General features: G+C 45.3%; 1 protein-coding gene across 1 annotated transcript; it reads left to right on the plus strand.

The window, feature by feature from the left end:
• The first annotated feature begins 13,448 nt into the window (after positions 1-13,448).
• LOC135056606 (glutathione S-transferase omega-1-like) lies at positions 13,449-42,848 on the plus strand. The gene is made up of 8 exons (XM_063962005.1): positions 13,449-13,482; positions 21,914-22,022; positions 24,879-24,997; positions 25,505-25,594; positions 33,257-33,291; positions 35,076-35,177; positions 42,036-42,142; positions 42,662-42,848. Exons 1-8 carry the CDS (start codon positions 13,452-13,454, stop codon positions 42,834-42,836), a joined length of 768 nt encoding a protein of 255 aa, XP_063818075.1. The 5' UTR covers positions 13,449-13,451; the 3' UTR covers positions 42,837-42,848.
• Positions 42,849-72,089: the final 29,241 nt, after the last annotated feature.

Below are 72,089 nucleotides of genomic sequence, written 5' to 3' on the forward strand. Positions count from 1 at the left end.
CCTACCTCTGTGTCGTCACTCGTCGTCCATAAGTATACTAAGTATCCATCCATCTACATTGTATACCTGTGGTGTCTTTTTTTCTTTATACTATAAACGCAGTCTGCTGACAGTGTCCACCAGGTCCATTATACTGTATATAGCAGTACGGTAGGCCACTGCTGTACCTACCTCTGTGTCGTCACTCGTCGTCCATAAGTATACTAAGTATCCATCCATCTACATTGTATACCTGTGGTGTCTTTTTTTCTTTATACTATAAACGCAGTCTGCTGACAGTGTCCACCAGGTCCATTATACTGTATATAGCAGTACGGTAGGCCACTGCTCTACCTACCTCTGTGTCGTCACTCGTCGTCCATAAGTATACTATCCATCCATCTACATTGTATACCTGTGGTGTCTTTTTTTTTTATACTATAAACGCAGTCTGCTGACAGTGTCCACCAGGTCCATTATACTGTATATAGCAGTACGGTAGGCCACTGCTGTACCTACCTCTGTGTCGTCACTCATCGTCCATAAGTATACTAAGTATCCATCCATCTACATTGTATACCTGTGGTGTCTTTTTTTTATACTATAAACGCAGTCTGCTGACAGTGTCCACCAGGTTCATTATACTGTATATAGCAGTACAGTAGGCCACTGCTGTACCTACCTCTGTGTCGTCACTCGTCGTCCATAAGTATACTAAGTATCCATCCATCTACATTGTATACCTGTGGTGTCTTTTTTTTATACTATAAACGCAGTCTGCTGACAGTGTCCACCAGGTCCATTATACTGTATATAGCAGTACGGTAGGCCACTGCTGTACCTACCTCTGTGTCGTCACTCGTCGTCCATACGTATACTATCCATCCATCTACATTGTATACCTGTGGTGTCTTTTTTTTTATACTATAAACGCAGTCTGCTGACAGTGTCCACCAGGTCCATTATACTGTATATAGCAGTACGGTAGGCCACTGCTGTACCTACCTCTGTGTCGTCACTCGTCGTCCATAAGTATACTAAGTATCCATCCATCTACATTGTATACCTGTGGTGTCTTTTTTTCTTTATACTATAAACGCAGTCTGCTGACAGTGTCCATCAGGTCCATTATACTGTATATAGCAGTACGGTAGGCCACTGCTGTACCTACCTCTGTGTCGTCACTCGTCGTCCATAAGTATACTAAGTATCCATCCATCTACATTGTATACCTGTGGTGTCTTTTTTTTTATACTATAAACGCAGTCTGCTGACAGTGTCCACCAGGTCCATTATACTGTATATAGCAGTACAGTAGGCCACTGCTGTACCTACCTCTGTGTCATCACTCGTCGTCCATAAGTATACTAAGTATCCATCCATCTACATTGTATACCTGTGGTGTCTTTTTTTTATACTATAAACGCAGTCTGCTGACAGTGTCCACCAGGTCCATTATACTGTATATAGCAGTACGGTAGGCCACTGCTGTACCTACCTCTGTGTCGTCACTCGTCGTCCATAAGTATACTATCCATCCATCTACATTGTATACCTGTGGTGTCTTTTTTTTTAATACTATAAACGCAGTCTGCTGACAGTGTCCACCAGGTCCATTATACTGTATATAGCAGTACGGTAGGCCACTGCTGTACCTACCTCTGTGTCGTCACTCGTCGTCCATAAGTATACTATCCATCCATCTACATTGTATACCTGTGGTGTCTTTTTTTCTTTATACTATAAACGCAGTCTGCTGACAGTGTCCACCAGGTCCATTATACTGTATATAGCAGTACGGTAGGCCACTGCTGTACCTACCTCTGTGTCGTCACTCGTCGTCCATAAGTATACTAAGTATCCATCCATCTACATTGTATACCTGTGGTGTCTTTTTTTATACTATAAACGCAGTCTGCTGACAGTGTCCACCAGGTCCATTATACTGTATATAGCAGTACGGTAGGCCACTGCTGTACCTACCTCTGTGTCGTCACTCGTCATCCATAAGTATACTAAGTATCCATCCATCTACATTGTATACCTGTGGTGTTTTTTTTCTTTATACTATAAACGCAGTCTGCTGACAGTGTCCACCAGGTCCATTATACTGTATATAGCAGTACGGTAGGCCACTGCTGTACCTACCTCTGTGTCGTCACTCGTCGTCCATAAGTATACTAAGTATCCATCCATCTACATTGTATACCTCTGGTGTCTTTTTTTCTTTATACTATAAACGCAGTCTGCTGACAGTGTCCACAGGTCCATTATACTGTATATAGCAGTACGGTAGGCCACTGCTCTACCTACCTCTGTGTCGTCACTCGTCGTCCATAAGTATACTATCCATCCATCTACATTGTATACCTGTGGTGTCTTTTTTTTTTTATACTTTAAACGCAGTCTGCTGACAGTGTCCACCAGGTCCATTATACTGTATATAGCAGTACGGTAGGCCACTGCTGTACCTACCTCTGTGTCGTCACTCGTCGTCCATAAGTATACTAAGTATCCATCCATCTACATTGTATACCTGTGGTGTCTATTTTTTTATACTATAAACGCAGTCTGCTGACAGTGTCCACCAGGTCCATTATACTGTATATAGCAGTACAGTAGGCCACTGCTGTACCTACCTCTGTGTCGTCACTCGTCGTCCATAAGTATACTAAGTATCCATCCATCTACATTGTATACCTGTGGTGTCTTTTTTTTTTATACTATAAACGCAGTCTGCTGACAGTGTCCACCAGGTCCATTATACTGTATATAGCAGTACGGTAGGCCACTGCTGTACCTACCTCTGTGTCGTCACTCGTCGTCCATAAGTATACTATCCATCCATCTACATTGTATACCTGTGGTGTCTTTTTTTCTTTATACTATAAACGCAGTCTGCTGACAGTGTCCACCAGGTCCATTATACTGTATATAGCAGTACGGTAGGCCACTGCTGTACCTACCTCTGTGTCGTCACTCGTCGTCCATAAGTATACTAAGTATCCATCCATCTACATTGTATACCTGTGGTGTCTTTTTTTTATACTATAAACGCAGTCTGCTGACAGTGTCCACCAGGTCCATTATACTGTATATAGCAGTACGGTAGGCCACTGCTGTACCTACCTCTGTGTCGTCACTCGTCGTCCATAAGTATACTATCCATCCATCTACATTGTATACCTGTGGTGTCTTTTTTTTTATACTATAAACGCAGTCTGCTGACAGTGTCCACCAGGTCCATTATACTGTATATAGCAGTACGGTAGGCCACTGCTGTACCTACCTCTGTGTCGTCACTCGTCGTCCATAAGTATACTAAGTATCCATCCATCTACATTGTATACCTGTGGTGTCTTTTTTTCTTTATACTATAAACGCAGTCTGCTGACAGTGTCCATCAGGTCCATTATACTGTATATAGCAGTACGGTAGGCCACTGCTGTACCTACCTCTGTGTCGTCACTCGTCGTCCATAAGTATACTAAGTATCCATCCATCTACATTGTATACCTGTGGTGTCTTTTTTTCTTTATACTATAAACGCAGTCTGCTGACAGTGTCCACCAGGTCCATTATACTGTATATAGCAGTACGGTAGGCCACTGCTGTACCTACCTCTGTGTCGTCACTCGTCGTCCATAAGTATACTAAGTATCCATCCATCTACATTGTATACCTGTGGTGTCTTTTTTTCTTTATACTATAAACGCAGTCTGCTGACAGTGTCCACAGGTCCATTATACTGTATATAGCAGTACGGTAGGCCACTGCTCTACCTACCTCTGTGTCGTCACTCGTCGTCCATAAGTATACTATCCATCCATCTACATTGTATACCTGTGGTGTCTTTTTTTTTTTATACTTTAAACGCAGTCTGCTGACAGTGTCCACCAGGTCCATTATACTGTATATAGCAGTACGGTAGGCCACTGCTGTACCTACCTCTGTGTCGTCACTCGTCGTCCATAAGTATACTAAGTATCCATCCATCTACATTGTATACCTGTGGTGTCTTTTTTTCTTTATACTATAAACGCAGTCTGCTGACAGTGTCCATCAGGTCCATTATACTGTATATAGCGGTACGGTAGGCCACTGCTGTACCTACCTCTGTGTCGTCACTCGTCGTCCATAAGTATACTAAGTATCCATCCATCTACATTGTATACCTGTGGTGTCTTTTTTTCTTTATACTATAAACGCAGTCTGCTGACAGTGTCCACCAGGTCCATTATACTGTATATAGCAGTACGGTAGGCCACTGCTGTACCTACCTCTGTGTCGTCACTCGTCGTCCATAAGTATACTAAGTATCCATCCATCTACATTGTATACCTGTGGTGTCTTTTTTTCTTTATACTATAAACGCAGTCTGCTGACAGTGTCCACAGGTCCATTATACTGTATATAGCAGTACGGTAGGCCACTGCTCTACCTACCTCTGTGTCGTCACTCGTCGTCCATAAGTATACTATCCATCCATCTACATTGTATACCTGTGGTGTCTTTTTTTTTTATACTTTAAACGCAGTCTGCTGACAGTGTCCACCAGGTCCATTATACTGTATATAGCAGTACGGTAGGCCACTGCTGTACCTACCTCTGTGTCGTCACTCGTCGTCCATAAGTATACTAAGTATCCATCCATCTACATTGTATACCTGTGGTGTCTTTTTTTTTATACTATAAACGCAGTCTGCTGACAGTGTCCACCAGGTCCATTATACTGTATATAGCAGTACAGTAGGCCACTGCTGTACCTACCTCTGTGTCGTCACTCGTCGTCCATAAGTATACTAAGTATCCATCCATCTACATTGTATACCTGTGGTGTCTTTTTTTTTATACTATAAACGCAGTCTGCTGACAGTGTCCACCAGGTCCATTATACTGTATATAGCAGTACGGTAGGCCACTGCTGTACCTACCTCTGTGTCGTCACTCGTCGTCCATAAGTATACTATCCATCCATCTACATTGTATACCTGTGGTGTCTTTTTTTCTTTATACTATAAACGCTGTCTGCTGACAGTGTCCACCAGGTCCATTATACTGTATATAGCAGTACGGTAGGCCACTGCTGTACCTACCTCTGTGTCGTCACTCGTCGTCCATAAGTATACTAAGTATCCATCCATCTACATTGTATACCTGTGGTGTCTTTTTTTTATACTATAAACGCAGTCTGCTGACAGTGTCCACCAGGTCCATTATACTGTATATAGCAGTACGGTAGGCCACTGCTGTACCTACCTCTGTGTCGTCACTCGTCGTCCATAAGTATACTATCCATCCATCTACATTGTATACCTGTGGTGTCTTTTTTTTTTATACTATAAACGCAGTCTGCTGACAGTGTCCACCAGGTCCATTATACTGTATATAGCAGTACGGTAGGCCACTGCTGTACCTACCTCTGTGTCGTCACTCGTCGTCCATAAGTATACTATCCATCCATCTACATTGTATACCTGTGGTGTCTTTTTTTCTTTATACTATAAACGCAGTCTGCTGACAGTGTCCACCAGGTCCATTATACTGTATATAGCAGTACGGTAGGCCACTGCTGTACCTACCTCTGTGTCATCACTCGTCGTCCATAAGTATACTAAGTATCCATCCATCTACATTGTATACCTGTGGTGTCTTTTTTTCTTTATACTATAAACGCAGTCTGCTGACAGTGTCCATCAGGTCCATTATACTGTATATAGCAGTACGGTAGGCCACTGCTGTACCTACCTCTGTGTCATCACTCGTCGTCCATAAGTATACTAAGTATCCATCTATCTACATTGTATACCTGTGGTGTCTTTTTTTCTTTATACTATAAACGCAGTCTGCTGACAGTGTCCACCAGGTCCATTATACTGTATATAGCAGTACGGTAGGCCACTGCTGTACCTACCTCTGTGTCATCACTCGTCGTCCATAAGTATACTATCCATCCATCTACATTGTATACCTGTGGTGTCTTTTTTTCTTTATACTATAAACGCAGTCTGCTGACAGTGTCCACCAGGTCCATTATACTGTATATAGCAGTACGGTAGGCCACTGCTGTACCTACCTCTGTGTCGTCACTCGTCGTCCATAAGTATACTAAGTATCCATCCATCTACATTGTATACCTGTGGTGTCTTTTTTTTATACTATAAACGCAGTCTGCTGACAGTGTCCACCAGGTCCATTATACTGTATATAGCAGTACGGTAGGCCACTGCTGTACCTACCTCTGTGTCGTCACTCGTCATCCATAAGTATACTATCCATCCATCTACATTGTATACCTGTGGTGTCTTTTTTTTTTATACTATAAACGCAGTCTGCTGACAGTGTCCACCAGGTCCATTATACTGTATATAGCAGTACGGTAGGCCACTGCTGTACCTACCTCTGTGTCGTCACTCGTCGTCCATAAGTATACTATCCATCCATCTACATTGTATACCTGTGGTGTCTTTTTTTCTTTATACTATAAACGCAGTCTGCTGACAGTGTCCACCAGGTCCATTATACTGTATATAGCAGTACGGTAGGCCACTGCTGTACCTACCTCTGTGTCGTCACTCGTCGTCCATAAGTATACTAAGTATCCATCCATCTACATTGTATACCTGTGGTGTCTTTTTTTCTTTATACTATAAACGCAGTCTGCTGACAGTGTCCATCAGGTCCATTATACTGTATATAGCAGTACGGTAGGCCACTGCTGTACCTACCTCTGTGTCGTCACTCGTCGTCCATAAGTATACTAAGTATCCATCCATCTACATTGTATACCTGTGGTGTCTTTTTTTTATACTATAAACGCAGTCTGCTGACAGTGTCCACCAGGTCCATTATACTGTATATAGCAGTACAGTAGGCCACTGCTGTACCTACCTCTGTGTCGTCACTCGTCGTCCATAAGTATACTAAGTATCCATCCATCTACATTGTATACCTGTGGTGTCTTTTTTTTATACTATAAATGCAGTCTGCTGACAGTGTCCACCAGGTCCATTATACTGTATATAGCAGTACGGTAGGCCACTGCTGTACCTACCTCTGTGTCGTCACTCGTCGTCCATAAGTATACTATCCATCCATCTACATTGTATACCTGTGGTGTCTTTTTTTTTATACTATAAACGCAGTCTGCTGACAGTGTCCACCATGTCCATTATACTGTATATAGCAGTACGGTAGGCCACTGCTCTACCTACCTCTGTGTCGTCACTCGTCGTCCATAAGTATACTATCCATCCATCTACATTGTATACCTGTGGTGTCTTTTTTTTTTTATACTATAAACGCAGTCTGCTGACAGTGTCCACCAGGTCCATTATACTGTATATAGCAGTACGGTAGGCCACTGCTGTACCTACCTCTGTGTCGTCACTCGTCGTCCATAAGTATACTAAGTATCCATCCATCTACATTGTATACCTGTGGTGTCTTTTTTTCTTTATACTATAAACGCAGTCTGCTGACAGTGTCCACCAGGTCCATTATACTGTATATAGCAGTACGGTAGGCCACTGCTGTACCTACCTCTGTGTCATCACTCGTCGTCCATAAGTATACTAAGTATCCATCCATCTACATTGTATACCTGTGGTGTCTTTTTTTCTTTATACTATAAACGCAGTCTGCTGACAGTGTCCATCAGGTCCATTATACTGTATATAGCAGTACGGTAGGCCACTGCTGTACCTACCTCTGTGTCGTCACTCGTCGTCCATAAGTATACTAAGTATCCATCCATCTACATTGTATACCTGTGGTGTCTTTTTTTCTTTATACTATAAACGCAGTCTGCTGACAGTGTCCACCAGGTCCATTATACTGTATATAGCAGTACGGTAGGCCACTGCTGTACCTACCTCTGTGTCATCACTCGTCGTCCATAAGTATACTAAGTATCCATCTATCTACATTGTATACCTGTGGTGTCTTTTTTTCTTTATACTATAAACGCAGTCTGCTGACAGTGTCCACCAGGTCCATTATACTGTATATAGCAGTACAGTAGGCCACTGCTGTACCTACCTCTGTGTCGTCACTCGTCGTCCATAAGTATACTATCCATCCATCTACATTGTATACCTGTGGTGTCTTTTTTTCTTTATACTATAAACGCAGTCTGCTGACAGTGTCCACCAGGTCCATTATACTGTATATAGCAGTACGGTAGGCCACTGCTGTACCTACCTCTGTGTCATCACTCGTCGTCCATAAGTATACTAAGTATCCATCTATCTACATTGTATACCTGTGGTGTCTTTTTTTCTTTATACTATAAACGCAGTCTGCTGACAGTGTCCACCAGGTCCATTATACTGTATATAGCAGTACGGTAGGCCACTGCTGTACCTACCTCTGTGTCGTCACTCGTCGTCCATAAGTATACTATCCATCCATCTACATTGTATACCTGTGGTGTCTTTTTTTCTTTATACTATAAACGCAGTCTGCTGACAGTGTCCACCAGGTCCATTATACTGTATATAGCAGTACGGTAGGCCACTGCTGTACCTACCTCTGTGTCGTCACTCGTCGTCCATAAGTATACTAAGTATCCATCCATCTACATTGTATACCTGTGGTGTCTTTTTTTTATACTATAAACGCAGTCTGCTGACAGTGTCCACCAGGTCCATTATACTGTATATAGCAGTACGGTAGGCCACTGCTGTACCTACCTCTGTGTCGTCACTCGTCATCCATAAGTATACTATCCATCCATCTACATTGTATACCTGTGGTGTCTTTTTTTTTTTATACTATAAACGCAGTCTGCTGACAGTGTCCACCAGGTCCATTATACTGTATATAGCAGTACGGTAGGCCACTGCTGTACCTACCTCTGTGTCGTCACTCGTCGTCCATAAGTATACTAAGTATCCATCCATCTACATTGTATACCTGTGGTGTCTTTTTTTCTTTATACTATAAACGCAGTCTGCTGACAGTGTCCATCAGGTCCATTATACTGTATATAGCAGTACGGTAGGCCACTGCTGTACCTACCTCTGTGTCGTCACTCGTCGTCCATAAGTATACTAAGTATCCATCCATCTACATTGTATACCTGTGGTGTCTTTTTTTTTATACTATAAACGCAGTCTGCTGACAGTGTCCACCAGGTCCATTATACTGTATATAGCAGTACAGTAGGCCACTGCTGTACCTACCTCTGTGTCGTCACTCGTCGTTCATAAGTATACTATCCATCCATCTACATTGTATACCTGTGGTGTCTTTTTTTTTATACTATAAACGCAGTCTGCTGACAGTGTCCACCAGGTCCATTATACTGTTTATAGCAGTACGGTAGGCCACTGCTGTACCTACCTCTGTGTCGTCACTCGTCGTCCATAAGTATACTAAGTATCCATCCATCTACATTGTATACCTGTGGTGTCTTTTTTTCTTTATACTATAAACGCAGTCTGCTGACAGTGTCCACCAGGTCCATTATACTGTATATAGCAGTACGGTAGGCCACTGCTGTACCTACCTCTGTGTCATCACTCGTCGTCCATAAGTATACTAAGTATCCATCTATCTACATTGTATACCTGTGGTGTCTTTTTTTCTTTATACTATAAACGCAGTCTGCTGACAGTGTCCACCAGGTCCATTATACTGTATATAGCAGTACGGTAGGCCACTGCTGTACCTACCTCTGTGTCGTCACTCGTCGTCCATAAGTATACTAAGTATCCATCCATCTACATTGTATACCTGTGGTGTCTTTTTTTATATACTATAAACGCAGTCTGCTGACAGTGTCCACCAGGTCCATTATACTGTATATAGCAGTACGGTAGGCCACTGCTGTACCTACCTCTGTGTCGTCACTCGTCGTCCATAAGTATACTATCCATCCATCTACATTGTATACCTGTGGTGTCTTTTTTTCTTTATACTATAAACGCAGTCTGCTGACAGTGTCCACCAGGTCCATTATACTGTATATAGCAGTACGGTAGGCCACTGCTGTACCTACCTCTGTGTCGTCACTCGTCGTCCATAAGTATACTAAGTATCCATCCATCTACATTGTATACCTGTGGTGTCTTTTTTTTTTATACTATAAACGCAGTCTGCTGACAGTGTCCACCAGGTCCATTATACTGTATATAGCAGTACGGTAGGCCACTGCTGTACCTACCTCTGTGTCGTCACTCGTCGTCCATAAGTATACTATCCATCCATCTACATTGTATACCTGTGGTGTCTTTTTTTTTATACTATAAACGCAGTCTGCTGACAGTGTCCACCAGGTCCATTATAAAGTACGGTAGGCCACTGCTGTATCTACCTCTGTGTCGTCACTCATCGTCCATAAGTATACTAAGTATCCATCCATCTACATTGTATACCTGTGGTGTCTTTTTTTTTTTATACTATAAACGCAGTCTGCTGACAGTGTCCACCAGGTCCATTATACTGTATATAGCAGTACGGTAGGCCACTGCTGTACCTACCTCTGTGTCGTCACTCGTCGTCCATAAGTATACTATCCATCCATCTACATTGTATACCTATGGTGTCTTTTTTTCTTTATACTATAAACGCAGTCTGCTGACAGTGTCCACCAGGTCCATTTTAAAGTACGGTAGGCCACTGCTGTATCTACCTCTGTGTCGTCACTCATCGTCCATAAGTATACTAAGTATCCATCCATCTACATTGTATACCTGTGGTGTCTTTTTTTTTTATACTATAAACGCAGTCTGCTGACAGTGTCCACCAGGTCCATTATACTGTATATAGTACGGTAGGCCACTGCTGTACCTACCTCTGTGTCGTCACTCGTCGTCCATAAGTATACTATCCATCCATCTACATTGTATACCTGTGGTGCCTTTTAGTTGTGCGCATTAAAATATGGAGAACAAAAATGTGGAGGTTAAAAAAATAGGGAAAGATCAAGATCCACTTCCACCTCGTGCTAAAGCTGCTGCCACTAGTCATGGCCGAGACGATGAAATGCCATCAACGTCGTCTGCCAAGGCGATGCCCAATGTCATAGTACAGAGCATGTAAAATCCAAAACACAAAAGATCAGTAAAATGACCCAAAAATCTAAATTAAAAGCGTCTGAGGAGAAGCGTAAACTTGCCAATATGCCATTTACGACACGGAGTGGCAAGGAACGGCTGAGGCCCTGGCCTATGTTCATGGCTAGTGGTTCAGCTTTACATGAGGATGGAAGCACTCATCCTCTCGCTAGAAAAAAGAAAAGACTTAAGCTGGCAAAAGCACAGCAAAGAACTGTGCGTTCTTCGAAATCACAAATCCCCAAGGAGAGTCCAATTGTGTCGGTTGCGATGCCTGACCTTCCTCTTTTTTCTTTCATTTTTCTTTGCATCATGTGCTGTTTGGGGAGTATTTTTTTGAAGGGCCATCCTGCGTGACACTGCAGTGCCACTCCTAGATGGGCCAGATGTTTGTGTCGGCCACTTGGGTCGCTTATCTTAGTCACACAGCTACCTCATTGCGCCTCTTTTTTTCTTTGCATCATGTGCTGTTTGGGGACAATTTTTTTGAAGGGCCATCCTGTCTGACACTGCAGTGCCACTCCTAGATGGGCCAGGTGTTTGTGTCGGCCACTTGGGTCGCTTAGCTTAGCCATCCAGCGACCTCGGTGCAAATTTTAGGACTAAAAATAATATTGTGAGATGTGAGGTGTTCAGAATAGACTGAAAATGAGTGGAAATTATGGTTATTGAGGTTAATAATACTATGGGATCAAAATGACCCCCAAATTCTATGATTTAAGCTGTTTTTTAGGGTTTTTTGAAAAAAACACCCGAATCCAAAACACACCCGAATCCGACAAAAAAATTTCGGTGAGGTTTTGTCAAAACGCGTCCGAACCCAAAACACGGCCGCGGAACCGAACCCAAAACCAAAACACAAAACCCAAAAAATTTCCGGTGCACATCACTACTCAGCAGACATCAACAAATAAAGTACTAGCACTTATAGAGGCTTCCATACTCTGTCTGCAAGTCCTTATTTTAGTGATTCTGAAATTATTTCACCAATTTTTTCTTGTTTCTGGAACTAGTTTTAAGCAGTGGTGGATTATATCTAACTGCTGTAGGGCTGCAGACCCCCATTAAAATCCACCACTCACATGGACCCCTGCAGGGACTAGTGGTAGCAGTGACCTCCCATTGGAAGCACTCCCTGCTAATCACAGCTGAACATGCAGTCCCAGGGGAGGTGTTTTCTTCCCATGGGACTGCCAGTCCAGACTGCAATAGCAGAGTGTGCTCTCCATGGGAAGCCACTGCCCTGCCATTACGGCAGCCTTAGGAGCTGCAGCTGATGCCAGATTGCTCATTTGCGTGCATGCACAGGACTGTGAGTCCGCACATGCCCCCAATTACAAACCAGACAGAGGGCGCACAACATGGGGAGAGGAAAAGGGGGTAGCTGATGGGTTGCTGCCAGGAGTCCACATCAGGGGGGAATGGGGTGAGGGGAGATAGCTGGTAGGTTGATGCTGGAAGCACACACCACAGGTGGAAGATGGGGTAGAGGTAGTTGGTGTGTGACTGCCAGGAGCTCAGCGAGCACATCAAGGGGAAGGAGGAGTTACTTGAAGACTGTCCATGTAACAGGCTGTGGGTAGCACCATCAGAGCTCTTGCAGGCGGAGCTGGCTGCCCGGTTAATTGCTGCCCGGGGATCTCACCTCTGATCGCATCCCAGATACTTACTGGTTGTCATGGGGGTATGTTGGTTGCCGTGCCCAGTGGTAAACAGAGGCACCATTGAGGATCCGGAGCGTGCTTTAAGTGTAGCAGATGCTGCTTGTGGGGTGGCTGCTCCACGGGCAATAAATAGCCCTGCCAGCCTGTCTTGATCCGCAAAGTCCCGGTGATCCACACCCTGTGCCGGCCACTGCCCGGAAACTGCGGTGACTATTAAAGGAATATAAATGTCTTAACGGTGCAGGGTGTTGCTTGCTGGGCTGTTGGGGCAAGCACGTCCCCTGCACCCTCTAGTTACGCCACAGGCCTACAATAAATAGATTGTGTTCTGACTATTTGGTAGACACAGAATATCAGGGATTTTCCCAGGGACAAATCTAAATTTTTTAAACTGCTGTATACATTAACAGGATGATTCTTAACATCATAACAGGACCAACTTAGACAATGGAATCAGTATTTGTCGCTGCCTGACTACTGTGAGATAGTTATGCTATTAATTACATATCAGATAGAGCAGATATTTGCCAGTCATATTTAAGTGACACTGTTTCTGGTTGATCATTAGTTGGTAGGGGTGGGGTCTGATACAGGCAGAGTTACTTATATAGGTTGAGGGAAGCTGGCTTTAAGCATATAGCCCTCCCCTGGTATATCAGGCTAGGTAATATATACAGGGAACTGCTGTGTTATAAGCCTTTTATTGTAGCTCAGGATCCTTAGTTGGTGGCAGTAACAGTCTCCAGAAATGAGCGGATCACAGAGGAGTTTGGGGAAGGGTAAGTGTGTGTTAGGGCTGTGGGGCTGAGCTTGTGTGTATGAATAGACCTTCATATAGGAACATATTTATTAAACCCAAAATTGCTGTAAATCCTTTAAACACGGCTGTCCTCAGAATGATTGCTATGTTTTTGATCATCAGGGGTTTTTAATAAGTTGGTAATGTTGCAGATTTTGGAGATAGCTGCCCAGTTCCTCATCTCTGTGATTGCAAATACAGTCCCCACAGCAGTTAGGTATAATCCACCACTGCTGATGTTCATAAATATCAATAAATTGGCCCCGTAAAATGGAATCAGGATATGGCGAATGGAGATCCAGGGACATTGGTATGATATGAAGCATGACGCAGAAAGTCACTGTCTTTATGAGGTTTATGGGTAGCTTCAAGGACACTAAATATGCAATCTCACACTGACTTTAACTATTACACAGCACACCTGTCTCTCTGCGCTAACTCTCTGTGCTTTTTTTTAATAAATGCATAGAAACTCTACAACAGAATTGTGTGACCATGATAGTCGTAATTTGTTTTATTTATATACTACAGAATTTTTATGAAAAAGCAAACATAGGTCCAGAACCTTTTTAGTAACCAGAAGTTAATGTATGAAATGAATTGTAAACAAGATGCTGATGTTTTCACAGCTAAATAATTATCTTCTCTGATCACTTATATAATAGCAATAAAGTCATTACTGTAAAGCATTTGCTCTTTATATTCTCTTTTGGGGCAATGAGAGGAAATCTAATACACTTCAGAGGCCACATTGGTAACTTTCTGACCTTCAAATGGGGCGCACATTATCCTACATTTAATCGAGAGAAAGTAATACCTATCTGTAGTAACATATCAGCATGCATTATAAACTCGTGTTACAAGTTATAACAAAACAATCTGATTATAAATAGAGATGAGCGGGTTCGGTTTCTCTGAAACCGAACCCGCACGAACTTCATGTTTTTTTTACGGGTCCGAGCAGACTCGGATCCTCCCGCCTTGCTCGGTTAACCCGAGCGCGCCCGAACGTCATCATGACGCTGTCGGATTCTCGCGAGACTCGGATTCTATATAAGGAGCCGCGCGTCGCCGCCATTTTCACACGTGCATTGAGATTGATAGGGAGAGGACGTGGCTGGCGTCCTCTCCATTAGAAATTAGATTAGAAGAGAGAGAGAGATTGTGCAGAGTCAGACAGAGTTTACCACAGTGACCAGTGCAGTTGTTGTTAGTTAACTTTTATTTATTTTAATATAATATATCCGTTCTCTGCTATATCCGTTCTCTGCCTGAAAAAAAACGATACACAGCAGCAGCCAGTCACACAGTGTGACTCAGTCTGTGTGCACTCAGCTCAGCCCAGTGTGCTGCACATCAATGTATAAAAGGCAAAGCTTATAATAATTGTGGGGGAGACTGGGGAGCACTGCAGGTTGTTATAGCAGGAGCCCCCAGGAGTACATAATATTATATTAATTTAAAATTAAACAGTGCACACTTTTGCTGCAGGAGTGCCACTGCCAGTGTGACTAGTGGTGACCAGTGCCTGACCACCAGTATAGTAGTATATTGTTGTATGTATTGTATACTATCTCTTTATCAACCAGTCTATATTAGCAGCAGACACAGTACAGTGCGGTAGTTCACGGCTGTGGCTACCTCTGTGTCGGCAGTCGGAACTCGGCAGGCAGTCCGTCCATCCATAATTGTATTACAATATATACCACCTAACCGTGGTATTTTTTTTTCTTTCTTTATACCGTCGTCATAGTGTCATACTAGTTGTTACGAGTATACTACTATCTCTTTATCAACCAGTGTACAGTGCGGTAGTTCACGGCTGTGGCTACCTCTGTGTCGGCAGTCGGCAGGCAGTCCGTCCATCCATAATTGTATTATTATTATAATATATACCACCTAACCGTGGTTTTTTTTTCATTCTTTATACCGTCATAGTGTCATACTAGTTGTTACGAGTATACTACTATCTCTTTATCAACCAGTGTACAGTGCGGTAGTTCACGGCTGTGGCTACCTCTGTGTCGGCAGTCGGCAGGCAGTCCGTCCATCCATAATTGTATTATTATTATAATATATACCACCTAACCGTGGTTTTTTTTTCATTCTTTATACCGTCGTCATAGTGTCATACTAGTTGTTACGAGTATACTACTATCTCTTTATCAACCAGTGTACAGTGCGGTAGTTCACGGCTGTGGCTACCTCTGTGTCGGCAGTCGGCAGGCAGTCCGTCCATCCATAATTGTATTATTATTATAATATATACCACCTAACTGTGGTATTTTTTTTTCTTTCTTTATACCGTCGTCATAGTGTCATACTAGTTGTTACGAGTATACTACTATCTCTTTATCAACCAGTGTACAGTGCGGTAGTTCACGGCTGTGGCTACCTCTGTGTCGGCAGTCGGCAGGCAGTCCGTCCATCCATAATTGTATTATTATTATAATATATACCACCTAACTGTGGTATTTTTTTTTCTTTCTTTATACCGTCGTCATAGTGTCATACTAGTTGTTACGAGTATACTACTATCTCTTTATCAACCAGTGTACAGTGCGGTAGTTCACGGCTGTGGCTACCTCTGTGTCGGCAGTCGGCAGGCAGTCCGTCCATCCATAATTGTATTATTATTATAATATATACCACCTAACCGTGGTTTTTTTTTCATTCTTTATACCGTCGTCATAGTGTCATACTAGTTGTTACGAGTATACTACTATCTCTTTATCAACCAGTGTACAGTGCGGTAGTTCACGGCTGTGGCTACCTCTGTGTCGGCAGTCGGCAGGCAGTCCGTCCATCCATAATTGTATTATTATTATAATATATACCACCTAACTGTGGTATTTTTTTTTCTTTCTTTATACCGTCGTCATAGTGTCATACTAGTTGTTACGAGTATACTACTATCTCTTTATCAACCAGTGTACAGTGCGGTAGTTCACGGCTGTGGCTACCTCTGTGTCGGCAGTCGGCAGGCAGTCCGTCCATCCATAATTGTATTATTATTATAATATATACCACCTAACCGTGGTTTTTTTTTCATTCTTTATACCGTCATAGTGTCATACTAGTTGTTACGAGTATACTACTATCTCTTTATCAACCAGTGTACAGTGCGGTAGTTCACGGCTGTGGCTACCTCTGTGTCGGCAGTCGGCAGGCAGTCCGTCCATCCATAATTGTATTATTATTATAATATATACCACCTAACTGTGGTATTTTTTTTTCTTTCTTTATACCGTCGTCATAGTGTCATACTAGTTGTTACGAGTATACTACTATCTCTTTATCAACCAGTGTACAGTGCGGTAGTTCACGGCTGTGGCTACCTCTGTGTCGGCAGTCGGCAGGCAGTCCGTCCATCCATAATTGTATTATTATTATAATATATACCACCTAACCGTGGTTTTTTTTTCATTCTTTATACCGTCATAGTGTCATACTAGTTGTTACGAGTATACTACTATCTCTTTATCAACCAGTGTACAGTGCGGTAGTTCACGGCTGTGGCTACCTCTGTGTCGGCACTCGGCAGGCAGTCCGTCCATCCATAATTGTATTATTATTATAATATATACCACCTAACCGTGGTTTTTTTTTCATTCTTTATACCGTCGTCATAGTGTCATACTAGTTGTTACGAGTATACTACTATCTCTTTATCAACCAGTGTACAGTGCGGTAGTTCACGGCTGTGGCTACCTCTGTGTCGGCAGTCGGCAGGCAGTCCGTCCATCCATAATTGTATTATTATTATAATATATACCACCTAACCGTGGTTTTTTTATACCACCTAACCGTGGCAGTCCGTCCATAATTGTATACTAGTATCCAATCCATCCATCTCCATTGTTTACCTGAGGTGCCTTTTAGTTCTGCCTATAAAATATGGAGAACAAAAAAGTTGAGGTTCCAAAATTAGGGAAAGATCAAGATCCACTTCCACCTCGTGCTGAAGCTGCTGCCACTAGTCATGGCCGAGACGATGAAATGCCAGCAACGTCGTCTGCCAAGGCCGATGCCCAATGTCATAGTACAGAGCATGTCAAATCCAAAACACCAAATATCAGAAAAAAAAGGACTCCAAAACCTAAAATAAAATTGTCGGAGGAGAAGCGTAAACTTGCCAATATGCCATTTACCACACGGAGTGGCAAGGAACGGCTGAGGCCCTGGCCTATGTTCATGGCTAGTGGTTCAGCTTCACATGAGGATGGAAGCACTCAGCCTCTCGCTAGAAAACTGAAAAGACTCAAGCTGGCAAAAGCACCGCAAAGAACTGTGCGTTCTTTGAAATCCCAAATCCACAAGGAGAGTCCAATTGTGTCGTTTGCGATGCCTGACCTTCCCAACACTGGACGTGAAGAGCATGCGCCTTCCACTATTTGCATGCCCCCTGCAAGTGCTGGAAGGAGCACCCGCAGTCCAGTTCCTGATAGTCAGATTGAAGATGTCAGTGTTGAAGTACACCAGGATGAGGAGGATATGGGTGTTGCTGGCGCTGGGGAGGAAATTGACCAGGAGGATTCTGATGGTGAGGTGGTTTGTTTAAGTCAGGCACCCGGGGAGACACCTGTTGTCCGTGGGAGGAATATGGCCGTTGACATGCCAGGTGAAAATACCAAAAAAATCAGCTCTTCGGTGTGGAGGTATTTCACCAGAAATGCGGACAACAGGTGTCAAGCCGTGTGTTCCCTTTGTCAAGCTGTAATAAGTAGGGGTAAGGACGTTAACCACCTCGGAACATCCTCCCTTATACGTCACCTGCAGCGCATTCATAATAAGTCAGTGACAAGTTCAAAAACTTTGGGTGACAGCGGAAGCAGTCCACTGACCAGTAAATCCCTTCCTCTTGTAACCAAGCTCACGCAAACCACCCCACCAACTCCCTCAGTGTCAATTTCCTCCTTCCCCAGGAATGCCAATAGTCCTGCAGGCCATGTCACTGGCAAGTCTGACGAGTCCTCTCCTGCCTGTGATTCCTCCGATGCATCCTTGCGTGTAACGCCTACTGCTGCTGGCGCTGCTGTTGTTGCCGCTGGGAGTCGATGGTCATCCCAGAGGGGAAGTCGTAAGCCCACTTGTACTACTTCCAGTAAGCAATTGACTGTTCAACAGTCCTTTGCGAGGAAGATGAAATATCACAGCAGTCATCCTACTGCAAAGCGGATAACTGAGTCCTTGACAACTATGTTGGTGTTAGACGTGCGTCCGGTATCCGCCGTTAGTTCACAGGGAACTAGACAATTTATTGAGGCAGTGTGCCCCCGTTACCAAATACCATCTAGGTTCCACTTCTCTAGGCAGGCGATACCGAGAATGTACACGGACGTCAGAAAAAGACTCACCAGTGTCCTAAAAAATGCAGTTGTACCCAATGTCCACTTAACCACGGACATGTGGACAAGTGGAGCAGGGCAGGGTCAGGACTATATGACTGTGACAGCCCACTGGGTAGATGTATGGACTCCCGCCGCAAGAACAGCAGCGGCGGCACCAGTAGCAGCATCTCGCAAACGCCAACTCTTTCCTAGGCAGGCTACGCTTTGTATCACCGCTTTCCAGAATACGCACACAGCTGAAAACCTCTTACGGCAACTGAGGAAGATCATCGCGGAATGGCTTACCCCAATTGGACTCTCCTGTGGATTTGTGGCATCGGACAACGCCAGCAATATTGTGTGTGCATTAAATATGGGCAAATTCCAGCACGTCCCATGTTTTGCACATACCTTGAATTTGGTGGTGCAGAATTTTTTAAAAAACGACAGGGGCGTGCAAGAGATGCTGTCGGTGGCCAGAAAAATTGCGGGACACTTTCGGCGTACAGGCACCACGTACAGAAGACTGGAGCACCACCAAAAACTACTGAACCTGCCCTGCCATCATCTGAAGCAAGAAGTGGTAACGAGGTGGAATTCAACCCTCTATATGCTTCAGAGGTTGGAGGAGCAGCAAAAGGCCATTCAAGCCTATACAATTGAGCACGATATAGGAGATGAAATGCACCTGTCTCAAGTGCAGTGGAGAATGATTTCAACGTTGTGCAAGGTTCTGATGCCCTTTGAACTTGCCACACGTGAAGTCAGTTCAGACACTGCCAGCCTGAGTCAGGTCATTCCCCTCATCAGGCTTTTGCAGAAGAAGCTGGAGGCATTGAAGAAGGAGCTAACACGGAGCGATTCCGCTAGGCATGTGGGACTTGTGGATGCAGCCCTTAATTCGCTTAACAAGGATTCACGGGTGGTCAATCTGTTGAAATCAGAGCACTACATTTTGGCCACCGTGCTCGATCCTAGATTTAAAGCCTACCTTGGATCTCTCTTTCCGGCAGACACAGGTCTGCTGGGGTTGAAAGACCTGCTGGTGACAAAATTGTCAAGTCAAGCGGAACGCGACCTGTCAACATCTCCTCCTTCACATTCTCCCGCAACTGGGGGTGCGAGGAAAAGGCTCAGAATTCCGAGCCCACCCGCTGGCGGTGATGCAGGGCAGTCTGGAGCGACTGCTGATGCTGACATCTGGTCCGGACTGAAGGACCTGACAACGATTACGGACATGTCGTCTACTGTCACTGCATATGATTCTCTCAACATTGATAGAATGGTGGAGGATTATATGAGTGACCGCATCCAAGTAGGCACGTCACACAGTCCGTACTTATACTGGCAGGAAAAAGAGGCAATTTGGAGGCCCTTGCACAAACTGGCTTTATTCTACCTAAGTTGCCCTCCCACAAGTGTGTACTCCGAAAGAGTGTTTAGTGCCGCCGCTCACCTTGTCAGCAATCGGCGTACGAGGTTACATCCAGAAAATGTGGAGAAGATGATGTTCATTAAAATGAATTATAATCAATTCCTCCGCGGAGACATTGACCAGCAGCAATTGCCTCCACAAAGTACACAGGGAGCTGAGATGGTGGATTCCAGTGGGGACGAATTGATAATCTGTGAGGAGGGGGATGTACACGGTGATATATCGGAGGGTGAAGATGAGGTGGACATCTTGCCTCTGTAGAGCCAGTTTGTGCAAGGAGAGATTAATTGCTTCTTTTTTGGGGGGGGTCCAAACCAACCCGTCATATCAGTCACAGTCGTGTGGCAGACCCTGTCACTGAAATGATGGGTTGGTTAAAGTGTGCATGTCCTGTTTTGTTTATACAACATAAGGGTGGGTGGGAGGGCCCAAGGATAATTCCATCTTGCACCTCTTTTTTCTTTTCTTTTTCTTTGCATCATGTGCTGATTGGGGAGGGTTTTTTGGAAGGGACATCCTGCGTGACACTGCAGTGCCACTCCTAGATGGGCCCGGTGTTTGTGTCGGCCACTAGGGTCGCTTATCTTTCTCACACAGTCAGCTACCTCATTGCGCCTCTTTTTTTCTTTGCGTCATGTGCTGTTTGGGGAGGGTTTTTTGGAAGGGACATCCTGCGTGACACTGCAGTGCCACTCCTAGATGGGCCCGGTGTTTGTGTCGGCCACTAGGGTCGCTTATCTTACTCACACAGCGACCTCGGTGCAAATTTTAGGACTAAAAATAATATTGTGAGGTGTGATGTGTTCAGAATAGGCTGAAAATGAGTGTAAATTATGTTTTTTGAGGTTAATAATACTTTGGGATCAAAATTACCCCCAAATTCTATGATTTAAGCTGTTTTTTAGGGTTTTTTGAAAAAAACACCCGAATCCAAAACACACCCGAATCCGACAAAAAAAATTCGGTGAGGTTTTGCCAAAACGCGGTCGAACCCAAAACACGGCCGCGGAACCGAACCCAAAACCAAAACACAAAACCCGAAAAATTTCAGGCGCTCATCTCTAATTATAAAGTGAGAAAGCGCTGGGGGCTCGGATTCCAGCCTCCTGTCTATCACAGCTCTAGGATGACAACTTGTCTGCTTGACTTTTTGACAAGCCTTTTGTGTAGGATGAGGTTGCAAAGACCAGTGGTTCTCTTTCATAATATTGGAAACCATTTCGGTGTTTGGCTACAGTGCCCAGCAATTTCTAGCTATTCATATGGTGAGAGGTTTACAGTATACAGCACAAATCTTCATCAGACAACTATAACTGCTCAATCATATGACACCATGCTTGTGGACCACCTAAAAAAATGGAGCTAATACTGCAGCTACTACTTGTCCATAGCAACAAAACAGATTCTAGTTTTCATTTATAGAATGTACTTGACAAATGCTACCTCAAAGCTGATAGGTTGTTGTAGGTAACGTCTTCACTGGTCCACTTCTCCACTCTTTACACTGCTTCTACTTGCTTTAATAGCGATTTTAGTCTCAGCATGACCTGGAATTGAAATAGGTATTAAGACCTTTTACTGCAGGTAAATGTGACCTCTGCTATGTGCGAGTAATATGCATACTGAATGAAAGTAATTTATTTCAGGCAGTGATGCCATGGGACCAGTACCAGAAGGGGTCATTCGACTTTACAGCATGAGATTCTGCCCCTATGCCCAGAGAGTCAGGATTGCCCTCATTGCCAAGGGAATCAAGTAAGCCATAAACTACCTATCTTTTCCAGGGTACCCTCAAATAGTATGTCTACATGTTTTCACCTTTACATTTTCTAGAAGCAATTGTAATCTTGCAACATGATAGTGAAAGCTGAAAGATGGGAAATCTACAAATGCCATTGTTGGATAAGAGTTTCAGTTAGATATGGGCGTTTCAGTTTTTTAAAAAATCCAAATTTTGCCAATCCGAATCGAGCCAAGTTCAGGTTCGGATCTTCCTGCGTTTCGGAATTTTTGATTTTAAATCCGAATTTTGGGGCTTTGGGTTGCAAAAATTACAGGATTTTTTAAGTTTTTATCCTTTTTCAAGAAATTAAAAACCCAAGATTTGGATTTTAAATCCGAATTCTGAAACAAAACACTTGAGGGTGGTTTTGCAAAACAAAAACCGAAACCAAAACACGGCAATGAAATTAGAACCAAAGACAAGACTCAGTGCATATCTCTAGTTTCAGTGCAGCTGGTATCTCGCTGGTTCTGAGATTGTCAGGCCCATCAAGTGTTGGAGGGTGCGTGGGGGAGACAGGTACACAGCCCCAGGATCCATACATATCTGTGGGGCTTCCGAGCCTGCCTAAGAGGTGTATCCACATCCCATGATGATTTGGCCATGCCCTCTTTAGTGGAGCATCATTTGTAGATAGGGCCCTGAAAGTCTTGGGAGATGTTCTAAACCTTGCATAGTGGAAAAATGGAGAAAGATGAAGTACCAGCCAATCAGCTTCTAACTGCCATGTTACAGGCTGTTAAAAAAATAATTGACAGTTAGAAGCCGATTGACTGGTAGTTTATCTCTCTTAATTTTATCTTTCTCCAAAGCTGCCCTAAATGTGGATTACAAGGGGCTGGCATTCTAATTGCAGCCCTGGCAGTTGAACAGTTAGCTGTCAGATGCAGTGACTTCCCTCCTGACATTTTTTTGCATTTCTCCCCACCAGGGGTGTATTAAGAGAGGAGGGTGCCCATCTGCAGTGTTCATATGGGCCTTCTCCTCTCTAGCAGGTAGTGGCAGTGACACTGAGCACTAGGTGGTGCACTGGTCTCCATTTTCCCTACTGCGCATGCGCAAAACGCCAGGAAAATTGCCATTTTCCTGGAGCCCTGAACACCACATAGTGCTCAGAGTCACTGTCACTGCCGTGGGACTCAGAAGAGTAAAGTATTGAAAAAATGAGTGCAGGGTGTTCGGTGTGGCCCCTCTGGACCTAAGGGCCCATGTGCACTGGACCATTATAGATACGTCACTGCTCTTCACTCTGTCTATGATACATTGTCCTCAAGTATCTTGAGCACTGAGCTGTTGGGGGGAAGTTACCAACACCAATGAAAAGGAGCGGTTCATAGGATGGATCACCACATTTCCAGGAATTTATGGGTTGGGTCAAGATCATCTGTAATGTTAAGGGGGGAACACACGGGGAGATGTGTGCTGAGCGATCTAGCACAAACCTCTCGGCACACATCTCTCCCCCCGCTCAGCATGATGTGAGCTGAGCGAGGGATGGGACGGAGGGGGGGGGAAGCTCACTTCACACAGCGGTGAAGTGAGCGATGTACTAGATTGTGCCAATCTAGTACCGGTGATGGCGACGCGCTGAGCCGCACATTGCTATCACTATGGGGCATACACACGGAGAGATCCGTGCTTCATTTCTAAGAAATCTAGTTAGATTGCTTAGAATTTAAGCACTGATCTCTCCGTGCACCTCGTTCACGAAGTCCAAGATTATTATTTATAAATAAAGCTTTAGCAATCACGGTTTTACTTTACCCTGTGTTTATTTTAAACAGTCTTATTTATAACCTGTGTGGTAATATATTATGGGCTGACCATTGCGGACTAAAGGGCAGTGCACACGGGGAGAGATGTGTGCTGAGCGATCTATCGCAGACCGTTCAGTACACATCTCTCCCCCCGCTCAGCACAGTGCGACGTGTGCTGAGCGAGGTGTGTGGGGGGGTGGAGGGGAGGGGTGCTCATTTCACACAGCGGTGAAATGAGTGATGTGCTAGATTGTGCGGGGCCGCGCATCGCTATTGCTGTGGGGCATACGCACAGAGAGATCCATGCTTAAAATCTAAGCAATCTAGTCAGATTGCTTAGAATTTAAACACGGATCTCTCTGTGTGTACCCCCCTTTAGAGCTTAGGAAGGAGTTAGCTGCAAATACAGTAGGCTTTAGATGAAAGCAATGAGTTTATGAATCCATATGTTTGTACTTCAGAAAACTTCACAGGTCCTTTATCTCTACTGTTCAAATTCTTATCCATTATGTGTCCCATGTATAGTAAATAGACCAACCCTCTTCCACCTGACTCCTGTTATCTGTACCTGAGAGCTGACTCCTCAGTGTTTGCACACACTGCAAGCCACCTATAACCTTGCTTTCACTATAAACATTCTAGATCCTTTAACACAGAGAGACGGGTCTCAATGTCGGATATGATTGGGCGCTCTACAAGTGAGACACAATTACGCTACAAATATGTATCCCTCTAATATACATTATTCTGTTCCAGCTATGGAAGTATTGTACAGAGTGCTCTACTGGAGGTCTAAAACATACTGTAAAATCAAGAAAGCGCGTATCCCACACCACTTTGGTACACATTTAAGCAGTCTCTCGCTTGGGTTTCACCTCCTAATGGAACATGTTTTTATGAAATTATCAATATCATTTACAAATACATTATTATTATATCACCCCGTGAATCTATTGTATATGTTATAGTAGAAGTGGACATTAAATACAGCTATATGGGATCAGAGCAGCACAGAAGCTTCTGTACATTGGCATGAAAACCCTGATTTACTTCTGTTTCTATTTATTTTAGGCACGAAATCGTGAACATTAATACAAAGAATAAGCCTGACTGGTTTTTTGAGAAAAGCCCTCTGGGTCTGGTCCCTGCTCTCGAAATGTCTGATGGAAACATAATGGCCCTCATTCCGAGTTGTTCGCTCGTTGCCGATTTTCTCTATATTGCGATTAGTCGCTTACTGCGCATGCGCAATGTTCGCAGAGCGCATGCGCTTAGTTATTTTACTCAAAAGTTAGGTATTTTACTCACGGCATTACGAGGATTTTTCTTCGTTCTGGTGATCGGAGTGTGATTGACAGGAAGTGGGTGTTTCTGGGCGGAAACTGGCCGTTTTATGGGTGTGTGTGAAAAAACGCTGCCGTTTCTGGGAAAACGCGGGAGTGGCTGGAGAAACGAGGGAGTGCCTGGGCGAACGCTGGGTGTGTTTGTGACGTCAAACCAGGAACGAAACTGACTGAACTGATCGCAGTGGCAGAGTAAGTGTCGAGCTACTCAGAAACTGCTAAGAAATTTCTATTCGCAATTTTGCGAATCTTTCGTTTGCAATTCTGCTAAGCTAAGATACACTCCCAGAGGGCGACGGCTTAGCGTGTGCAAAGCTGCTAAAAGCAGCTAGCGAGCAAACAACTCGGAATGAGGGCCAATATACGAATCACCCATTGTGTGTGACTACCTGGATGAAGCCTTTCCTGGGATTAAGCTGACTCCTGCAGACCCTTATACAAAAGCATAAACATCCTAGTGATATTTGGTGGACCCCCTTTATTGAAGTAAACCTTAGTTACCTTTTATACCAGTAAATAAAGACACGGAGACATGGAGATTTTGGCAGAAAAATTGCTAGCTATTTATTTGACCCTAACCATAGCAAAACCTGTAATTGGGAAAAGTTTGTTAAGATGCCGAATCAGCCGGCATAATGGTGGCAGAAAAAAGAACGGCTCTATTAAACTATTGGTAAACTTAAATTGGTAAACTGACCGAAACCGTCCAGCACCCTATCAAAACCGGTAATAGGTGTCAACACAACCCCCACAGTGACTTCCCACCGCTCCTGGGTGCCCTGCCGCTGCCTCCCGGATGGGTGGTCGAGCGGCCATTAAGTCGATGGAGGTGAGTGCACCTAAACCATATAACACTGAAACTTACTACCTATAAAAAACCATACAACTACAAACTGCCGTTCTTTTCCGCCAAAAGCGAAGGACTCCATCCCAGAGTCCTCGCACCGCCATCATAAACTACCCTAACTCCTGCAACACTAGGAAAAGATCCTCCAGGAAAAACATCATCCCCTCATTGGATAGATGCACACCATCCGGCCGAAAAAGGTGTTTGTCTCGGAACCGAATCCTAGGGTGGCGAACCACTTTACCTCCGTGGGCCAAGACCCACTTCGCCACCGCCCCATTCACCTTTATCCTGGCCTCATCTATTACGCGTCCGTCCTCCACACCTCGCCAACTCAACCTTGGCACCATCAGGGAAAATACCAATATACAATTGGTCCATGCTGCGGCCACCCTTGCCAGATCTTGTATCATGGCCCACCGTAGCTCCAAGGAAGTCCTCTTCCCTAGGTCGTTGCCACCTAAGTGGACAACCAAAACCTTGGGAACTCCATGCTTCCTGGCCTGACTGACCAGTCTACTCAATAGATCTGTCCACATCATACCTCGCCAACCAAGCCATCTGATTCCCTGACCTCTAGGAAACCTCTGAGAAGTATCAGAGGCCAAAAACCTTGCTGCCCAGAAGACATACGAGTGGCCGACCACCCAAACGGACAAGCCATCAGCGAAACAACCTGAATGGAAGGAAAAAAGGGGTAAAATGTGTTACTATAATTCTACTCCATAGCATGTAATTATGTTAACCTGAAGGATCTGCCAAAAGAAAAATTGTTATTGCTTCCTAAAGTCGCAGCAGTCACGGCCTAGCCGATCTCCCGAGCTTCTAGCCAATTTGAAGTAAAAGCATTAAGACATTAAGGGAAAGGCAAAAGAAACAAAACGAAATTAAACAGGGGGGGGGGGGGGGTATAAAAAAGAGGGTAAAACATGAAATAACTCAGCTGGAGGTGAAAGCATAAAAACCTGCTGAGGGACTTTGATAAGAACAGATTAGCCGAATTAATGATTAGAATTCAGTCCGTCAAGTCAGGCAAAAATCGCAAAATAACTCCAGACCCCCGCTGCCGGCTCACGCCCGCAGCGGCAAGTGGCTAATCCCTGAGTAGGATCACACACGGGTAAACGAACCAACATACAACGAACATAACATATGCATAAACACCAAGCAAACATTATCTTACTCTAACTTATTGATGCAAGCTACGCTTAAGCAAAGTATCTCAGGCGACGGGGCGAATGTACCGCTTATAACAGGACGACTTCCATCGTCCCACCGCCTGGATCTGGGCTCCCGAAAAACCCGCGGCCGCTGCCGCCGTAGCAGCCCCAATGCGGAAGGAGTGTGTACCGAAGTGGGAGGGGGAAAGGCCCAAGCTCGTCAGACAGCGACCCATCATCCACCGAAATTGGAACTTCGTTACTGGCAGCCCGTCATAGTGCAGCAACCACGACCCCCGACAGTCGGGCCTCACTGCCTCATACTGTACTGCCAACCGTACTGGGCATATGCTCTCCTCAAGTGCCGGAACCAGGGTGACCCATCGGCCCTTCCCCACCTGGTCCGTCTTAGAGCGTCGCAATCTGCACAGCAAGGACCTCCCACTCACCACTACGTCCTCTACCAGCATGCGCGAATCAGTTTGCTTAGAAGGCGCTACCAACTCCGATATCCTAAAGGCGCCGTGGTAAGCCATAGAGAACGCCAATCTAAAAAGCAGCGATTCGAACATAGATGTGTTATGCACACCAGTGCCTGCAGGAAAGTACTGGTGTCAGAACTGTTATGCACTCCAGTGTCTGCAGGAATGTACTGGTGTTTGAACTGTTATGCAAAACAAATGGACTCACAGACAAACTGGGGAATATGACATAACGTACACAGAAGGTGATAGGGTAACAAAATACACACAAAGTGAACAGAGAAGCCCAGAGGCTAAGGAACTGGGTATCTCCCTTGTATTAGAACTGCTAAGATGGAAAAAGCAAGATGTTGTGTTTTAATACATAGAGAACCCGAAATGCTGTTGCTAAGGGCAACAGCAAAACCCTAAAGGGTTACCAACGGGTGTGGCAGTAAACTCCTTGGTCAGAGATGGAATGATAGACACAAGGAGAGTCCCCACAATCCTAATTCTCACTTGCAGTGCACAGGTTTTAGCTTACAGCCACTAAACTGGCCCCTGACACCTAGCACAGTGAGACAGGATTAGACAGGCAAGTCTTAGAATACAGCCGCAAACTTGCTAAGTTCACAGAGTAGTAACAGAACCCCAGCAAGCTAAACCACTGACTCCAGTCTTACTGCTAGGTCTGGATTGGCAGAGTGTAATACCAAATCCCCAGGCCTATTTGCAGTAAGCAACAAACAAATACAAAGCTACACAGTACTGGCTAACTTTCATGAACTGACTAACCAACAAAGATTCAGCAGCATCTGCTTACCCTGAAAAGAGGCCTTATAAAGCAGGTGCTGTCCACGCCCCACTCAGACCTCACAGACTGTGAGCACAAAAACCAGCACCGGATCCCCTGCCGTGCACAGAGCCTATAACCACTGCACAGCAAAAGACCCGAACCGGAGTATCAGCTGCGCTCAGGTTACTCCACTAGCACTTGTCTCCCGGTTGCCATGACGACGTGGCAGCACAGGGCAGGAGACCCTAACAAGATGATGCGATGGCTCCAACCGACCCAATGATGCCTGGCAGCAACGCCGCATCAATGGGCCGCCTTCTGTCAGGCGGCGTAGGTGCTACTCGCGCCCATCCTTTCATAGCCTTAAGCAGAATCCCACTTTTCGTCAAATCGGGAACCCCTTTAATTCTGCAGAAGAACGCAACGCCAGCCAAGTACCGGGACACCACCGCTCTAGACCTACCTGAAACATAAAGCTGCCAAATAAAAGAAAGCATCATCCGATGCCCGCTCTTACCTCGTTGCTTCCGTCCTCTAGCAAATTCTTCCCATTCGCTCCAGGCCTGCTTGTAAGCCTTAAGCGTGGATGGCGCGACCGAACGCAGTGCTAGACCTTCCAGTCCGGCTTGATGACCTGCCAGACATAACCGGGACAATGAAAACCTTGTTCCTGGGCCTCGGGAGCCAACCAGTAAAACCTCTCCCATTGCCCTCGCGATAGCGCGTCAGCGACCCCATTTTCTAGACCCGGTACGTGTTGTGCCCGAAACCACACATTCCTGCGCAGGCAAGTAAGCAGCAACTGCCCTAGCACCCGAAGCACTACCAGCGATTTTGCCCTCTGGTTGTTAATAGCGTGCACCACGCCCAGATTGTCGCATCTGAACAGGATGCTGCGATGCGCTAACCGCTCGCCCCAGATTTCCAGCGCAACCATGATGGGAAAGAGTTCCAGGAGCAGAAGGTCCTTAGTGAAACCCGCCTGGTGCCAGTCTGCTGGCCACGATGCCGCGCACCAAGATCCCTCAAGATAGCAACCAAAACCGGAGGCTCCTGCCGCGTCGGTGAAAAGCTGCAATCTGGCGCTGTCGACCGTTGGTGCCTGCCATATTCGCACACCGTTGAAATCCTCCAGGAACGAGGCCCAAACTGCCAGATCTCTTTTTATCTCAGCGGGCAAGCGTACAAAGTGGTGCGGCCTGGCACACCCCGCGGTCGCTCTTTCCAGCTTTCGGCAGAAAACCCTGCCCATCGGGATGACCCGACAAGCAAAGTTAAACATGCCCAGCAAGGATTGCGCCTGCCGCAGCTTAACCTTACGCGAACCCATGAATTGGCCAATGGCTTCGCGAAGCTTAGCCACTTTGTCCAAAGGAAGGCGACACTCGCCTGACACCGTGTCGATCTCGATTCCCAGAAATGACAGGCAAGAGATCGGTCCCTCCGTTTTGTCCTCGGCCACTGGCACTCCGAAATGACAAAACAATGCTCGTATACTGAAAAGCAGGTTGCCGCACCGCGGCGAACCCGCCGGCCCCGTACAAAGGAAATCATCGAGGTAGTGGGCAACCCCGTGCCCACCCGATGAAGACTCCACGCACCAATGCAGGAAGGTGCTAAAACGTTCAAAATACGAGCATGAAACGGAACACCCCATCGGCAAACATTTGTCAATGAAATATTCCGGTCCAATCCGGAAACCCATAAAACGGAATGAGTCCGGATGGAGGGGTAGCAACCTAAAAGCGGATTCGACGACAATCTTTGCCATGAGGGCCCCAGCGCCGTAGCTGCGGACCAAATTAAGCGCCTCGTCAAACGACTGATACACTACCGAGCAATGACCCGGAGGTATAGCGTCGTTGACCGAGGACCCCGCTGGGTAGGAAAGGTGTTGGATCAGTCGGAAGGACCCGGGTGTTTTCTTGGGTACCACCGGGGAGATGACGAGATCCGCCACTGGGGGTGTTGCAAACGGCCCCTCCATCCTGCCCAGCCTGACCTCCTTATCGACTTTTTCCCGCAACACTAAAGGCAAGGCCCGAGCAGACTGGAGGTTCCTCTGCGCCCGAACTGTAACATCGCTCGCAACAGGCAAGCGGAAACCAAAACTAAAACCTTCGTATAAAAACCTGGCATCCTCCTTATTCGGATACCAATCCAACCATTTACGCATAGCCTTTAACCTAATTGGAGCGCCCTCGCCGGGTGCCCCTCTCGAGTAGGATTGCTTAGAACGGGGACCCTGCCGAGTATTCTTGAAGCAGGAGGAGGCAGGGTGGGCACCCCCGCAATGGAGGCAAGCGTGACGGAACCGACACTGCTTGCCGTAGGAACATGCAGCGTTGTTAAACGCGAAACATAATCCTTTCGTTGCGGGCTGTTTCCCAGCCCGGACGGCCGACCTACCTGGCTTGGCCGACCCGCCGTCCGCGCCGGGCGCATGGGCGGACGGCCCAGCACGGTGTCCGTCCGCCCCTGCGCTCCGGGGCTCCTTGGCCTGCTGCGAGGCCCTGGTGACCCTAAGCCATACCTCCACGTCCTTGAAACCGAAGTCCATAACGTACAACCCGTCCTGCTTCTCTCTGAATTCCTCATCATACCTACGCCATTCGTTACCCGCCGACGTGCGTTGCATATCGTGTACGAGATGCAGGTACCGAATGACATTCATATGTTCGTCTGGCCTGTCTTCAAGGTAACAAGCCGCGAAAACCCAAAACCCCGCCAGCCAGTTATCAAACGTGCGGAACGCCTCGGCCCCTATGCCCTTCTTAGCGGTTGCTGCCTTGAACTCTTTTTTAGAGTCTTTAGTCAAGACGAAAACATCTACGTAGTCCCCCCTGCGAATCCTTCTGCTGCAGCTATCCCTAAGCCCCCGCATGACAGCGGTATATTCGCAGCGGACCACGCCCGGCAAGTCGCGTCGCTTCCTGGCCTTGCGAGATTCTTTGCTAAGCCGCCTTCGCCTCTTGCGCCTCTCCTGCTGCCCAGCCGCCTTCCTGGCGTATTTAGTCGCCCTTTTCTTCGCCTTCGTCGTGCTACTGACGTCGGACGCAGCCGAAGAAAGGGAGGAGGAGGAAGAAGAGGAAGAAGAGGATGAAGGGGACGAGCTGCGCGAACTCGAGGGCGTACTTGAAACCGACCCCGACTGCTCCGCCTCACCTGAAGCCGTAGATTGGTCAGATCCAGATTCATCAGGCGCGACGTACGTAACGTCCTCAGCTTCCGATTCCGGTTCCTCCGTATCCGCTTGAACAACTGCGGGCAGAAAAGGGGGAGAGGACCCAGACACAAACAGTGGCGTGCGCCTAGCCCGTCTAGGCGTGGGCGTGCCAGGTGAATGCACATTCTCGTCTCGCCGCGGCTGCTGCTGCAGCTGAGCCGCGGCCGCACCAAGCTCGCGGCACGCACGTGCTACCCTCTGTGCGGCTGAAACCGCACCGGCGCCCGATCCGCTCGGCATCCCCCCGGACCCACCATCGAGCTCCGGGGCCACTGCGAGCGGACCCAACGCCGCCACCACCGTGGCGAGGGCCGACGCGAACGCGCCTTGCGTTTCATTGTGACCCCGTGACGTTGGAACGTCGTCTGCTGGCTGTCGTGAGGGAGGAACGCGCCGAGTGGACCCGCCGCTGGGCATAGGAAGCCATGACCCATCCGCACCGCGGCCTGGTCGGCCCTGTGGGGAAGGGTCCGCAATGCCAGGGCACCTCACCCCGGAAATCCACCCCTCCATAATTCCTGTGCCGACCCGCCCAGGTCCCCTGGGAGTGCTGCCCGCCTCTCGCGCTGTCCCTTCACTGGGGCTAGCCTGCCGCCTGACTGAGCCAGCTCGCTCAGCCTGGTAGCCCCCGATCGGTGTGACTGTTGATGCCCGCGGTGCTGTGCCTTCAGCACCGCTGGGCAGATTCCCCCAAAAACCTGGTTGATCTCCACCAGGCCTGCTCCCCCCCCTCGCCCCGCCGGAAACTATCCGCAGCGAGGAGGGCTGAGGGGACACGGAGCGCTGCAGCGTCGCTGCGCGCACACGTGCGCGAGAGACGCCGCCGGAGCCGCGCGTGGGCGCGCGCGCACGCCGTGCGCGCGCCCCACCGCTTCCTGTCCGGGCGCCCCCCGCTGATATCTCAGCCTGTGCGCCCGACGATCCCGCGCTGGGCCCAGCGACGGGCCCGGGCCGGATCGCCTCTGACACCCGCCCAGCTCTCCCCCCCCGCGTGGGGCCTCTAAGCGGCCCCGGCAAGCGGGAGTGAGCGGGTGTCGTTGCAGCGGGTGCCGAGCGGCGCCCGGCGAGGCGCGCCAGCGTGCGCCCGCGGGTTCCTGCAGTCCCGACACCCCTGACCGACCCCGGAGGCGAGGGCTGTTGGTCGCCTCTCTCCGGGAGGTCAGTCCTCCGAACCGCCCCAGGCCGCCGACCGCGCTCGCCAGCCGATGCACCCGCGACCACAGGGTCGCCGGAGGAGCGCGTCCTGCGCCCCGGAACCCCTGCCCCTTGAGAAGCCCCAGGTGCAGTAACGGCCTCCTCAGCGCCGGACATCCCTGCCCCGGGACCGGCCTCGCCGGACTGGTACCGGGCTGGTGCACCCGCGGATCGGCGTGGGCGGCTGGAGGCCATACTATAATTAGGTAAACTTTAACAAGTGGAATAAACTTATAAGGGTGAAAAATCTGCCAGGCAGAACTCACCCAAGAAAATTCAGCAGGCAAAGAGACCTAAAATGGCCACTCCAGCCTATATATACCCTAACCCTCCCCCTTTCCTAAGGCTGTACTACCTCACAGCTAGGTCCACCCCTCACAGGATGTTTAACCCATTCCTCTCCTATGTAGTCAATTCTCTCTCCAAACAAAAGATACTATTGGAGTATTTTTCCATGGTGGGAGTGATTGGGAGCTTTGTTTATATTTGTTGGGGTGATGACGCTTCCTACCACTTATTACATGCTACAGATACACTGTTGAGGATCTTTCATACAGGAACGCTGACAAGTGTTCTGACTGTTATATTGTATAGACCACTTGCATTACACAGGCATTGCAGCTGTCTGTCTGGTCATTGATGCCTATTAAAGTCATTGATCTTAATCAAACAACTTGATACATTATAGGCCAATGGGTTGATGATACTGTACATTGTGTCCACAATATTTGTTGTAATAAAAAAAAATTGCAATTGCAGATTATACTGTACATATAACATATTATATGATCACAGTACTATTAGAATAGCATTATGGGTAAACTGGATAGAATAACAACCTCCCTCCTCTTGGAATGTGTGTGTGTGTGGTATCTTGTTTAACCAGAAGTGTAGGTGCAGACTGATTTGTGAATTAAAAATAATTGTTGCTTTAAATCTCATGCCTAAATCGCTGAGACATTGGCAAATTCTGCAACCAGCAGGTTTTTACATTTGGGTCGCTGTGTCAGAAATATATAGAGCGTATATACACTTTTATATAATGTAATTATTTCATAAGCATTTTCACGGCCTGCTGTGCTGTGTAAACGGGAAGCCGGGTCGATGCAACACGTTTCCCATTAAACTCTGTGTGGACGGGCGAAGCTTGGAGATCATGTGATCTCTAAGCGCTGCCCCCTCCGCGTCACCGGTGACGTCACCAACTCGGCAATATGCTGGGTAGGAAACAGCAGCGGCAAGGGGCCTGGGGTGGGTCGCAGCCGGGAAGCACCTGTGTCAGTCTCCCAGGTGCGACCTGCCTCAGTTTGTATAAAAGGGGTATTAATGGTTGCCGCTTTAAAAAAATGTCCGAGTTCGGCTGGCAACCCGCACCTCCGGACAACTCGGACAGCAATATATATTTTGAATATATTACATAATTTGAATCTTCAATTTCCCCTGGAGTTCCACATACTGTACATACTGTAGATACTATATATATGTTATTTAATTATATATTTCTTATATACGGTTTTACAGGTATTGCCTGATTTAACATGATTTTAAATCTGCATTTTGTATTTATTGGCTCCTTAATGTTACTCAGCAAGTACTTCACTGCATTGTCTTCTCCTTATCATACGTAGTCTGTTTATAGGGGGTCATTCCGAGTTGATAGCTAGCTAGCAGTTTTTAGCAGTCGTGCAAACGCTAAGCCGCCACCTTCTGGGAGTGTATTTTAGCTTAGCAGAAGTGCGAACGAAAGGATCGCAGAGCGGCTACAAAAAAAATTGTGCAGTTTAGAGTAGTTCCAGACCTACTCAGCGCTTGCGATCACTTCAGACTGTTCAGTTCCGGATTTGACGTCACAAACACACAAACACGCCCTGCGTTCTCCCAGCCACGCCTGCGTTTTTCCTGGCACGCCTGCGTTTTTCCGAACACTCCCTGAAAACGGTCAGTTGACACCCAGAATTGCACCTTTCCTGTCAATCACTCTGCGGTTGGCATTGAGACTGAAAAGCTTCGCTAGATCTTGTGTAAAAATACTTCGCCCGTTGTGAAAGTATGTTGCGTGTGCGCACTGTGTCGCATACGCATGCGCAGAAGTGCCGCTTTTTCACTTAATCGCTGCGCTGCGAACATTTTTAACTAGCGATCAATTCGGACTGACCCCCATAAAGCCTAATATAAAACCATCAATAGCCATCGCCAAAGGTTTTATGCAACCTCCTAAAACAGTACATTGCTTTTATACAGATGACAGCTGTGTTGTACAAGATTCTGTTTGCAAGGAAGAATAATGAAAACACAACTGAACTGAAGGCACAGTTTGCAGAGAAGTTCACAGAACTTGAAGAGGTAACAAGAATTTTATCATTTTTAAAAACAATTTCAGAATGGATGACTTGTGTACAGGGGCAGCTCTAGAGGTGGGGCTGCAGCTCAGTTCAAATTTCAAATAGGGCAACCACACTAACTGCCAGTGAGTCAATTTGAAATGGCAGTTGGTGTTGCTGCCCCATTTGAAATTTGAACTGACCTGTAGCCCCTCCTCTGGAGCCACCACTGCTTTTGTATATATTGTGTGGAGGCAGCAACTTTCAGGTCCGTACGATAGGCCTAATTCATGTTTGTACAAACATGCATATGCAGCTGCGATTTTTCAGGCTACGGACTTGGTAATCATTGCAAGTGAAGCTGCCTCCCAGAAAATAATAGAGGCGCTCACGGGAGCCATCACAAAATCCTCAGCAACTCTGTACACATACGCAGCACCGACACAGAAACGAGGAATATCGACTCTCAAGTGAGTCTATGGTCATGTAGACTGGCCACGACAGTACCAACACTGTTGCCATGTTTCTCTATGTACATGATCACATCTGAAAGCAGAAAATAGTTGCCTGCGTTTTTCCAATACTGCCCATTATTACCCCTCCCCCACTGGTCCCTTCCTGTCAACCACTCTGCATTTAAATCCTCACTGTGAGCGGCATCACAAAACCTACCTTGGCGCATGCGCAGTCTACCGATAAATACTCACTTGCGTGAACATCGGCACTGTATACAAATCAGAATCAGGCCCTATTTACCAATATTAGTGCGAATCTTGCTACATTATGCCTTGGTGATGCCTTAGTTCTATGTGAATTAATAAGCTAAATTGTTATAAGCATTGCTTTCTCCCCCATCTGGGTGTACTGCATGCCTTCAGCATGTGAACAATTAATGTAATGTAGGGGTCTATTGAAAAAAATGTTTTCACCAGAGAAATAGCATTTGCTGGAGAGGCTTTACAAGACCACCTTTGACTCAAAATTCAATGCACAAAAGGTGCACCAGATTGCTAAATAGTGGCGCAACTAAAATCTATACTGCTGTGAGCGCAAGGTCTACAAAAATAGACCCATAGCTATGGACAAATTGCTAAGCTGTTTATTATGATTGTGTTATGGGCACACACAGTGATTAATATTTTTTATTAAACTAAGTGATGTTTAAATGGGACATGTACCCATGAGAATTTCGTGGAACTGTATTTTCTGCTATATTTTTGTAGGGCTAAAATACAGTAGGTAGATGAAGAGCTAATATATATGGTATCATCATTATCAGAGCCCCCCGTCCCTGTGTGTGTGTACAATGATACATGCCGGCGCTAGTTAATTTCTTATTGCCGTGAATAGTGGTGATAAGAAATTATAATTATTGGGTCAAAAACCCAATAATTAGAAAAATGGACCTCTAAGGATTAGGGCGATACTAACTATAAAACTCCATTATGCCCCTTCATATTGGTGAATCTTTCTTACCTTTTCTTATCATTCATTGGACCCACACAAACTATGGGCTACTGAGCATGTCCAAGTCATTCTATACTGAATCAGGGCTGGACTGGCCATCTGGCACTTCTGGCAAATGCCAGAGAGGCCGATGGTCGCATGGGCCAGTCTGGGCCCCCCATACAGAGCGTGGGGCTGGCCGAGCAACACATGCTCCCTGTCATGATCCAGGCTACTTCAAGTAGGAATAGCCCTGTTAATATCAATGTATGTGATATCAAGATATCTGATTGCTGTATCAATGTATTTTATATTGAGAAATATGTCTGTGGATGGAACCTGGGGCGAGAGTTAATTGCCTTGTAGTGTTTACTCAGACACATCAGGGGTCCAGAAATAGTAAACAATTCAAAGCTTGTGCTATGTGGAAAGGTGGCAAGCTTCAATGCTCTTCCTGAGCTTATCTCATACTTGCCTACTTTTGAAAACTACTTTCAGGGAGATTATAGTTAGAATGCGCCGAGTGAAGCGCGGTGCGCAGCTGAGGGGGAGTGTCATGCTCCACATGTCTAGCTCCACCTATGGACATATCTATTGGCAACTAGGAATTTCTCGTAGAGTGCAGAAAGACTATTTTCAAAAAGATTAGAAATAAGACAAGGCTTCAGCTAACTGCGGCAGAACTACAAGTCCCAGAAAGTCAGAGCAGTCACCATATACATATTGGGGTTCTTAATGGTACCAAGAGTTGCATAACCACTAGATGCTGGCTCCTCTGTATATAGGCATCAGACTATTCAATTACATGTGTCAGTCACTCAGCCATCTATCTAGATGTTCTGCAACAGGTCTCCACTGAGTATGAGGGGCAAAAGGTGTGCATCTAAAAGGGGCACAATCCAGAAACCTTTAGGCAATAAATTAATATTTAATAAAGGAACCCATATATTATGTCATTAGAACAAAGAAGTAAAATAAAAAAATTAAAATTTGTCGAACAATATTGCATACGAGATTCATAGGAGAAAATACAGTATTTGACCATTCACATCAGTCCCTGCCGCAGCGGAGCTCACAATCTACATTCCCTACCACTTGTTACCACACACACCTGCACCAGTGGAGCTTACAATGTATATTACCAAACACATGTACACACACACATACATTCATGCTAGGGTTCATTTTGTTGGGAGCCAATTAACCTACCAGTATATTTTGGGTTGTTGGAGGAAACCGGAGAACCTGGAGGAAACCCACGCAAGTACAGGGAGAATATACAAACTCCACACAGTTAGGGCCATGGCGAAAATCAAACCGATGATCTCAGCTCTGTGCGGCAATATTGCTAACCATTATGCTGTCTGTGCTACAGTATTACAAGTGCATTATCTAAAACAATAGTAGGAATCAATAATAATAAATATTAACTGCACATACAAATATCAGCGCTTATTAAAAAGATATGTACCTTTATTAATTTAAAAAATATTTTTCAATAATAATTAATAACAAAACTCATCGTACGTGCCGGTCAGTCCTGCAAAGCATATAATAAAGTGCAATTTTAATTCCAAGCCGTATTATTAATGGTTAGTACGCAAGCTTTTCCAATTCAACTGATTAGTTAGTCTCTTGACTTTTTATAATTAGAACGAGTTAGCAGAGCAGTGATTAGTGTCACTATTAGTGGCTGACTATTTGCAACAGCCGTCAGAGGTAGTGTTAGTGATTAGTACAGCATGCTGTTTCTAGTATTTTGGTTTGAAAACAGTAACAGTGATCCTCACTGATATATAGATGAAAAAACCTGCTTAATCCTTTAGTCCCATGTAATGGTGTCTCCCGGCTCCTGGTGCTTTAATTATCCCATTGTAGGTGCCATATCTGGAGCGTCCAAACAGAGGTGAAGGTGCTTGCAGGAAGTTGGAAATTCAGACTGGTACCGGACGAGTGGTGATATCCTCTTACACGTTTCTCCGCCTTTAGCAAGTTCAGCGGCTTCCTCAGAGAAGTGAGGAAGCCGCTGAACTTGCTAAAGGCGGAGAAACGCGTAAGAGGATATCACCACTCGTCCGGTACCGGTCTGAATTTCCAACTTCCTGCAAGCACCTTCACCTCTGTTTGGACGCTCCAGATATGGCACCTACAATGGGATAATTAAAGCACCAGGAGCCGGGAGACACCATTACATGGGACTAAAGGATTAAGCAGGTTTTTTCATCTATATATCAGTGAGGATCACTGTTACTGTTTTCAAACCAAAATACTAGAAACAGCATGCTGTACTAATCACTAACACTACCTCTGACGGCTGTTGCAAATAGTCAGCCACTAATAGTGACACTAATCACTGCTCTGCTAACTCGTTCTAATTATAAAAAGTCAAGAGACTAACTAATCAGTTGAATTGGAAAAGCTTGAGTACTAACCATTAATAATACGGCTTGGAATTAAAATTGCACTTTATTATATGCTTTGATGAGTTTTGTTATTAATTATTATTGAAAAATATTTTTTAAATTAATAAAGGTACATATCTTTTTAATAAGCGCTGATATTTGTGTGTGCAGTTTGTGTTTTGAGGGTAGAGTACTCTCCCTTGGTAACAGCTGCTATTAATTAGTGTGTTCCTTTATGGTAATTTATGTGCACCTCCTATACCTAGCAAGTAGCGCCAAGACATGTTTTTTGTTTAAATAATACATATTAATATAAGGTATTAAGTGCTTTGAATGGCCTCTGAGCAGGGGTGGGCAATTATTTCAGCTCGGGGCCGTTTGGCAGGTTTTGAAGTATGGAGGGCAGTGCATGGTGAACCGGACCTGACCGCCTGGACAGTCACGCGTGTGTGTGTGTACAACTACAATATATGTTATTCCCAGATATAAATGCATGCTCCCTATAAAAGTGATCAAACAAGATACTGTACAACCCCCTGCCCCTTTAGCAGTACCAGTTTAGAATAGATTGCAGCTCTTTCCCCTATATAACTGAGGCAGTTAAATTAGGCTGAAAGGTGTATAAACTGGGTATACTGTATGACTGGGGATGAAGCTGTTGTGCAGTAAACTGAACCCTATATGGAGTAAATAGGACTGCAAGTAGTGCAAATGAGGCTGCTTTGGGCTTTATGCATTGGCTGTGTTTTATACAGTATGCATAGGGTGTACTTTTTTGCTATACAAAGCAACATAAGTGAACTTTATCACCAAGCATGTATATTTATTTTTTAATTCTGCTATGAGTGGCACACCTTATGCAGCCTTTGTTCTGTATCTCAAATGTATATTTCCTTAATACTGTGTGCCCCACACTGCCTGGCCCTCCATCATGCATGTTTTCAATTTTGCTTGCATGCTACTGTACCTGTCCCCGCTCCTGCAGTGCTGAGCACTGCTGGATCAAGATCTCTCTTTTATCAGGAGCTGAATCCCCTGCTCCGGACCTTCTGTCTCAGGACTGCTACTGCCGGAGGGTGGCTCCGCCCCCTGTGCACTGAGCTCAGCTCCCAAGCAGCAAGGGCTGTCTCCTCGCCTGCAGTTTACTTCTGTCAGCCAGCAACAGTAGAGAACAGCGCAGGGGCTGCATCAAACGGGCTGGACCCAAATGCACAGTATTTTGCCCACCTGCCTTAACCATGGGGTCTTGTGTAAACACACCGGCTACATTTTGATGCTGAAAGTGGATGTGATGGGGCACCTCAGTTCTCTCCGAAGACTGGTTGTACTGCAGCTCAACCTCCGGGGGTGTCACTTAGCAGTGTAGTGGGATCGTTCCGGAGGGAACAGGACACAGAGATCAGTTGCTGGGCTAGCTCCTCTCATCTGCTTCCTGGTCATATGGTGCCGTGACAGGAGTCAGTAGGGGAAGCAGTGAGCTCGGGTTTACAGCTAGTGCAAGTGTGAGGTCCTGGGGCATGTGACATACTCTCGTCATGCCCCTCCCCCGTCACTGCCCGACGAGACAGTGGGAAATCCGTGGGGTTTGTTAAATTGTCCGTGGCAGCGGGAGACGCCACTTAAAATCGGGACTCTCCTGCAGAATGCGGGAGGGTAGGTAACTATGGCTTATCTGTATATTGTGGCAATTTACATTGCAAAGGAACAGCATTTCAGAGGCCAGGGTCAGGCATGGCTTGTGTCATTTCAAACAAGTTGTTCCTTCCCCAACAGGGGGTGCATCCTTATGGGTTAGCAAAGACGTTTTGGCTACAACAGGTGATAAATGTCCCCTTAGCCAGTTGTAAAAACTGACCCAGTATAATGGCTAAGCCTGCTTCATACCTTCAAACAAAATGAGATGGGTAATTAAATAATCCCTGCTCATTTGACCAAGAGGGCCGGAACCAACTCTTTAAGTATCAAACAAACAATTGAAAGATAAGGCCATCCACCCCTGTTAGTATAGATAAGAGACCCCACAGTATAAGCTAAGAACCATTCACACTGGCTTTGGAAGGGTTAAACAAACTCTCCAGAGGGAGGTGAGCCAGTGAGTGCAGCCTGAGTTTTAAATATGAGGAACACAGGCTGGAAGGTGTTCATTCTGCATGAGGCTATCAAAGGATACAGATGTTCCAATAAGTCAATCAAGGATAGGCCTCAATACGCAAGCCTAACTTCAGGTGAAGCTGAGTTTATTCCTATTTTTTTTATTTTATTTGAAATTGTATTTACGTGTATGACTATTTACAACTATTATATTCTTGTAACTTTTTTTTCTGTAACACTAAGCTTTGAAGTTTATACTTGGATTAAAAAAATTCTTAATTTTATTTCCGTTACCTGTGTTTTTTAAACCCAAAGCCTCGACCAAGGTCAGCTTACCTACCTTTTTACGTATTAATAACTTTGTGTGCGGGTGAGAGCAGAAGTTCACCCCGGGCGTGGTCCCTCAAAGTTGCTTAGCCTGGCAGAAGCAGCAACTGGTACTCCTGCTGGTGGCAGTTTACCGCTTGGATTTACCACATGCTGAGGAAATTAGTAAAGGTGTCACGGGGCAGCGTTCTCAGATTGGTATATCTGGAGGATCGCAGCGCGGAGAATCGTGACACTCCCGGCTGTCTGCTTGGCGGCGCTTTTGCCCTCCCTCTGCCTCAACCACAGCTGGTATAAGGATAGATGGGGCATGCTGCGAGGCCAGGCCCCCCCAACTTGTGGCACGCCAATGGCCGCACCCCTCCTTTTTGCACATGCACAGTGACATGTCCAGGCTGCTTCACAGCCCCAGTACATCTCTATACTGAAGTATGCAAATAGACTGTATTGTTTAACACTCTGACACTTTTTGCTATAATGTAGTTATTGTTCATTGTTAATATTGTTGTATTGCTAACACTGATTTTTTTGCTTAAACATCTTTGTATTATTTAATGGTTACCTACTGTAAAGTATGAAAACCCAACTTCTGTATCTGATATCTTTCTTCTCAGCGGTTTGCTCAGCTGAAGACCCCTTACTTCAGTGGGAAATCTGTGTCTATGATTGATTACATGATCTGGACCTGGTTTGAGCGGTTCAACATTTTTGATGTTAAAGAGTAAGTGGACATATAATCATATAATCTTTCTAATTATCACAGCTGGTTTTTAATTATTTGCATTTTCTCAATTCACGGTGTAATAAGATGTACTGTATAGGTTGTGTACCAAGCCTGTTTTTACTTAAGTCATGCAGAAACGCTATGCACCAACCCGGGTTTGTCAATAAAAAGAAAGTGGCTGCCTTAAATCTTGCGTCACCCCCAATAAAAACATTTGCATATTTGCAAATTCTTACCCTATTTGCTCCCTTTGTTTTTAATATGAAGCCTTCAAATCTCTTGCCTATAACATGCTAATTAATTAATTAATGATTGCCTGTTTTCCTATAGCAAACCTAGAACAAGTACAGATCTTAACACTATCAATCACACACAAAAAAATATATTAATGAAAAAAACAAAACACTTCCATATTTCTTGCTCTGCTTTGATCATACTTATCTCATGGGTCAGTAAATCAAACCAAAATAGTGGCAATCACTGCAAATTACTTTTTTAATTTCCTTTCCTCTGTAGATACTTGGAGAAGACCCCACACATCAATGCCTGGATCAATCTCATGTTGCAGGACCCAGCCGTGAAGGCGACATTTACTGAACCAGATGTTCTCACAGCCTTCTTCAACCTCTACTCTCAGGATAACTTGGAAGCTGTTGATTATGGCCTTGATTCATTTTATAAAAAAATATGATCAATATACTTTCCTGCCGTTTTGTATCAGAATACTTTAAATGCAATAAAGTTTTAAAGCCATCCACAGCGCATATTTGCTGAAGGGTGTAATGTAATGCAGTGGTTCTCTACCTCGGTCCGCAAGTACTCCCAACAGTTCATGTTTTCCAGGTCTCCTCGCAGGATTGCAAGTGAAATAACTTGCTCCACCTGTGGGTCATTTATAATGTGTCAGTGAGTAATGAATACACCTGTTCAACTGCTAGGTGACCTGGAAAACATGAACTGTTAGGGCTACTTGAGGACTGAGGTTGAGAACCACTGATGTAATGAATATTTTTTCCCCCAGTACTTATGCATGTATAGGCCATAATATCCCTTTAATACAGGACACCCATGATTTACACAGGTTCTGTTTATGATATTTAAAACCAGGCGAAATGCAGGCTTGAATTTAGCCAGCCACAGAACCTGTGTAAATCTATGCATGTAGGTGTTAAGGGTCTCAAATCAAATTATTGTGGGCTGGACGTATATTTCAGAGTGCAGCCTATCAATTCACTAGGAACCAGTGACCTTACTGCGGCATGAGGTATTCTCAGAATCTATCTCTCACTATTTTTCCTTCTGTGAAAGCTCTACCCTTGTGTGAGATCACTTTGGATGTACTCTACACAGTGGCAGGCTGAGTAGGGGGGGCAGGGTGACATCGGCCCCCTGGGCCAGCAGAAAATTGCTGCTTAGGGCCGCAGGCAAGCTGCGCCTGCGCATAGATTGCAGGTTGGGAGACGTGCACAGAGTTTACATGCAGAGATTACAGGACACATGCAGCATCAGCATGACCACAGGGGGTAGAGCCATCCGGTTCAGTAGTGTACTGTAATTCTATACTTACTTCATACCTCCCAACATGACCCTCTCCAGGAGGGACACAATGCTCTGCTTCTGGACTTCCCTCTTAATGTATGATTGCCATCACCTGTGTTGAACAGGTTTATGGATAAGAAAGGTGTTTCAGCACAGGTGATGGCAATCATACATTAAGAGGGAAGTCCAGAAGCAGAGCATTCTGTCCCTCCTGGAGAGGGTCATGTTGGGAGGTATGTTACTTTGTTGAAGGAGGGGACAGTTATGTGACACAGGGCCTAATTCAGACCTGTTTGCAGCAGCAAATTTGTTAGCAGATGGGCAAAACCATGTGCACTGCAGGGGGGACAAATGTAACATGTGCAGAGAGAGTTAGATTTGGGTGGGGTGTGTTCAAACTGAAATCTAAATTGCAGTGTAAAAATAAAGCAGCCAGTATTTACCCTGCACAGAAACAAAATAACCCACCCAAATCTAACTCTAAATGCCGGGACGCTCGACCCGGGATATTCTTTCAGTACCCTTTCACACTGAACAAATTCCCGGGTAAGTTGTTGTTTTTTTGCCAGGTTATTATAACTGAACTCCTTCATAGTTACCAAGGCATCTTTAGCACAACAGGCTCTCACTGTGGAACCGAGGTGCTGCAGTGTTGTAGAAAACTGTCACTGTATGGAAGTTATCTTCTTTGTTATTTGGCACAACTTCCAGAAGCATGCAGTAAATCATGAAATTACTCCCGACTCATGTATTTCCCTAGAATTAGGAGCCAAATGTGGCATATACTGCCTAGTTTCTGTGCTTTCAATATAGTTAACTAAGGACCTTATTCTGAGCTGGTCGCAATCCTTGCAATGGATTGTCTGCATGCTCATGATCTTTAGTCAACCCTCAAAACGCCTGCCTTCTCATGTGCACTTGTAACCGTAATGCTTATGTACTAAGGTTAGTTACAATGGAATACGTACTGATTACCGGCAGATGGGATCCCGGCTTTCATGATCCCAACAGCAGTATGCTGGCAGCAGGGTTTGCACTGGAAAGACCCTTGTGGGCTCGCTGCGCTCGACACCCTAAGGGCACGGTGGCTTGCTGCGCTCGCCACAGGTTTTATTGTCCCTCTATGGGTGTCGTGGACGCCCACAGAGGGAGAATAGCCTCTGTTGCCGGTATTCCGGTGGTGGCATTCCATTGCCTGTTGGGATTCCGGCGTCAGCTTTGTGATTGCCGGGATCCCGACTGGCGGTATCGTGATTGCTTCCCACTTCAATTCAGTCTTTATTATCATTGGACAAAACATATACAGGAAATGAGAACAAAAATACATCCATGAGTCATCTCGGGTAACAATAAAACAGGTAATCATTAGTGATGAGCGGGTTCGGTTCCTCGGAATCCGAACCCGCCCGAACTTCACCTTTTTTTTTACACGGGTCCGAGCGACTCGGATCCTCCCGCCTTGCTCGGTTAACCCGAGCGCGCCCGAACGTCATCATCCCGCTGTCGGATTCTCGCGAGACTCGGATTCTATATAAGGAGCCGCGCGTCGCCGCCATTTTCACACGTGCATTGAGATTGATAGGGAGAGGACGTGGCTGGCGTCCTCTCCGTAATAGAAAAGACTAAGAGTGACATTGCTATAATTGTGGGGAGGATTGGGGACGGGGAGCAGCTGTTAGGGAGTACAGTGCAGGGTTTTGATTATACCACCAGTGAGTTTAATCCTTTGTTTCTCTGCCTGAAAAAAACGCTCCGACCACCATATCTGTGCTCACTCAGTGTGCTGCACTGGTGCATAATATATCTGTGCTGAGTGCACTGCTCACACTGCCTAATTGTGGGGACTGGGGAGCAGTTATAGCAGGAGTACAGTGCACAGTTTTGCTGACAGTGACCACCAGTCCAGTATACGTTTGTCTGCCTGAAAAACACTCCTGTGTATTTTTTTTTTCTTCATACTAGTTTGTTTAGCAGTCTGCTGACAGTGTCCACCAGGTCCGTTATACAGTATATTATATAAGCAGCAGTACGGTAGGCCACGGCTGTACCTACCTCTGTGTCGTCAGTGCACTCGTCGTCCATAAGTAATATAATACTATACTATCCATCCATCTACATTGTATACCTGTGGTGTTTTTTTTTTCTTTCTTCATACTAGTTTAGCAGTCTGCTGACAGTGTCCAACAAGCAAAGGAAAGCTACCAGCGCTGGCTGATCATGTAAAAAATAATAATAAACAATCTAATATCCAAAAGGCTTAGTAGATAAAATATCACATTTATTATTAAATGTGCCTGAATTATTACAAAGTCCACATTAGGCGAATCATTGACACTCAGAGGGACCAAAATCACTGGAGATGTCCATCACTAATCGGTTATTTGTGCATAAACCGAAAGATTGCAGATGTGAGGTATTTACCAGTGATCCTAGAAGCAGATTGTGTCCACCTCCAACTTCCAGGGGGGGTGATAGATTCAAGAGACTGTGTAGCCGTGAAGTATATTGGATGCTGAAATTTAACTCTCTACATCCTGTAGGTTTAAACAAAACTATGGAACTAAATTCTGTCATCTAATTCAATTATTTATTTATTTAATCTTTATAAATATTATTTTCTCTTCTTTTTCTTTTTTCTTTAATTAAATTTACTGTATATATAAAATAACAAAAAACTGTATCAATAGATTTGATGTTTTTCCACTACTGTATATCTGTTATATGGTCTCTCCGAAAGATATGATTACTTGTTTATATTGCTCTTTGTTATTACCCTTTATTCTCTCCCTTTCCTCTGTCACGCATGTTATCATTGTTGTTACTGGTAAACTCCCCCTATTGGTGTACGGGTTGCCATGGTAACCATAACCTTTCATAGAGTTCATTCTTCTCTCTATATAAACTCTTCTCTGTTTCTCCCGGTCATGTGACCGGAAAAAGGAGACTGGACACGTCATGCCGTCCGTCAGCCATCATTTGTTAGCGTAGGAACGGCCGGGACACGCCAGATACGGAGCTGTTGATCCGATCACGTGACACTTCACGTCACGATACCGGACATAATTCCGTTTGGAATTGTCACCTAGCAACCTATCTCTGCTTAGGTCATCTGACATATCACATGACACGGATAATATATTTTCATTGGATGTGACGCAGATCACGTGATACTACCAGTCACGTGATTTGGGTCTTTTGTACTTATGTGCACTTTTTTTAAAATGCATATATCTCCTCAGTGCAAACTCGTTTTGACAGTATATCATGATATTTAGTATGTGGGACCAATAGGTTTTTTAGCATATATATTATTAGTATATTTTTCCAAAAGGCTTTTATATTATTATATTGTTATTATATGTGAATCACATGTGTAATCAATTATTGCCACTCACATCAGTATAAAAGGGCCTCATGACAGCCACTATTTCACTTGCTCCTGAGGAAGCTGGATTATCTAAACCAGCGAAACGCGTTGAGCTATTTCTTTGTTCTGACATTTCAACAGTACCACAGGCTTTCCTGACACTCTGTGACACTACAATAGGGACCTTTTTTCCAGCAGCATCCACCATTCTGGACGTATTCCTCCATGCTAAAGAGGACAACCGACCCAGTTACATCACAGGTGGACAAAATCTGCTTTTAGGATCACTGCAGCATCCACCATTCTGGACGTATTCCTCCATGCTAAAGAGGACAACCGACCCGGGTACATCACAGGTGGACACAATCTGCTTCTAGGATCACTGGTAAATACCTCACATCTGCAATCTTTCGGTTTATGCACAAATAACCGATTAGTGATGGACATCTCCAGTGATTTTGGTTCCTCTGAGTGTCAATGATTCGCCTAATGTGGACTTTTTAATAATTCAGGCACCTTGTGGCATTTACCATTGAAGTTTTTATTTATTATTTTAAAACCTTTTTTTTATTATTTTTCATTCTATATCTGCACATGTGAAATAAATGTGATATTTTATCTACTAAGCCTTTTGGATATTAGATTGTTTATTATTATTTTTTACATGATCAGCCAGCGCTGGTAGCTTTCCTTTGCTTGTTGTCCATTTTTATCTAGGGGACTTACCATCCCCATATCAGCTGCTATTGGTAGCGCACCTTCTTGTTCTTTTTTTTATATGCTGACAGTGTCCACCAGGTCCGTTATACAGTATATTATATAAGCACTTAAGCAGCAGTACGGTAGGCCACAACTGTACCTACCTCTGTGTCGTCAGTGCACTCGTCGTCCATAAGTAATATAATACTATACTATCCATCAATCTACATTGTATACCTGTGGTGTGTTTTTTTTCTTTCTTCATACTAGTTTAGCAGTCTGCTGACAGTGTCCACCAGGTCCGTTATACAGTATATTATATATACATAAGCAGCAGTACGGTAGGCCACGGCTGTACCTACCTCTGTGTCGTCAGTGCACTCGTCGTCCATAAGTAATATAATACTATACTATCCATCCATCTACATTGTATACCTGTGGTGTTTTTTTTTTTCTTTCTTCATACTAGTTTAGCAGTCTGCTGACAGTGTCCACCAGGTCCGTTATACAGTATATTATATATATATATATAAGCAGTACGGTAGGCCACGGCTGTACCTACCTCTGTGTCGTCACTCGTCGTCCATAAGTATAAGTAATACTATACTATCCATCCATCTACATTGTATACCTGTGGTGTTTTTTCTTTCTTCATACTAGTTTAGCAGTCTGCTGACAGTATCCACCAGGTCCGTTATACAGTATATTATATATATATAAGCAGCAGTATGGTAGGCCACGGCTGTACCTACCTCTGTGTCGTCACTCGTCGTCCATAAGTATAAGTAATAATAGTATACTATCCACCCATCTACATTGTATACCTGTGGTGTTTTTTTTTTCTTTCTTCATACTAGTTTAGCAGTCTGCTGACAGTGTCCACCAGGTCCGTTATACAGTATATTATATATATATAAGCAGCAGTACGGTAGGCCACGGCTGTACCTACCTATGTGTCGTCAGTGCACTCGTCGTCCATAAGTAATATAATACTATACTATCCATCCATCTACACTGTATACCTGTGGTGTTTTTTCTTTCTTCATACTAGTTTAGCAGTCTGCTGACAGTGTCCACCAGGTCCGTTATACAGTATATTATATATATATATATAAGCAGCAGTACGGTAGGCCACGGCTGTACCTACCTCTGTGTCGTCACTCGTCGTCCATAAGTATAAGTAATAATAGTGTACTATCCACCCATCTACATTGTATACCTGTGGTGTTTTTTTGTTCTTTCTTCATACTAGTTTAGCAGTCTGCTGACAGTGTCCACCAGGTCCGTTATACAGTATATTATATAAGCAGCAGTACGGTAGGCCACGGCTGTACCTACCTCTGTGTCGTCACTCGTCGTCCATAAGTATAAGTAATAATAGTATACTATCCACCCATCTACATTGTATACCTGTGGTGTTTTTTTTTTCTTTCTTCATACTAGTTTAGCAGTTTGCTGACAGTGTCCACCAGGTCCGTTATACAGTATATTATATAAGCAGCAGTACGGTATGCCACGGCTGTACCTACCTCTGTGTCGTCACTCGTCGTCCATAAGTATAAGTAATAATAGTATACTATCCACCCATCTACATTGTATACCTGTGGTGGCTTTTAGTTGTGCGCAAAATATGGAGAACAAAAATGTGGAGGTTAAAAAAATAGGGAAAGATCAAGATCCACTTCCACCTCGTGCTGAAGCTGCCGCCACTAGTCATGGCCGAGACGATGAAATGCCATCAACGTCGTCTGCCAAGGCCGATGCCCAATGTCATAGTACAGAGCATGTAAAATCCAAAACACAAAAGATCAGTAAAAAAATGACCCAAAAATCAAAATTAAAAGCGTCTGAGGAGAAGCGTAAACTTGCCAATATGCCATTTACGACACGGAGTGGCAAGGAACGGCTGAGGCCCTGGCCTATGTTCATGGCTAGTGGTTCAGATTCACATGAGGATGGAAGCACTCATCCTCTCGCTAGAAAAAAGAAAAGACTTGCGGCAAAAGCACAGCAAAGAACTGTGCGTTCTTCGAAATCACAAATCCCAAAGGAGAGTCCAATTGTGTCGGTTGCGATGCCTGACCTTCCCAACACTGGACGGGAAGAGCTTGCGCCTTCCACCATTTGCACGCCCCCTGCAAGTGTTAAAAGGAGCACCCGCAGTCCAGTTCCTGATAGTGAAATTGAAGATGTCAGTGTTGAAGTACACCAGGATGAGGATATGGGTGTTGCTTGGGCTGGGGAGGAAATTGACAAGGAGGATTCTGATGGTGAGGTGGTTTGTTTAAGTCAGGCACCCGGGGAGACACCTGTTGTCCGTGGGAGGAATATGGCCATTGACATGCCTGGTGAAAATACCAAAAAAATCAGCTCTTCAGTGTGGAAGTATTTCAACAGAAATGCGGACAACAGGTGTCAAGCCGTGTGTTGCCTTTGTCAAGCTGTAATAAGTAGGGGTAAGGACGTTAACCACCTCGGAACATCCTCCCTTATACGTCACCTGCAGCGCATTCATAATAAGTCAGTGACAAGTTCAAAAACTTTGGGCGACAGCGGAAGCAGTCCACTGACCAGTAAATCCCTTCCTCTTGTAACCAAGCTCGCGCAAACCACACCACCAACTCCCTCAGTGTCAATTTCCTCCTTACCCAGGAAAGCCAATAGTCCTGCAGGCCATGTCACTGGCAAGTCTGACGAGTCCTCTCCTGCCTGGGATTCCTCCGATGCATCCTTGAGTGTAACGCCTACTGCTGCTGGCGCTGCTGTTGTTGCTGCTGGGAGTCGATCGTCATCCCAGAGGGGAAGTCGGAAGACCACTTGTACTACTTCCAGTAAGCAATTGACTGTCCAACAGTACTTTGCGAGGAAGATGAAATATCACAGCAGTCATCCTGTTGCAAAGCGGATAACTGAGGCCTTGACAACTATGTTGGTGTTAGACGTGCGTCCGGTATCCGCCGTTAGTTCACAGGGAACTAGACAATTTCTTGAGGTAGTGTGCCCCCGTTACCAAATACCATCTAGGTTCCACTTCTCTAGGCAGGCGATACCAAGAATGCACACGGACGTCAGAAAAAGACTCACCAGTGTCCTAAAAAATGCAGTTGTACCCAATGTCCACTTAACCACGGACATGTGGACAAGTGGAGCAGGGCAGACTCAGGACTACATGACTGTGACAGCCCACTGGGTAGATGTATTGCCTCCCGCTGCAAGAACAGCAGCGGCGGCACCAGTAGCAGCATCTCGCAAACGCCAACTCGTTCCTAGGCAGGCTACGCTTTGTATCACCGCTTTCCAGAATACGCACACAGCTGACAACCTCTTACGGCAACTGAGGAAGATCATCGCAGAATGGCTTACCCCAATTGGACTCTCCTGGGGATTTGTGGCATCGGACAACGCCAGCAATATTGTGCGTGCATTACATCTGGGCAAATTCCAGCACGTCCCATGTTTTGCACATACCTTGAATTTGGTGGTGCAGAATTATTTAAAAAACGACAGGGGCGTGCAAGAGATGCTGTCGGTGGCCAGAAGAATTGCGGGCCACTTTCGGCGTACAGGCACCGCGTACAGAAGACTGGAGCACCACCAAAAAAACCTGAACCTGCCCTGCCATCATCTGAAGCAAGAGGTGGTAACGAGGTGGAATTCAACCCTCTATATGCTTCAGAGGATGGAGGAGCAGCAAAAGGCCATTCAAGCCTATACATCTGCCCACGATATAGGCAAAGGAGGTGGAATGCACCTGTCTCAAGCGCAGTGGAGAATGATTTCAACGTTGTGCAAGGTTCTGCTGCCCTTTGAACTTGCCACACGTGAAGTCAGTTCAGACACTGCCAGCCTGAGTCAGGTCATTCGCCTCATCAGGCTTTTGCAGAAGAAGCTGGAGGCATTGAAGGAGGAGCTAAAACAGAGCGATTCCGCTAGGCATGTGGGACTTGTGGATGGAGCCCTTCATTCGCTTAACCAGGATTCACGTGTGGTCAATCTGTTGAAATCAGAGCACTACATTTTGGCCACCGTGCTCGATCCTAGATTTAAAACCTACAATGGATCTCTCTTTCCGGCAGACACAAGTCTGCAGGGGTTCAAAGAACTGCTGGTGAGAAAATTGTCAAGTCAAGCGGAACGCGACCTGTCAACATCTCCTCCTTCACATTCTCCCGCAACTGGGGGTGCGAGGAAAAGGCTACGAATTCCGAGCCCACCCGCTGGCGGTGATGCAGGGCAGTCTGGAGCGACTGCTGATGCTGACATCTGGTCCGGACTGAAGGACCTGCCAACGATTACTGACATGTCGTCTACTGTCACTGCATATGATTCTCTCACCATTGAAAGAATGGTGGAGGATTATATGAGTGACCGCATCCAAGTAGGCACGTCAGACAGTCCGTACGTATACTGGCAGGAAAAAGAGGCAATTTGGAGGCCCTTGCACAAACTGGCTTTATTCTACCTAAGTTGCCCTCCCTCCAGTGTGTACTCCGAAAGAGTGTTTAGTGCCGCCGCTCACCTTGTCAGCAATCGACGTACGAGGTTAATTCCAGAAAATGTGGAGAAGATGATGTTCATTAAAATGAATTATAATCAATTCCTCCATGGAGACATTCACTAGCAGCAATTGCCTCCAGAAAGTACACGGGGATCTGAGATGGTGGATTCCAGTGGGGATGAATTAATAATCTGTGAGGAGGGGGATGTACACAGTGAAAGGGGTGATGAATCGGACGATGATGATGAGGTGGACATCTTGCCTCCGTAGAGCCAGTTTGTGCAAGGAGAGATTGATTGCTTCTTTTTTGGTGGGGGCCCAAACCAACCAGTCATTTCAGTCAGTCGTGTGGCAGACCCTGTCACTGAAATGATGGGTTCGTTAAAGTGTGCATGTCCTGTTTATACAACATAAGGGTGGGTGGGAGGGCCCAAGGACAATTCCATCTTGCACCTCTTTTTTTCTTTCATTTTTATTTGCGTCATGTGCTGTTTGGGGAGTATTTTTTGGAAGGGCCATCCTGCTTGACACTGCAGTGCCACTCCTAGATGGGCCAGGTGTTTGTGTCGGCCACTAGGGTCGCTTAGCTTACTCACACAGCTACCTCATTGCGCCTCTTTTTTTCTTTGCGCCATGTGCTGTTTGGGGAGGGGAGTATTTTTTGGAAGGGCCATCCTGCGTGACACTGCAGTGCCACTCCTAGATGGGCCAGGTGTTTGTGTCGGCCACTAGGGTCGCTTAGCTTACTCACACAGCTACCTCATTGCGCCTCTTTTTTTCTTTGCGTCATGTGCTGTTTGGGGAGGGGAGTATTTTTTGGAAGGGCCATCCTGCGTGACACTGCAGTGCCACTCCTAGATGGGCCAGGTGTTTGTGTCGGCCACTTGGGTCGCTTAGCTTACTCACACAGCTACCTCATTGCTCCTCTTTTTTTCTTTGCGTCATGTGCTGTTTGGGGAGTATTTTTTGGAAGGGCCATCCTGCGTGACACTGCAGTGCCACTCCTAGATGGGCCAGGTGTTTGTGTCGGCCACTAGGGTCGCTTAGCTTACTCACACAGCTACCTCATTGCGCCTCTTTTTTTCTTTGCGTCATGTGCTGTTTGGGGAGGGGAGTATTTTTTGGAAGGGCCATCCTGCGTGACACTGCAGTGCCACTCCTAGATGGGCCAGGTGTTTGTGTCGGCCACTAGGGTCGCTTAGCTTACTCACACAGCTACCTCATTGTGCCTCTTTTTTTCTTTGCGTCATGTGCTGTTTGGGGAGTATTTTTTGGAAGGGCCATCCTGCGTGACACTGCAGTGCCACTCCTAGATGGGCCAGGTGTTTGTGTCGGCCACTAGGGTCGCTTAGCTTACTCACACAGCTACCTCATTGCGCCTCTTTTTTTCTTTGCGTCATGTGCTGTTTGGGGAGTATTTTTTGGAAGGGCCATCCTGCCTGACACTGCAGTGCCACTCCTAGATGGGCCAGGTGTTTGTGTCGGCCACTAGGGTCGCTTAGCTTACTCACACAGCTACCTCATTGCGCCTCTTTTTTTCTTTGCATCATGTGCTGTTTGGGGAGGGGAGTATTTTTTGGAAGGGCCATCCTGCGTGACACTGCAGTGCCACTCCTAGATGGGCCAGGTGTTTGTGTCGGCCACTTGGGTCGCTTAGCTTAGCCATCCAGCGACCTCGGTGCAAATTTTAGGACTAAAAATAATATTGTGAGGTGTGAGGTGTTCAGAATAGACTGAAAATGAGTGTAAATTATGGTTATTGAGGTTAATAATACTATGGGATCAAAATGACCCCCAAATTCAATGATTTAAGCTGTTTTTTAGGGTTTTTTGAAAAAAAACACCCGAATCCAAAACACACCCGAATCCGACAAGAAAAATTCGGTGAGGTTTTGCCAAAACGCGTTCGAACCCAAAACACGGCGGCGGAACCGAACCCAAAACCAAAACACAAAACCCGAAAAATGTCCGGTGCACATCACTAGTAATCATACATAAAATAGAACCAAGAGTGTTTAATTTAAAATTCATGTTAACAATAGCTGTAATAAAAGAACATTTTTTTGAAACCTGTAGTGCGACACATAATGGTCCTATAGTGCCTTCTAGATGGCAGTGGGTTACACCAAAAATAATTAAGGTGGCAGTTGTCATTCACAATGCGCCAACTTTCCTTAGAACCCATGTCATGATTTCTTTAGATCTCCTGAACAGAAGGCAGTAGCTGCCCAATCGCATATTCAGATCATTAACCACTTTCTCTACTGCTCTGCTATTGCCACACCACACACAGGGAGGGATACCATCCAGCCATACATCGCGGCAACACTAATCGCATATGCACTAACATATGTGACTAGTGTTGCGAAGGACAGCTCTTACGATCAGAGCTGTCCGTCACAATGTGCTCCTGGATTTCCAGGTATCAGCCCCAGGAGTCCATCTGCGCATGCACAGAGGGATGCGGCAGCCTTGGGGGCAGACTGTGAGGGATCCAATCGGACCCCTCACACAGCACGGCGTGGAAAGGAGCACATAGGCTTCTATAAGGTAACACCAGCAAAAGCTGGCGTTACCCTCCGCGTTGGAGTACATTTGAAAAAAGGTCAACAGTAACAAAAGGTTGATAGGTAAAAGGTAGACAGTGGGTAAGGTCGACGGGTACTAAAGATAGACAGCATCAAAAGGTCAAAATTACAGGGTCGACTGTAAGGAAATGAGGTCTGTGACAATTAATATAGCTATGCCTCATTTCCTGTGTCAAATATGTACTTTTTATACCCATATCCATATAAATCCAATTCGTCTGTTTGTTCATTCTCCATAACATGTCCATTGCTGCTCACCCAATACTGTGTTTAAATCAACCTTAATATTGTTAATATATGCAATTGTGTTATGTTATCTGTTACCCTTTAGATAATGTTATTATTTTAGACCTCGTTTCCTATTGTTTTCATTGTTGCTCACCAAGCTTCTGGGGGTATAAGCAGAGCTTCCCAGAGAGCTGAAGAGAGATTCTTTGACCCCAGGCTGAGAAGTAATGTTCTGCCAGGGATCTGCAGTGGGACCCATTGTATTGGATTTATCTGGGACTCTGTTGCTGGAAGAGATTCTCTCCTCCAAGACTAAGAAGTAATGTTCTGTCAGGAGTTTGTGGTGGGAATTGTCGTGTGGAATTGGATTACAGAAGTGTGCTGAGCTGTTTACAACCCATTCTGTTCAATAAACCACTGTTGGTTTTTCATCTACCACCGTGCCTGAGTGATTTGGAATCTGGTTTCTTCACATTTGCTGGCAAGCAGAGGGATCACTCAGGTTACAAGCATGGATGCAAGATATTACAGCAGAATGGAGGCAGCAGTACAATATTACAAAGACAACAAGAAGAGAGTCCTGCAAGAACTGTGTCATGTAAGAAAAATTGTAATCAATGCAGTGGATACCAAGGGGTTCCTAAGCGCCTTGTGTCCTATTGGAGAAAGAGCGCTATATAAATAAAATTATTATTATTATTAATTGTAAAATTGGCTCAGTGGGACTTGGAGCACCCTTGTGATAAGGAGGAAGAGGAGGATATGGTCCAGGACCCAGCGGAGGGGACCAGTAATAGAACCAGAGCAGTGGAGCTTGTGGATGGAAGTTTGTCAGCATATCGGCAGGCTGGGAAGCCGGATATGTTATTTATATTTACCAAGATGCAGTACATTTGGGAGTACTGGAATGAAGCTCAGTGGGTAATCAGCAGGTGGAGAGTATCCAGCATACAGGACAATTTGTGTCATCTGGGGAATGTGTTCATGCACTGCAGAAGTGAAGCAGCCACATGGAATCTGCTGGGGGAGCCGCAGTTTGTGGATTTCAGGGAGGAAGTGATCGCCACAGTGGGCCAAATGACACAAAGAATACAATATACAGAGACGGAAGGGGAAGTCCAGGGTAAATTGTCTTTCTGGACAGAGCCAGAGGAAGTGGCATTGGATCGGGGGTTCCTGGATACCCCAGCATGGCGAGACCAGTGTCGCAGAGTTGATGCTGAAAGGCACCATCTGCAACAGCTTCTCCCATACCCAAGGGAAGAAGCTACCCAGTGTTCTATATGGAAGGAAGCACGCGTTGAAGTGAAGAAAGCAGTGCCCATAATCCAGGCACCCAAGGAGGAACTGCACTACAACTTCCCTTTTGCTGAGATTGAAGATGAGTGAGAGAGTGCCAAGAACTGTCTGCCAAGTATGTTACACTGGGGAAGCTGACCTTGACCAAGTGGATGCAATGAAGCACTGCTTGCAACCCCATATCTCCTCCCTGGGGGAATGTCGCAGTGAAACACTCTGTGATCAGCAAGAGCTATGTTACAACTGGCCCTTTGCAGGCTTGGAGGATATAGAAACCATCGCAGAGTGCCAGCAAGACATTGAGGAAGAAGTTGCCATGGTCACCCTACCACCACTCAAGCAACAGAGCCTCCAAGGGAATCCTACAGGTGAGCACCAACCAGTAATGGCTACTGAGCCATTCACAGTGTTGTATTTGGGGGAAAGGGAATTGGCTTTTGAGGGAGAAGACCTGGAAAGGGATCGGTCAATCCTGTCATCTTCTCTGCAGCTACATGGGGAATTACCTGAGGGAATAGTGGAAGTGGTTTTTGAGGGGGAAGAGTTAAGAGAGAAATTGTCAGATTTTGCTACTTCCTTGCAGCCTAAGTTAAATTTGCCTTTGGCAATAGGGCAGGAGCCCCAACATGTTGCTGCCATTGGGCAGATTTTGGGCATGCATTCTGGGGAGGAAGGAGGAAAGCCCCACAGTGTATCTGGAGCCATGGCCGAGCGCCAGCATGTACCCGTCCTTATGCAACTGACAAATTTATGTTTGGGACACATGGATAAAATACCCACTCCTGAAGTACCAGAGGCGAGGGATGTAATACACCACCAGGAGGGAAACTGCTCTCAGCTAGCATCCTACTTTGCTTGTTCTCGGGTGGGAGACCACGGAATGAGTGGGAGAGATACAGGCATTTACAAGTATATTTTGGGATCAGAGTTATTTGCTACCAGGGACATATAATTGTGAATCTGGTGAAGAACTGAACAATTGTGGATTGCTAATCATATTTCCACCAGACCCAAAAGGCTGGTCATTAGACTCTTCAGGAAACATGGCCCTCAGTCTTTTTGACCCAAGTGGGGTTAAAGTGCCAGCTAGTTTGTACTGCCCAGGCACAAGGCTTAAAAGTGGTGGAGGAACTTCTGAACTGCTAATCACCCTCTCACCAAACCTAAGAAAAGACTTACTGGATTGTCCCAACAGCCTCGCTTGGACATTGAGGACTTTACCTACAACTTGCCAGTACATTGGGTCTAAAAAGTGGGAGTGGAATGTGAGGAAATAAGGTCTGTGACAATTAATATAGCTATGCCTCATTTCCTGTGTCAAATATGTACTTTTTATACCCATATCCATATAAATCCAATTTGTCTGTTTATTCAATCTCCATAACATGTCCATTGCTGCTCACCCAATACTGTGTTTAAATCAACCTTAATATTGTTAATATATGCAATTGTGTTGTTATCTGTTACCCTTTAGATAGTGTTATTATTTTAGACCTCGTTTCCTATTGTTTTCATACACCACAGTGGACACTCAAAGGTTGAGTCATATAAGGTACCATTGTCCCTTTTTGTTTACTCCCTATTGTCCAAAAGTGAGCTGACCAGACAGGGTGGCTCTCTGGCTGATCTAATCACCTTGATTAGAGTATGTATTGTATTCCAATGCTGTAAGATCCTAAGACAAACAGGTCACACACACCCCTGCAATATGAAGCTTTGGGGGTATAAGTAGAGCTACCCAGAGAGCTGAAGGGAGATTCTTTGACCCTAGGCTAAGTAATGTTCTGCCAGGAATCTGCAGTGGGACCCATTATATTGGATTTATCTGGGACTCTGTGTTGCTGGATTTATCTGGGACTCTGTGTTATCTGGGACTCTGTGTTGCTGTATGCTCCTTGACTAAGAAGTGATGTTCTGTCAGGAATTTGTGTTGGGAATTATCGTGTGGAATTGGATTACAGAAGTGTGCTGAGCTGTTTACAACCCATTCTGTTAAATAAACCACTGTTGGTTTTTCATCTACCACCGTGCCTGAGTGATTTGGAACCCGGTTTCTTCATAATCGACACAAAAATCAACACTTCAACACTTTTTCCCCCCAGTTTTTTGTTTGTCATTTTGTATGTTTCATTATACGTGACCACAATCAGGGCTGTTTCTAGACAATTTGGCTCCCAGTGCAGCAAAAAAAAAATGTGCCCCCCATAGACATTCTAAAATGTAAATATTAGCGCTTACCCCAAAAGGGGTGTGGCCTTGCTACAGTGGGTGGTGCGTTACTGCAATGGGTGTGGCCTTGTAGGAAAAGACTACCTTATGCTCCAGTTTTTTACTCTGAACCCTAGACAATGGCTACCACAGTAAAAAAAAAAAACTATCATATTATGCCCCATACAGCAATGCACTTTGCACCATATGCACCACACAGCAATGGCCATACGCGCACGCAGGGGGGGGTTCCGAGTACCTAGAAACCCCCCCTGCCCTCCGATCCATCGCCGCTGCTTACCGATGTTTATTTATTTATTTTTAACTGATCCCCACGCTGTGCGGCGGCCGGAAGCTGTCCTCTATCACACTGACTGAGGACTCGGAGACAGGCTGTGGCTGTGCGGCTGGCTCTGGCTGAGTGTGTAGGAGGAGCTGCTATAGCTGCAGAGGCAGTGTGTGCAGCTCCTCCCAGGCAGTTCTTCCGTCCCATGTGACTTCTGGCCAGAGTCGGGTGAGGCAGAGAGTTATGCCCTGCAGCAAACAGGTGTGTGTGTACATATACTGGGGCTTAGTTATGCTGGGCCGGTGAGGCACTCAGGCACCCACTGTCCTGATGTTTGAGGGGGAGGGGGACATGATATGTGTGTATATGCTGTATGTATGTGTGTATATGCTGTATGTATGTATGTATGCATGCATGCATGTGCTATGTGTGTGTATATGCTGGCTGTATGTATGTATGTATGTATGTATGTATGAATGTGCTGTGTGTGTATATGCTGTATGTATGTATGTATGTATGTATGTATGTATGTGCTGTGTGTGTATATGCTGTATGTATGTATATGCTGTATGTATGTATGTATGTATGTATGTGCTATGTGTGTATATGCTGTATGAACATGCTATGTGTGTGTATAGTGTATGTACAGTATGTGCTATGTGTATATTATGTATGTATACATGTTATGTGTGTATATGCTGTACGTGTGTGTATATGCTGTATGTATATGCTATTTGTGTATATGCTATATGTGTGTATATATGCTGTATGTATATGCTATGTGTGTGTATGTGCTGTATATATGCTATGTGTGTGTGTGTATATACTGTGTGTATATATGCTATGATAAAGCTAACTTGTATCTTATAACATTCACTATAAATGGGTAAAAGACTCAGTACGCAATTGGCGTATGGGGTACCGTAAGGGTACGCACTTAGCGTAGCAGACGCTTAGCCGTGGTCGAGACACACTTGCGACACGCTCGCTCACAACTTAACGCGTGGTGTCGAGCACGCTATAGGCGGCCGACTACCGTAATGCTACGCTACTAGCGTAGCGTACGCTCGTGACCACGAGGAGAACACGAGCGGCGCAGACGCTCACGGGATGACACTCAGTAAACCTTGTATGCAACACAGTGAAAGATTGAGTTTGTACTGTAAACCTTGGTTTTGTAATGTGAGCACAATGCAATGCTAATTAACCTCTATTGTATGAAAGCCTCTTGAGCGATTGAGACACTCTGAATACTCTCAGCAATGTAATAAACACACAATACCTTGCTAAGGTTCCAACACCTTTACTAACAATATCTAGCTATGTAAAAGTTAATAAAAACAGTTAACAGTTCATACACTACAGGCTAACATCAATATCTAAGCAGAAAAACTACACATAAATATACAATATCGTCACAATCTTATACAATAACAGAGAGAGAGAATATGGCAAATACAAACAGAGATTTAGAATGGTTACAGAGAATAACTTACACACACTGGGGAATGATCGCTGCGCAGCTCTGGTACCAGCTCCGAGTTAGTCAAGATGAAAACCGTTTGTGGAGAGAAGCTGAGCTGGTCAGGCTGGCTGTCCTTATATACACTGCGTACAGTATACTACAAAGGGACCTACAATCTCATTGTTCATTGGACACAGGAATGTCTCCTCGCATCATAACAAAAGGTCATAGGTTAGTTTGAACAGGTGGGCTGTGACTATATCAAACTGCTCAGGTGGGAGGGAATCTGAGAATTCCCGCCGCATGGATAATGAACCGCAAATATAGAAAATGTCCAGAAACTACTAATAGACATAACTATACGCAGGAGCGATTAATCTTTACCTAACCAGCACCGGATTGTTTCTAATAAAATGTTCTTTAGTTAGGTACCAAACACCACTGCTCAAACCCTGTCTGACCCTTCATATCATGCAAAGAGGAATTTCTCTGTCCAGCGACCAGTTATATTAAACAAACTTACAGTCATTATTAAGGGGAACATTATCTATAAAACATACTATTTGGTTTTATTATTTAACGATTGAGTCGCCAGCTAGACGCACACAAACTCTACCGTAAATGCACATACCACGCGCTCGAGCGCATGGCCGAGGAGGCGCCATCACGCAGCTGCGAGTATCCGCACGCACGGGAGAGAATGTGCATGTGCAGCAGGCACGCGCATGGGGTGGATATATGGCAACGTGTAGCATGATATTTTTCCGACTTTGACAGTCCACCCTTTGGCAGTCATTAATAACTGCCACTTCCTAAAACAGTTCAAAAAAGAAAAATATATATGTCATAATGTAAATACAATTTTATGATTGGGTAAAGGGAGGAGAGGAGCAGGTGGGAAAAAGGTATGACCTAGTGAGATAGTAGAAGCATGTGTGTATGAATCCATGTTTGAGGGGTCATGTATCATCATGCCGTACGTGTTTTAAATCAAGCTTCGAGGTATTGCGAAGTATACATTTGAATTCCTTCTTATCCCGTATTACGGGTCTGTGGATGGGCTGTCAAACTTTACCGAGCTCTTTTCGGCTTTTGGTTGCAACAAATGGGGGAGCACATTTAGTTGATGATACATGAATGGGGGGATATGTGAGTGCTGATATCTGTATCTATATTCCCTATCGACTATGTGTGTCATTACCTGAAGGTTGTAGAGGTGAAGATAAGAAGCAATTATTATAAATGCAGTCATAAACTATGTGAGTTTAATATGCATTCGCCGATTGAAGTCTTGTCTGAAGTCTTGTCTTGATGTACATGTTGTCTGATGTCTCTCGGTGCTTTTGCTATAAATAACGAGCAAAAGTTGTTCCATTGTCCATAAAGTTACAGTCTCTAAAGTGTTGGGCTATCGTAAAAGTTAAAGTCACTAGGGAAATTGGGGGCTTGTAGCATAGTTCATCAATGGTCTGTATAAAAGAGGTTGTCAAATTCTTCTTCCAAGCGGATGTCTTTGTACCTTGGAGGAAAACAAAGGAGAAACAGGTGAAAGAAACGGACCGTGGAATCACATTTTCATCACAACATTGTCTCTATCGTTGGGTCATAAATCAAATTAGTTGTTGTTAGTACAGTGTCCTCGCTCCTTAGACTCATCACCCTGGTATTACTTTTACACTTCGCTAAAACCTGAACGCATCTAAATATCAGGCCAACCAATATGACGACTCCTAGAATACACAAAAGAAATTTCCCTACATCCATAATAATACCTTGGGCCCATTCTCCTAAGCCCGAGAACCAATTTCGTGGGTTCAACCATGACACCCAACTGGTCAGCTCATTACCCACAGCAGCGAGTGTGAGATTGTGTTTCCTTCGAAACTCCCACTTTAATTGTAAAATGTCATCCATCTTTTGGTCTATGACCTCGGCCGGGTCCTCGGTGCTGTTTGTAATGTACGTGCAGCATTTTATTCCATATTGAGTTGCTAGGGTAACACAATACCCGCCTGTCACAGCTGTGAGGTAATTGAGAATCATCCTATGCTGAACCAGTTCTGTTTTGTAGGCTTGTAACTCTTTCCCAGTGTACCCGAATGTGTCGTCATACATTTGGTGATATTGTCTAACAAATTTGCAAGCGCAGATATATATTTATAATTTATCACTCCTCTGGCGGTACGAGTGATATCTAACGCGAGTAGGAATTGAATCCCGGTGGATTCATGGATCAGATCAGAGGCTGAATGCTCTGTCCTCTCTATCAGGTGCCGTTTAACGATGTGCTCGTAATGAGTGTGAGTATAAGGAGCTTGGGCACTGCGGTGAATATCTTTCATTTTGTTATGGGTTACAGTCATTACTTCAGGCAGTACTTTTCCAATATAGCACAATCCCTCTGAGTTTGGGGCAAGCCACTTATACGCCTTCCTCCCGCATATGAAATATGCATCATCGGGGAGAACATATGGGACTGAGTATGACATAACCATGTTACAAACTTTCCATGTGAACTCTCCTAACCCTAACTCTCCCATCTGTCTAGTACACGTTTCAGGTTGTACGATATGTGCACAGTATCCTGGTGATACTTCTCCAACTCGCATGGTCCTACTTCCTAGAGTATACCTATACCGGAAATATTTTCCATGGTCGGCTATCTGGCGTATAAGTTCTGTGTCTATGGGCATTCTCTCGGCTCTATATGAAAATGTCATGGTTTTATTACTCCATGACACTTCCCAATTTCCCGGCTTTCGGGGATTGGAAATGTTAAAGCATACTAAGAACCTATCCACATGATATTGATGGAGCTTCAAACTAGGAGGACTAGAGATATTAAACCTCTTGTCCACTGGCCTCCCACCACTTAGCTCAAGTACCTCTCCTATAGTTAAAGGGAATGGTACTAGTCCTGATTTGCTATGACCTTGAGGTACTTGAGAGCATACCCAACAGTCTGTCTGGTTTAACACTTTACCCACTAAGGAGTGATAGTCACTCAATGGATGCCGGTCCATGTGGATATTAAAACTGGACTGACATTTCTTGATGCACCCATCCTCAACTATATTGTCACAATGCCTACAGATGCAGTTCTCTTTAGCTAACAATCCTTCACAATGTCTACAAATAACATGGCTGCTAGATCGTTTTCTGGTACTCGCCTTTGCTTGGTGATTGTGTTGCTATTGGAAATTTACGCCTCCGTCTCAGTCATCAGAAACCCATTCCGGATCCTTTCTCGACCTCACTGGTACTCTCACCGAAACAGACTGCTCTGGTCAACATCATGGTCAACAGGAAAACACGGACTGCAGTCTCTTGGGGCGAGTCCATCTTACAGGAGGAGAAAGAGAAATTTGTAATGGGGGTACAAAAAATACTTTGAGGGGAAAGAAAAATGTTACGATGTCTTATGTCCTCTAGTCTTGTTGTTCTTCTTGCTCTGCTGTCATCTCAAAGGTGCTGTCCTCAGTCTTCCAAACGAACACTCGGGTGATACAATATTCCTTCCAAATCAGCGATCTCTCTGTAAGGAGCAAAAATCTTGCATTACCATTTGTCTAACTGATGTGTGACATACCATCTTTAAAACATGAGAACATGAGAGAGAAGAGAGGGAAAAAAAACAAACGAGAGAGAGAACAATTCATCACATTTTACATTAAACAACAAACAAAAAAACATTGTCAGATCTTCCGTTCACCATCAGGCTGTCACACCAACACATCCATTGGTATCTTTGCGCAGTCCCCTCCCCACCAGTATTTCCACACTTCACCCTTTTGTGCCTGGCCAGGACACACCGATGTTGGTAGGTCACACTGGGGTTAGGTAGACTTCTGCAAAGACCAAGTAGCTATGGTATGTTTGAGTTCTGCCGATGAACGTCAGAGATGGGGAAAAATAAACATTTACAAATAAATTACAATGTTTACCCGGCCGTTCCTGTGTCTACAAGGAACTGACCTCCCAATATCATTAACTTTAACCTCAGGTTTACTATCAGTCCTAATGATCACCTTTCCTGATTGCATATTACAGGTGCGGCCCAAACTTCTTCCTATATGATCCCTGATTACAATTTTGTGTGTCATGACTCTTGTTCGTGTTCTTGTCTAGGGGGTCTGACTTTATGTGGGCTGTTACAGTTGCTGGCATAATGCCCTTCTCTTTTACAAAGATAACAAACCCTGGGCTTCCTCCAAGTGCCAGTGACCTGAGGTCTAGGTTGATTTGATGCCTCCTCAAATGCTTGGATGCTCATCACCATCAACCGCTTTCCCTGTACTTCCCTGATTCCTTGGATACCATGGTTATGTTGTTGTCTAGGGGGTTGATATACCTTCTGTAAATTTCTTGATCTACAATCTCTTGCATAATGACCTTCCTTCTGGCAATTATAACACCTTATCACCTTTGACTTACCCACAGGGATCTGAGGCTCCTTACTTCTCTGTGTTTCCCTGTGCTTGCTGATGTTTTGCTCATGCCCAACAGCGGACTTTCTTAATGCAGCCACCGAGATATTTCTCCAGTTTGGGTTGGTGGTCTGTACCCTTGTCCTCAATACCTCCCTCAAACCATTCATTAACACAAATACTGCTACTTCTATGTGCGGTGCACTTGTTTCGATGTTTTCTATACCTGTATACCTAGTCATGTCCTGCAATGCCCAATGGAAATAATTAGAAGTACTTTCCCCTTCGTTTTGTCTTATGGAGAAGATTTCGTTCCACTCGACAACGGCTGGGAAATATACTCCTAACTGTCGGTTGATCTGCTTAATACATTCCTGATTGTTTTCCTCCGTTTGAGGTACTTCCGTGTCTAATTGACAATCAGTAATAAATTTCGCAGGGTCAACACTGGAGGGCAAACATGCCCTCAGCACTGTCCGCCAATCTTTGTTGGTGGGTTCTGTGGAGTTTCCTAGGTCTTTAATGAACCTTTGACATGCAACTAGATCTTTCCTAGGATCAGGAAATTCAGACATAATTGACCTCAATTCCATCCGGGACCAGGGACGGCGCATTGCACTGTCCCTGACGGGAATGGTTCCCTGTGCGTCAGTCTTCCCATTGGGGACTGTGATCACCCTGACAGGATTAAACTCAATTACATCATCTTGTGTTGGTTCTACAATATGAGGTACATTTGTTTGTGCGTGATATATAACACCGTACATACCTGTGGACACGACCTCACCTGACCCTCCGTTAGGGGGTTTGATTATTGCCTTTATCGAATTGGTCGCGTCCACCTGGATGTCTTGTGTGATGGCTGCTGGAAAAGGTGCCGACATCGTGCTGGGCTCACTTTCTTGCTGGTAATCCTGAGGGAAGTTTAACATGGAGTGCAACTTGCACGGGTTAACAGTTGTACATTTAACAGTTTTACTTTTATCATTGTTACATTTGTTACACTTATCCTTATCATCTATAATACAGTTGCTAAGTGCATTTTTATCATACACCAGTGTGCCACTCTCTGTAACCACCTTCTCTCTTGTTGCCATATTTTTCTTACCACAGTGAGAGTCAGCTGTGTAAGCTAATTCTCCTTTTATTTCACCTTCCTGTTGCCATAACTGTAAATAATCATAATGTTTGATCCGTCTCTTTGCAGATTTAATGAGACATATCCTTCTCCTTAGATTTTGTAACACCTCGGGACCAAAACTGCCTACTTGTGGGAACTTTTCCCCATCATGCACAGTCATTCTTTCCCATTCATTGACCTTTGCGTGTGATCCATTTCGGACTTCCCGGTCTGTATCACACGTTATCCTTGCCGACTCTATTGGCCAGTTTACTAAGTCAACCCGAACCGAGGTTGATCGCCCCCTACCTGAACAACTGGCCCCCATCTTTGCAGGTGTTGCTTTCACTACCTCTGACCTTCAAATCAGGGTCTTCAGCGAACCCTTACAAAAACCAAGATGTCCGGGGTAGGCCGGCGGCGGAAGTTTACCGAGTACCTCCACTCACTCGCCCACGTCGACCAATACGCCCACACACTGCCCTAGCGCTGGCGTACTCGACCTAGGGCCCCTGCGACCTGAACCTCTATTTACTGGAACATGTGGGTGTGATCCGAAGAGCACTTAACCCTTCCCAGTAACTATTGGTTGTTAGAGAATTCCCGAGTGACCAGCGAACCTCCCTTAAAATAAAAAAAATTACACAAATCACGTTAGAATGTACAAATAGCGTTTATGACCCCTCTAGCATACGCAAATGGTACTGGGTCAAGTTACTAACTAATGCACACAATTACGTGCGGTACAATCGTTCTGCACATAAGCAACTAATCTTATGTGCGGAGCGACCAGTGGAATCGAAAATTGTGGCTGCGAATTCCTTCAGCCAGAGCTTAATGGCCTATATGGGTACCGCACCAACCCTTTCTGGTGTTGTGCTCCTTTATTCTTTATCTATAGCGGACTTCTTAGTCTGCTGTACCTAGACCTCCTGGTCTGTCTGGACCTCCTGGTCTGTGCTACAGTAGACCTCCTGGTCTGCTATACTCTAATGCTCTTATTAATATGTTTAACAAGGGATGCCTCCCAAGCCACCGTGCCGTCACTTACACGTATGTACCTCACGAGAACTCGATGATTTCCTGTGGTTCAATCCCAAAAATTAGAAACTTATATATATGTATACACACTCTTTCACCTCATATACTCTTTACTTTCGTTTCTGCGCAGAAAGCCCTTTCATTCAGTATTGCAGGCTAATCCCGAGGAGTTGCAACTAGAGAAGGATCTGCTAGCTTAAAATTTTGGACACTGAGATTGGTTTGCGCTATTATCGCCTTGCCTCCTTATCGCCTAACTAAAACAATACTATTGTGTGATTTGCATTATGTGGGCGTACCCAGACGCTCCGTTGCGTAATATACGCTCCGTGCGTCGGCCCTTGCGTCGTGTACGCTAGTCCCACCCTTTGTTAGAGACACATGTACGCAAGCCAGGAATATCCACAGAAATACAATTAACACGTTTATATCAATGTAGATGATCTTTAACTGTAATCATTTACTGAACACCACACAGAACTTCCTTGTATCTTAGGCAAGCCATGTGCGTGTTTTACAAATTACTCCTTAACGTATTAATATTACTTTTAACTACCAATAGCAACAAATCTTTCTCAGCACGTTATCAATTGTGAAATGGCAAACAGGAAAGTGAGGTGTGAAAATACACAAATGGAAAAAGAAATACAGGTGTGTGCGTGCGTGCGTGTGTACGCAAAACAGAAATAAACAGTTTTAAAAGACAATAGCGTACTGTTCTTACCTTCCGGTTCCGGATTCCACCAGCATTCCTACAGCGTAGCGAAACAGACGCTTATCTAGCCAGCACTACTGTATCCCGATACGAAGGGATACTGCCTTCCCGCCCTTGCTGACAGATAAAGTCTGTGTTTGCTGGTGCGGATATGTGGAGGACGGACGAGCCACCAATTGATAAAGCTAACTTGTATCTTATAACATTCACTATAAATGGGTAAAAGACTCAGTACGCAATTGGCGTATGGGGTACCGTAAGGGTACGCACTTAGCGTAGCAGACGCTTAGCCGTGGTCGAGACGCACATGCGACACGCTCGCTCACAACTTAACGCGTGGTGTCGAGCACGCTATAGGCGGCCGACTACCGTAATGCTACGCTACTAGCGTAGCGTACGCTCATGACCACGAGGAGAACCCGAGCGGCGCAGACGCTCACGGGATGACACTCAGTAAACCTTGTATGCAACACAGTGAAAGATTGAGTTTGTACTGTAAACCTTGGTTTTGTAATGTGAGCCATCCGGAGGGCGCCGCACCGTGGCAAGATCCGCCACTGCTGCCTGCTGTGTCCCCCGTCCGCCTCCGCTGCCCGCTGCCGTCCCCGTCCTCGGCGCCTCCTGTGAAGGGAACTAGACGCTATGCGTCTAGTTTCCCTTCGTGGAGAGTAACTGCTGAGCGGTGCGCGATGACGTCATCGCGCACCGCACAGCAAAGGTCCTCTCCACGAAGGGAACTAGACGCATAGCGTCTAGTTTCTCTTCGTGGAGAGGACCTTTTGCTGTGCGGTGCGCGATGACGTCATCGCGCATCGCTCAGCATTCAAGCGGCACTTTCAATGTACAGGGGGCGTGACTCACCACGCCCCCTGTATTAGGCCACGCCCCTTTCCTGCCCGGGGCGCTCTGCGCCCTTGAACCGGCCCTGTAATTAACCTCTATTGTATGAAAGCCTCTTGAGCGATTGAGACACTCTGAATACTCTCAGCAATGTAATAAACACACAATACCTTGCTAAGGTTCCAACACCTTTACTAACAATATCTAGCTATGTAAAAGTTAATAAAAACAGTTAACAGTTCATACACTACAGGCTAACATCAATATCTAAGCAGAAAAACTACACATAAATATACAATATCGTCACAATCTTATACAATAACAGAGAGAGAGAATATGGCAAATACAAACAGAGATTTAGAATGGTTACAGAGAATAACTTACACACACTGGGGAATGATCGCTGCGCAGCTCTGGTACCAGCTCCGAGTTAGTCAAGATGAAAACCGTTTGTGGAGAGAAGCTGAGCTGGCCAGGTTGGCTGTCCTTATATACACTGCGTACAGTATACTACAAAGGGACCTACAATCTCATTGTTCATTGGACACAGGAATGTCTCCTCGCATCATAACAAAAGGTCATAGGTTAGTTTGAACAGGTGGGCTGTGACTATATCAAACTGCTCAGGTGGGAGGGAATCTGAGAATTCCCGCCGCATGGATAATGAACCGCAAATATAGAAAATGTCCAGAAACTACTAATAGACATAACTATACGCAGGAGCGATTAATCTTTACCTAACCAGCACCGGATTGTTTCTAATAAAATGTTCTTTAGTTAGGTACCAAACACCACTGCTCAAACCCTGTCTGACCCTTTATATCATGCAAAGAGGAATTTCTCTGTCCAGCGACCAGTTATATTAAACAAACTTACAGTCATTATTAAGGGGAACATTATCTATAAAACATACTATTTGGTTTTATTATTTAACGATTGAGTCGCCCGCTAGACGCACACAAACTCTACCATAAATGCACATACCACGCGCTCGAGCGCATGGCCGAGGAGGCGCCATCACGCAGCTGCGAGTATCCGCACGCACAGGAGAGAATGTGCATGTGCAGCAGGCACGCGCATGGGGTGGATATATGGCAACGAGTAGCATGATATTTTTCCGACTGTGACAGCTATGTGTGTGTATATGCTGTATGTATGGTTGTGTGTGTGTATATATATATATACTGTATGTGTGTGTTTATATGCTGTATGTATGTGCCGTGTGTGTGTATATGCTGTATGTATGGTATGTGTGTACTGTATATGCATGTATGTATGTGTGCTGTGTCTGTGTATATGCTGTGTGTTTGCAGTATGCATGTATATTGTGTGTGTATGTATGCTCTGTGTGTGTGTGTCTGCTGTGTGTATATGTGTTTTTGTAAGTGCCATGTGTGTCTGCTGTGTGTGTTTATGCTAAGTGTGTATGTATTTACAGTATGCATGCTGTGTGTATGTATATATTACACATACATACATACATGTACGGAAACCACCCCATGAAAATCCTGCGTTTGCCCCTGGGCCCTTACACCATATTATGCCCTTATTCCCTTTGCACTATAGTATGCCCCACAGTTATGCCCTGCCCTGACACCATAATATATGACTCACATAATAATACCCCACTACTACCTACTTGTTGTCAGGGTATCCATGACACCACATTCCTCTAGCTGCTGCTGGGATTTGTAAATTCCCCCCCCCCCCACACACACACACACCACCCCGTTTCAGTAGTCCTGCCACATACATGGATCGCTGTTAACACCTGCCTCTAGTAAATGATGCCTCATCTAGCATCCTTCACAACTGTCTCCTCTGATGCAGCGGTCATTTTGGGTGGAACATTTTCAACAGTATTCCATGTGGACGGCCAGACAGCATAGACTACTGTGCAGACACTGCCCACTGGCACCGCGAGCAATTGCATGGCCCCGCCTGGACCTAAAAACTGCCCTATCAGAGTTGCTGCAGACATTTAACTTCTGTGCTTTTTCCCGGCCCCATACATAATACAGCGTGACTGAGCAATTTGTACCTTGGAGCAGGTAAAGGGTTAAGGTCATATTCTGTGCTGTATCTGGCAGGTGATGGGACAGTTAACAGCTGGGTGCTGAGACCGTTAGCACTGTTTCCGGTGACGAGGGTTAGTAAAACAGCAACTGGAGAACAGTCTGAGACTCCATGAGCCCACCTACAGTGTCCGGTGGCAGCAGCTGGTAAGTAATGGACAGGGGCGGAGACCCCATTGCTGGAACCGGCCCAGAGAGTATGGTGATGCAGTTCCCCACACGCAGCATAGGCAGGTAGAGGTGGGCTGTGAGATGGATTTTCCACCCTGCAAGGCAAGTAAAACTCCAACTCACACTGAAGACAGAAAGAGAGCAGTTAGAGGGGAAGGAGTGCTTGGTTATTGAGAGACCCCTCTTTCAAGTGAACCTGAAAGTACTCTGTGTAAAAGTGACGGTCCACCAGCCACCATCCCAGCCATATATATTATACGTACTACTGTTGGGAGACTATTGTTAAAGTTGTGAAGCTGGAGAGATACTTACCTAACAGAGCAGGAGCAGCTTAAGCTAAACCCTGTTGTGGACTATGATAGATAGAGGGGTATATTAAATTCCTGTAGGAAACTGCCATCTTGTTTTAGGTCGGAAGGGGTTCCGCACTATTCAATGCCGGCTCTTTCTTTCAAACAAGTTGGGAATTCCTGACTTGTCAGAAAACACGTATCTTGTTGGAAGCGCAACCAAATCGACAGGTTTTAGCCCCTTTTACGACAATCTCAATCTGACTTTTTTTTCAAATACTGACCGACGGAAAAGATCCAACAGGAATTCATAGCAATAAACTACCACTGCATAACCCTGTACCAGAGGCGTCACTGCCCTGTACTATTAAGTACCATCATTACCATCAAGGCCATCTCATGTAGTGACAAGAATTCCTTTAATGTAGAAAGAACAGGATTAGCTGCTAAATAAGGACCTCTGCAAACAGTAATCTTGAGGGATAGCATACAGCTATAGCGGATTACTGCTTGAAACCTTAATGTCATGCAGCGAGTTCTTACAGCCGCGGGTCCCGGGATTCAGTCTCTTCCAGTGCGACGGCCTGTGGTGCTTGGTGGCCGCATGGAGATGCAGCGCGGTCGGCGGCGGGAGTGATGGCTTCCTGGAGCCGGAGGGGAGGACCTAGTGGCCGCAGCTTCCTGGTATGTCTGCAATGCAGGGTGCGGCCATGTTGGAGACCAGGAGCAGCACCAATTAGCAAGATGGGTAAGTACAGCCAATCCTGTGTCCCTGCTGCCTATAAATAGGCTGGGACTGTTGCATTCTGTGCCAGTGCTTTGTTGCAGTTTTTCAGTACAGTACCCTAGCTCTGTGCTCCCGCAGATTAGTCTGTGCGTCTCTTGGTATTGGTCCCACCTTACTCTCCGAGTTCTCAGCCAGCTCTCGCTGCATTACGCTCGCCAGCTCCCCTGTGCGTGGTCACAGTTAACCGCTCCTCCTCTGGTGTCCACGAATTCTGCAGGATTCCCGTGGTGGTTCCTCAGCTGCAGCCCGTACCTTTTCATTCACGTCTTCGTATCATCCAGCAAACAGTCTTCACAGTTCT

The sequence above is a fragment of the Pseudophryne corroboree genome, chromosome 3 (genome assembly GCF_028390025.1).
Source record: "Pseudophryne corroboree isolate aPseCor3 chromosome 3, aPseCor3.hap2, whole genome shotgun sequence".
Classification (NCBI taxonomy): Eukaryota; Metazoa; Chordata; class Amphibia; order Anura; family Myobatrachidae; genus Pseudophryne; species Pseudophryne corroboree.

What these genes read in the sequence shown, in the direction of transcription:
- LOC135056606 (XM_063962005.1), top strand. Translation starts at nt 13,452, where the DNA reads ATGAGCGGATCACAGAGGAGTTTGGGGAAGG. An exon ending in CTCATTGCCAAGGGAATCAA is followed by an intron (nt 22,023 to 24,878) that starts GTAAGCCATAAA and finishes TATTTATTTTAG; the next exon opens with GCACGAAATCGTGAACATTA. An exon ending in AGTTCACAGAACTTGAAGAG is followed by an intron (nt 35,178 to 42,035) that starts GTAACAAGAATT and finishes CTTTCTTCTCAG; the next exon opens with CGGTTTGCTCAGCTGAAGAC.